The 52,814-nt window shown below is 43.0% G+C and overlaps 3 protein-coding genes across 3 annotated transcripts in view; all 3 read left to right on the top strand.

Annotated features, from left to right (window-relative positions):
• LOC308298440 (uncharacterized protein) overlaps nucleotides 1–5,387 on the top strand; it is a 46,619-nt gene extending 41,232 nt beyond the window's left edge. The window contains exon 20 of the mRNA XM_080742036.1: nucleotides 3,369–5,387. Within this exon, the coding sequence (XP_080598162.1) occupies nucleotides 3,369–3,443 (75 nt within the window). The 3' untranslated portion in view covers nucleotides 3,444–5,387. The remainder of the gene's footprint in view (nucleotides 1–3,368) is intronic.
• Nucleotides 5,388–20,126: 14,739 nt separating this feature from the next.
• On the top strand, nucleotides 20,127–31,845 carry LOC308297696 (lecithin retinol acyltransferase-like). Its single transcript, XM_080741242.1, has 2 exons — nucleotides 20,127–20,837; nucleotides 28,489–31,845. The coding sequence occupies exons 1-2, from the start codon at nucleotides 20,235–20,237 to the stop codon at nucleotides 28,639–28,641; spliced, it is 756 nt and encodes a 251-aa protein (XP_080597368.1). The 5' UTR covers nucleotides 20,127–20,234; the 3' UTR covers nucleotides 28,642–31,845.
• Nucleotides 31,846–40,460: 8,615 nt separating this feature from the next.
• Nucleotides 40,461–48,975, top strand: lratb.2 (lecithin retinol acyltransferase b, tandem duplicate 2; the record flags this gene model as incomplete). Its single annotated transcript, XM_080741583.1, has 5 exons — nucleotides 40,461–40,669; nucleotides 42,800–42,905; nucleotides 43,131–43,205; nucleotides 44,058–44,210; nucleotides 48,820–48,975. The coding sequence occupies 5 exons, from the start codon at nucleotides 40,461–40,463 to the stop codon at nucleotides 48,973–48,975; spliced, it is 699 nt and encodes a 232-aa protein (XP_080597709.1).
• Between the last annotated feature and the right edge of the window lie 3,839 nt (nucleotides 48,976–52,814).

Here is a 52,814-nt window from a genome sequence, read left to right as displayed (position 1 = left end):
AGCTGTCCCCAGACCGCAGCGCATCTAGCCTCTGTTCCCATGCATAGAAAGCAAGCAGGCATAGCAGTGACTGGAGTGGAGAGGCAACGCAGCCGTTGATAGAAAGTAGCGCCGGCACAAGCTGTTGTAAACCGCATGATTGGTAGATTCTCTGCTTTGAAAACTGCCTGACTGTAATTATTTTATTCCTCTCCAGTCTCCTCCAAGGCTAAAGGAACGGGGCTAAAGCGCAAGCATGCTAACGATTTAGCCACGTTCCTTGAGGAGGAAAAACAACAACAAACGTAGGCTAAAAGTAACAATTATGTAACGTCACAGCATCGATGCAGATTCAGAACGGCACGTGGCTGCATCGCAATGCAAGCAAATTGTCTTAATCTAAAACTTTTTAAGAAGTCCTCTACTCAATCGTTTACTAATATGCTGTGTGTGTGTTCGACACAGCACAGTACTCACTGCAGCCGGGCACAACCAGTGGCGTCAGTTCAGAAAAAGCTAAGGTATGGCAACATGACTGGTGTGACACCAGTCATGTTGCCATACCTTAGCAACAGGCACGATTACAGTACATTTTATTATTTCCCCCTGTAGCTAAGGTATGGCAGCCGCCATAGCTTGCCATACCCAATTGACGCCTCTGGGCACAACAGGACTCAGCGTTTGTCAATCTGTGGGTCGAGACCCCAGAGAGGTCCCAAAATGATTTTGGGGGGTCCCCAAATGATTAACTTTAATGTGCAACATTGTTTTCTCACTCAACTTAAACAAAACAACATAGAGTGTATTGAGGGTTTATGTACATGTCTAAAGTGACAACGTAAGGACTTTTTTAACCTCTGAAATGACAAATTAAATTGACAAAGGTCAAATTGTCAAATATTAGAGGCTGAAATTGTGAAAATAGCTGATCTACATGCTCACAATGCCTCGCAACGTGAGGGGTTGTGAGCATGTAGATCTGCTATTTTCACAATAGAACCGTGTTATACAAAATGTTGTGCCTCATCTCCTAGTGCTCGTCAGGGTGGGGGTCCCCAGTTAAAATATGATTATTTTGGGGGTCGCAGCCAGAAAAGGTTTAGAACCACTGCCTTATTGACTGTTTCATTTATTTATTTAAAGACCCATTTTTCATTTTGACTAAAACGATTGACTAAAACTGGACTAAAACCTTTGTGTGGGTTCGTCGACTAAAACTTGACTAAAACCTTTTGAGTTTTAGTCGACTAAAACTAGACTAAAACTATCAGGGATATAAATGACTAAAATCTGACTAAAACTAAGAAGCATTTCGTCAAAAAGACTATGACTAAGACTAAATCTAAAATGCCCGCCAAAAACAACACTGATACCAACGCTGTGCCAACCCCGAGTTTCCCGAGTTTGGGCCGTTTTTGAAAAACAATTTTTTTTTTTTTTTCAAATTTTTTTTTTGGACCTCCAGAAATGTATTAGGCATGATCGCGATCGCGAAATTGCATGTTTAACCCCCATACCAACCCATTCTTTCAAACATGGCAGCCATGTTTGTTTACATCTGAAGAAAACATAATGGCCCATAAATCATGAATGCCTGAACGGATTTCCAAGCGGATTTTTTTGTTTGAAAGCTGTGAACAGCATCTACACACGTGGTGCATCATCTAGGCATGGGCGTGCATTTTTTACACAATTGCACAATTACATGGAAGTCTATGGTAACCATGGCAACGCGAGACATTGAAGAGAAAAAATCATTGCAACATAAGTGTTAAATACAATTTCAAAAATAGCACATCTACCAGCTCACAACCATTTTTTAAGTAAAAAAGTATAAATGAAGACTAAGGTAACCAACAGTATATGGGTTTATCAGAATAATCAATTTAGTCCAAAATACATCATTTTTATGCTATGATTTGCTGATTGTTTCCTCCGTCCAGACACCTGGTGTTTTATCGCGTGGAAGTGCGTGCCTTTGAAAAGCTCTGGCAGTTTGTAAATGAACCAGAACATGTGGCGGCCAGTGTGTCATACATCTCTAGTGAAGATCAAAACATTGTCCTCCTGACGCAAAGCCTGTCTCATGCGGTCAAGCGCTTTCGTTCCAAGGGCGAAAACGATATGTATTTGGCCACAGACCTCCATCTGAAAATGTCTTGTTCTAGGTGACCGCCAGAAGAGAAGAAATTAGTGTTAAAAATTGTATACGGTAAAAAAAGAAATACTTTAATAATGTATATGGGTATACAAGCTTGCAGCGTGCCACAATGTGACACATCGTGAACTTCTGCTGTTTTTATAACAGCCAACGTACAAATACTGTGATGCTATATAAATTATTACTTTTGCTGGGAAGCCCTGTAGCCGGATTCAAAACGGCACGGATGCTTTCCCGGGTTGAAAGGTCTAACAACGTATACTGTATATGCTTTCCAAGTCTACAAGGCAGCTCCACTAATCATGTTCGACCTAGATTCAACACTATAAAAGGCTCTAATTCATTCTCCAGCTATACCACCGACAAGTGGAACGCCCTTCCGCAAGCCTTAAAGGAGTACAAATCCCTATTCCCTAGCCTCCTTCAAAATTGGTATGAAAAGTCACCTTCCGGCGGCTGCTACTCGAGACTTGTAAATAGACTAATGCCCAAGCCCCCAGAACCCTGGGGGCGCCCTGAAACCAAATGGACATGGTGGCCGTTTTGAGGTACTGCAGTTGGGTCTACTAACCACATGAACGCGCATAGGCTTCTTTGTATTGACGCGCGTTCATACCGGAAGAGCTCGTTCATGAATTTGAGCCCCAGCGCGTCCATGAACACAAACTATGACGAAAAATGCGTCACAGTGGCCCCACTACGTCACGGTTTTACTACACGGAAGGAGGGGTGAAAACGCCTCATGCGCTGGGTGAGCAACTCAATGCAAGTGGACGGGCGGGGATATCTGGTGTCCTCTCTATTCTTATTATAACTCTATGCTAATGCCCCATGTTTCCATGTTGCCTTTTTTTCTCCCCATTTTTCTGCTTTTGTAATTGATGTTATCCTATGTAAAGTACTATGTTCTATCCGTCTGTCTTTCAATGTTCTATGAGATACATAAAGTGGTTCCTGTGTAAATAAGCCATAAAGCTTACTAAGATCTCATTTTAGTTGACTTGTACCAGTGATTTGTGCTGTCATGAAACTGTACTTTTTTCTTTTGCAAATAGGTGAATATTGAAAAAAGGTCTCACATTTGTGTTCTTCTATGATACAACATCAGCTTACTGTTACGATGGTGAACATTATCAATGTTTTCACTGTGTCACGCACACACTATGCGTTGTTTCTCAAGCCAGGAACTCCTTAACCTTAATTTAACTGTCACCTTTATCATTTCCAGGGTAAAGCCTATGGACAGATGCTGTTGGATCTCGAGCTCAAAGGGCTGCCTGACCTCAAGTCACTGGTGGACTGAAAGACTGGCGCACAGAGCGTATGAGAGAGAGCGAGAGAGAGAGAGGTGGAGCCAAGTGAAAGTAGCATCACTCTCATGTTGTTGCTTAACACGATCGGACACATCTTAAGTTCATCCAACAAAAACATCCATTACATTTCATTAAAGTTAATGAATCCAGGAAGGATTTCGTTCAAGTTCCACTTCCACATGAGACGTCCTTGTACAAAGCGTGCGCGTGCATGCACACACACACACACACACACACACACACACACACACACACACACACACACACACACACACACACACACACACACACAAACGATACTGTTATCCAAGATTACATGATCCAATTTACATCGATATGTTTCCGTTCTCATACCGTCTCTCCTACAGATGAACGAACGGTGGCCTCGTCTAAACCATTTAAGCCCTACCTACATATTTATCGTGTGACAAAATATCAATCTACGAGCTTTTAGATCTGCCTGTTCTCCCTAATTTTGGCAAATTTCGAAAATTCTAAAACGAGTTTGAAAAAAACCCCCTCCAAAATGTTTTTTGAAAATGTTGGCCTTATAATGACGACGATGCCCAGAATAGGGGAGACTGTCTCCACGGGGGGAAAGTGGTTTAAAACGGTGCCTTTTTATATTCTCACCTTGGCCCGACCTCGGAGTCCAGCCAAGCCACCACAGCCCAGGAATGGGGCCACGCCACTGGCATGCAGGCTGGACTCCCCTTTAAACTTAATCACTAGCAGACTCCAAGCCTGGGAAATACCAAGAAACACGACATGCAAGAAACGAAAGGACTAAAAAAAAAAAAAGCACTTTGTTTCCGAGATGATTACGCACGCTTTATGACAATAAATAACGGGTTTTCTGTTTGTATAGGACTTTTCCAAACACCGTTAGAGGGGAAAGGTTTTATCCATTATGGAACGGTAACAACAAAACGACCGTAGGGTAAACAGTCCGGTTTGCCAGGCATGGGGTTTAGAACGCGAGGTTGCATGAGAACGAAAGCAGACGAGATGTAATAGAAGTTTAAAACTCGGGGGCCGGAGGGGGAGACAGACTAAATAAAAGCCAGAACGTGAAATGTGATGAAGAGATTTAAGAGAGATTTTTTAAATCACTGTTATAACTAAAGAATGAGGGAATTTATTTGTCACTTTTTCATTCAGGTACAAGCTTGTGACATGTTGGTTGAACGTGTTCCGTTGAGACCTCGGTAATGCGACAATACGCTATTAGAAAAAAAGATGATAATAGGAAAGTAATAATACTGGATAATGAAGTTAAAATTTAAATGATAAAATAATGATATGTAGAAATAACTAACTACTCTAACTCACTACTTTGAAAGAGTACATTATATTGATCATTAATACAAATAATTTATTCGTAAGCTGATCAAAAACCTTGTCTTCAAATACGTTTCTCCTATCAGTATAGACAGGAAACATACTAAAAGCTCTCCCAAAAGGCTTAAACAGATGTTCATTATTAAAAAAAAGAAATCATCGTTTAATAGAATCCCATTTCTGAAGCCGGGGGAAAATCCGAGGTGTGAAAACTCGTGGCCAACTCCACTTACTCATTTCCTGTTTGTGTCAAATCCCCAAATGGATCAAAGACGGCAGCTTTCCCACCCATCCTCTCCTGTTGGAGAACGCATGCGAGAGAGAGAGAGAGAGAGAGAGAGAGAGGTCACCAGAGGTGAGGAGGAGGCCATTCCACTCACCAGGAACCTCTACCTCAGTGTTTCTCAACCTTTTTTCTACATGGGAACACTTTTCATTTCCCAAGAATCCATGGGCACACCAACATAATACGGGTGTGTAAATATCGTCACTGTCGGGCAGAAACCTCGTATCTCCAAGTTTCAAATGTGTACGTTTCTCCGCAAAGTAAAGCCCTGCTTCAACATACAAGGCTGTCGCACAACAGTAGTGAAAACAGCAGATCTACAAGCACGCAACGCGTCGCACCGCGAGGCGTTGTGTGCTTGTAGATCGGCTGTTTTCACTAGTTTAAATCATTTTTAAAATGATAAATACAATACTGGCTTTCAAGCAGTTTCAAGGGGCACACTTGACCCTTCTCAGGGGCACACCAAAGGTCCCCAGGCACAGTGGTTAAGAAACACTGCTCTACCAAGTACGTTGCTTTTCACACATTTTGAACCATGAAATAATTTTTCTCTCTCTCTCTTATTTATTCCATTTGGTTCAGGGTGAGATTTACGGGTGTGTGAGACATGTTGAACGTTGTTCAGCTATTTTCATTCACATCTTATGACCACAAACGTGAAGTGCCAAGCTGAGATACAACTCCCATAGACAGATATTCTTTGGATAGATGCTTTATAGTGTTTTGGTTATAAACTCAATGCCAGGGGCAGGGGCGGACATCCTTTTCAGCAGTGGTGTAAAGTAGATATACTTAATTTTGAAGTATCTGTACTTTGCTTGAGTAATTCCAATTTTCAATACTTTTACTTCTACTCCACTACATCTCGGTTCCAAATATTGTACTTTTACTCTAGTAAAACTTTAGTTACTAGTTGCAGATATAAATCATTATTATAAAACATACATTAATCGACTTTAGCCTTATTTTTTTCCTAGGCTATTTGAAAATAGACGATCTACAAGGTCACAACGTGTCCCAATGCGACGCGTTGTGAGCTTGTAGATCTACTATTTTCAAATATGTTGCACTTTTACTTTTGGTACTTTAACATTTTGATGCCAATACTGTTGTACTTTTACTCAAGTACATTTTGAATTCCGGACTTTTACTTGTAACAGAGTATTTCTACATTGCAGTATTGACACTATTACTTAAGTGAAACATTTGAGTACTTTTTACACCACTGCTTTTCAGGCACACGGTCACTAATAGCCTGTTTGTTAGGTTCACACTCCGAGCCCCCTCCCTCCTTGTTCTCTCTCATCTCTCCATCCTTTATCCCCTTCCTCCCCTCCCCTTTCATCTCTCCTCTCCTCTTCTCACCTCTTCTTCTCGTCTGTAAGTCAAGAGAGTGTGAAGATGGTCGTTTAACATGGAAGCGCGAGCCCCGATCAACAGCAGGTCAGGAACGCGCTTTTTTTGTGTTCAGTTTGGCCCAGGTTGTCAAAAAAGCCACTTGTTAGTTTTGTTATGGCAGCATCTTACCACCTCGTCCTTATTAATGGAGCTATTTTCCATCAATTAAAACCCATTTAGACCTGGAACGAATCTGTGTCACGTTATATTTTAACCACTTTAACCATTATTTTATGCTTTAAAGTTATACTATGTAACTTTTTTTATAAAACATATCTTAAAATTGTCCTAACTATTAAATCGCTAAAGTTTTAGAACACCCACTCCGTTCATTTCAGCCCCAAAAGCCTGTTCTTTATATGTTTTCTACTTAGCCGTGACAGGGGCGGGATTTCGCGGCAAAATGACGTCATCTGCATCATCCGTATACGTTGTGTATACGTTGGCCAATCACATTGCAGATCATACACACATGATACACTACCGGCCAATCACGTCTCTTCAGGAAATAGCTTGCTTCAACAGCTTTGTTTACACTGGTCCTGCGCTGGTCTAGAAGTCTAGCCTGTAAACTCCCCAACGCCGGTCCGCAGAGGGACACGAGACACCTCCACGGATGCGTGGCGAGGCGGGCGAGGCGGACGCGGTGGTCTGAAGGCCCGGTCCGCGGCGAAAAACGGCCGAAAAAAGCAGACGCGACCGCGGTTTGCTATAACGCTACTGACCACCATCTCCAAATATGTTGTTCCAGGACCCCCACAAGAAGAGATTTGAGTTACAAAAGTTTGTTTTGAAAAATATATATATATTCGAAGATTTGCACACATTTTCCAAAATAGCAGATCTACAAGCTCGCTTGTATATCTGCTATTTTTCAATAGCTAAAGTATAAAATAATTCCGGGTGTCAATGTTTAAGCCAATAATTTGAATTATTGTTTTAGGAAACATATCCACGAACTCAAGGCTTCATGGGAGTTGATTGATTCTTTGGGTGAACTACTCCTTTTAAAGACAATTGCAGGAACTTTGCACTATCTTTACATTATTGACACGACGTTGAGAAATGGCACAAAACATAGACCGTCCGTCCACTCCCAAATGTCGTCCGCGAAAATAGCTGAGTTAGGAGCTCACAACATGTCACGACGCGAAGTGTTGTGAGCTTGCAGATAAGCTGTTTTTTTGCCAAAATGTTCAGTTGGAAGGGTTTTGCTGTGTAGTAGAATATCACACTAACAGTACTGTGGGTTCTTAGGACCAGTGTTTATACTAAGTTTTTCTTTTCTCTCTCTCTCTTAAAGGACAACTTTAGTTTTTTACAACAAGGGTTCATATTTTAGATTCTAATGAAAGAATATAAAAGATGAGTGTTAAATTGGTTTCGTTTACTTCTTTCTATTGTTTTAGAGATTCTTATTTCAGTGGTTGGGGGCATGCGTACAAGTGGCTAAATATGTCATTTTACACAGAATAAGCCCATTCCCAAGACACAACGCAACCTTTCATGGTTGGATGTGACTTATGGGGGCTAGAAGTGTTACTGTAAATAGCAGTAAAGAAACTGCTATCTTATTGTGTAAATACATATTTAGCCACTTGTACGCATGCCCCCATGTATACGCATGCCCCACATTTTAGCACAGTAAACGCAATAAAACAATAGAACGAAGCAAATGAAAACATTTTAACACACCTTTTCTTTTCTCTAATTACTATCTAAAATATGAATCCTTGTTGTAAAAAAACAAAGTTGTCCTTTAACTTGAATGATATAATATTTTTTTATGGAAAGGTTTTTAGGTGCTGGGTACAATGTATAAAACAAATAATGAAACGGTAGCAACTTATCTTTTGTGTAGATACTAAATTGATTAAAGATTAAAGACACTATTTTTCACGAGCCATGTTGCTTTCGTCACTTCATTTGTGTAGTTGTTGTTGCGCACAAACCGAGCTCAAATTAAAGAAGCTGTGTTTTTATATGTGTGTGTGTGTGTGTGTGTGTGTGTGTGTGTGTGTGTGTGTGTGTGTGTGTGTGTGTGTGTGTGTGTGTGTGTGTGTGTGTGTGTGTGTGTGTGTGTGTGTGTGTGTGTGTGTGTGTGTGAGTGAGAGAGAGTGAGAGAGGGAGAATGTGAGAGAACCTCCCCTTTTCTTGTTACCTAGCACCTCTTTGACACAGGAAACGCTGGGGCAAAAGGCGCCGACAGCGAGACCCCAAAGTGTGTGTGTGTGTGTGTGTGTGTGTGTGTGTGCGTGTGAGGGGGAGTGAGCCAGAGAGAGAGAATGTGTCTGTTTCCTGTTTGTTTGTGTGTGTGTTTGTGGGTGCCTGTAGGCTAGTGCTGAGGAACATTTGCTTGTCGTTCACACTGGGGTCTCAATCGCCCCAGTTAGTTCCACTTGCTTTAGCACAGAAATGTCAAAACGTGAACTCTCTGTCTGTCTTCACAAGTCAGCAGGATTAGTCACAAGCTGGCATCATGTTGCTAACATGGTAATACTTTAATATCCCATTGACAAAGCCACAGTTCTTCCCACACGGTGTCATGATGATGTGACATAGCGTTGCTGTCTGTCGGGCAGAAATCTCCAATCTCCAATTTGATCTTTTTTTTCCCTTCCCAACACCCTACTTGATCATACTACAGTATCACACAGAAGCAACAGCAAAAGTAGTGGATTGATCGTACAACAAATAGACAAAGAGGTGCTTAATCAGACTATGCTATTCTCGATTAGTTGATTCAACAAAGAAGTAACAGACGGAATAATCGCAAATGGCCAGTCCACACCAATGCAACTCCTTGCAACTATTATCCCCAATGGCAGTTTCAAGGAGTTGCATGTGTACTTTTAAAACTCTTTTGTAGAGTTGCGACTAGAAAACCGATAGTGGGCATAGGCCTAAATGAAATCACCATAATTCGTTCTGCGAAGGTCTTATCGCGTGAGACATCATTATGAGGACTTCAAGCCGGATTTATAGGCTACTTAAAATAGCAGATGCACAAGCTCACAACGCGTCACATTCGTGACCCGTTGTGAGCTTTTAGATCTGATATTTACTGAGCACGACACCAGCACGCGACAAAGGTATAAATCGGGGCTTGAGACGTTTCTCTGACCCACTTTTTTATGTCTTTGAAGGGGAAGTGTTTTAGGGTCACCACACACACACACACGCACGCACGCACGCGCGCGCGCACACACGCACGCACGCACGCACGCACGCACGCACGCACGCACGCACGCACGCACGCACGCGCGCGCGCGCGCGCGCGCGCGCGCGCACACAAACACACACACACACACACACACACACGCACACACACGCACACACACGCACACAAACACAAACACACACACACACACAGGACATGAATGCTAATGTTGCTCCACTCTGAAGGAACCAGTTGGCTGTCAGACAGCAGTGTGAGATGAAGAATCACCAGAGCATTCAGCGCATGACAACAAGCAATGGGGGGAGGTGATAGAAAGAGAGAGAGACGAAGGGATGGGGGAGTCTACCATGCTTTTGTCGTGTGTGTGTGTGTGTGTGTGTGTGTGTGTGTGTGTGTGTGTGTGTGTGTGTGTGTGTGTGTGTGTGTGTGTGTGTGTGTGTGTGTGTGTGTGTGTGTGTGTGTTAGAGGACCAAATATCGCTGCCACCACAAGTATAAGTAGAATCTGACGGTTAAAAAAAGTCAAGAATTATAGTAAAAGAATTTCAGGTTGAGGTTAGAGTTTCTAGAGGTTTCTGGTTTCAACCACTTTAAACCCCAGCATCCGTATTGTGGGTAAAGCTTTTTGTCACGTTTGTCACGGTTCTATTGTGAAAATAGCCAATCTACATGCTCACAACGCCTCGCAACGCGAGGCTTTGTGAGCATGTAGATCGGCTATTTTCACAATTGCTGCCTCTAATATTTGACAATTTGGCCAATGTTTAATTTGTCATTTTAGAGGTATTAAAAAGTCCTTAAATTGTCACTTTAGAAATATGTAGATACTAGATACCTTCTATACACTTAAACTTTATGTTGGTTTGTTTAATGTTGAGTGACAAAACAACATTGCACATCAAGTTAATAATTTGGCGACCCCCCTGGGGGTCCTCCTGACCCACAGGTTGAGAACCGCTGCCGTATAGGCAGTAGGCACCCCAAAATTAAGACCATGCAGCCAAGTAAAACATCTATTTTATTCCCATGGCAAAAAAAATCAATTAAGCACGATGCAGTTGCCGTGGAGAAGTTGGGGGTAGGGATTACTAGAAGATGTGAAACACATGGTGGGGATGTGCAGTATTGGATATTGGCCTATTCACTTTATGTTTCTATTGTTTACAATTGGTGGTAGGCAGTTGACGGGTACTTTAAATGTTTGCCTGATCTTGAAAGTTTTTGAGAAACATTGAATGATTTTGCCACAAAACATTTTTGGATGGGGATCCGCGCGAAAAGGTTTTGACTTTTGAGATATACTGGTTTAGAAGGCATTTTGTAGAAACGGCCTCGGGTCATAATGGGTTAATCACATTGTGGCAAAATCTAAAAAGAATAGCTACCAGCAGGAGAATGGTTTGTAATAGATAGATGTATGGCTGAAGATGTAGACAATGATATGTACTGATGGTGGAATTGTCCTTTAACCATTTATCATGTTGTTGTCTTTATGTTTGTTGTTTAGACCGACAGTGAGTTATGAAGTAAATCTCTCTCTCTCTCTCTCTCTCTCTCTCTCTCTCTCTCTCTCTCTCTCTCTCTGTCTTTGTGTGTCTCTGTGTCTCGGGGAGAATGTCAGGGAGCCCAAAAGGAAGATAAATAGTTCATTATTCATCATCTCTCTCTTCCCGTGTCACTCCATTTTCTCCGTCCCCCCATTCTCCTCTTTGTTTCGCGCACACACACACACACACATACACGCACACACACACACACACACACACACACACACACACACACGCACACTCCTACTGAAACTCTCCAGCCCCATCTCTCCTCCTGTTACTCTGTCACTCATCAGCTCTCTCTCCCTCCCTCCCTCTCTCTCTCACACACACACACACACACACACACACACACACACACACACACACAATCACATATTTTCTTTCCCACAGCGCAGCATCCTGCCATTCATTCCCCCATGATGCACGCTGGGTGGACGGTCAGGGGTGTCGCGGACCCATTTGTGGTCGGATCGCCGACCCGTTTATTTCTGTGGGTTGATCGTTTTCGTTTCTCTACAGGTAAAGTTTTAAATTCATACAATGTCTCTTTTGGGTGACGAGCTAAAAAGCGTCACACAAAAGTATAAGAATTTGTAGTTGCTATTTTTATTTTTTATCCTGAAAAGTAACAGTTTGAGGTACAGACGGTATGAGGTATCCACCTGGTAACCGGAAAACTCGCCCTAAAACAAACTCGACCCAAACTCGTTTCCCAACGGGTCTGTGGCCTTAAGCTAGATGCAGAATAGACTAAAATCAAATATATGCTTCTGGGGGTCCCTGGAACAAAATATTTTGTGATGGGGGTCCGTGGCCAAATACATATCATTCTAGGGGTCCTTCACATGACAAAGTTTGAGAAACACTAATGGCAACATAAGTTTTTTTCAGAAAATTGTTATGATTTAGAAGACATTTGTAGAATGTGCCTATCAGTGGTTAAGGACCCCCAAAATGTGTTTTTGGCCGTGGACCCCCATCTCAAAATATTTTGTTCAACGGATGGACCCCTATCGCAAACTTTTTTGTTCCAGGGACCCCCAGAAGCACAGATTTGATTTTAGTCAAATCTGCATCTAGCTTAAGGCCACAGACCCGTTGGGAAAATAGTTTGAGTCGAGTCAAACTTTTTTGTTCCAGGGACCCCCAGAAGCACAGATTTGATTTTAGTCTAATCTGCATCTAGCTTAAGGCCACAGACCCGTTGGGAAAAGAGTTTGGGTCGAGTTTGTTTTAGGGCGAGTTTTCTGGTATTCATCCACCTGACAGAAGCGACATTGTTTCATTGTGCACTGACATCAAGTCTATCCAATAAAGTAGTTAATGCCTATGGAAGTTAATGCCTATGGCGTCAACCGTCAAAGGAATGATGTGCTTAACTCAGATGAGAGTGATTCAACATGCATCTGCTGGGTCAAGCAGATAAATGTCAGTCACATAATCATATAATCATGACAAAGAGGACATGGCAAACCTAGGTCCACCTGTGTCTATTGATAATGCAATGCCATGTCATCTTTTTTCCCTCATTCTGCTAAGGATCTTGGGAAATGTGCCTCTTATGGGCTGGCCTTCCTGTCATCTGTAGCCACAACAGTCAGCATACAGCAGTGGTTCTCAACCTTTTCGGGCCGCGACCCCCCAAATAATCATATTTTAACTGGGGACCCCCCCCCCCCCCACCCTGACGAGCACTAGAGTTGAGGTATTACAATTTGTATAACACGGTTCTGTTGTGAAAATAGCCAATCTAATTGTGAGCATGTAGATTGGCTATTTTCACAATTTCTGCCTCTAATACTTGACAAGTTGGCCAATGTTTAATTTGTCATTTTAGAGGTATTAAAAAAAATCCTTAAATTGTCACTTTAGAAATGTGCAGATACCCTCTTTACACTTGAACTTTATGCTGGTTTGTTTACTGTTGAGTGAGAAAACAATGTTGCACATTAAGTTAATCATCTGGGGACCCCCCCAAAATAATTTGAGGACCCCCCTGGAGGTCCTGACCCACAGGTTGAGAACCACTGGGATACAGCATGCTATACTTTATGCAAGATTTTCAATTGAACACAAATTTAGCAGACACTCTTGCAAAGTATGAATGACATCAGAGTAAATGCCATGAATCCTAGACACCAACTACAGTGCCCATGCCAGCAAGTAAAGCAAATGTTATAGCTGGTAATAACACTGGCATTGTAGTGAAAACATGGCTATATCGTGTCATAGAGCCGGACGATGTCCTAGTCCGGTAGGAGGAGATCTCTGAAAGTCTGGCTAGTACGCCGGGAGACCACCAACGAGAACAATGTACTACCCCCAGTGGGGTCCCCACATGAGTTTTTTTAGGGGTCGCCAGATGACCGAGAAAGTGTCACCCCCTTTAGTTTTTTTCAGAAACTTATCATGCATTTTCTGAATCTGCATCAAAAGTAATCAGCAAACTATATACGATCGTCACTGTTGGGCAGAAACTCGTATCTCCAAGTTTCAAATTTGTATGTTTTTTTTTTTAAAGTAAAGCCCTGCCTCATCATACAAGGCCGTCGCACAAAGGTAGCTGTTTTCACTAGTTTAAATCCTTTTAAAATGATAAATGCAAAGCGAACGGTTTTGGACATACAAGGTTTTCACCCGACAACGACGCTATAAAAGCTGGCCAACTATTGGCCAAATTGTCAATTCGTACAAGAAAGAGGCAAGACTTTTCACAATTTTTATCTGTGGAATCGAGTCGAACGAAATGTAATGGCTCAACTTCAACATTCCAAGTGCTTATCAGGTTGGGGGAGGGGTCCCCGGTTCAAAAATGATTATTTACCCCTGCGCTTCAAACAAACTAGGATATCAAGTAAACATGGAACCGAGCATCTGTCCAAACAACGTTCAATCACACACGGCATGACTGACTTTGTACTGACTCTTTTTCAGACACCTACGGTATTTTCCCCCAATGTGCATGTCACACACACACACACACACACACACACACACACACACTGACCCAAAGCCTTCTCTGCTGGAGAGCATTAACCACATGCCAGGTTGTATTGTTTGCTACACACACACACACACACACACACACACACACACACACACACACACACACACACACACACACACACACACACACACACACAATCTGATCCCTTCCATGTCAATCAACACCATTATTAGCTGTGTCCGTGGGGGGTCAGGTCGGTCAGGGGGGCAGAGTGTGTGTGTGTGTGTGTGTGTGTGTGTGTGTGTGTGTGTGTGTGTGAGTGTGAGTGTGTGTGTTGCGTTGCCTATACTAGTTATCCTAATCTGCTCTAATCCTCTCCATTAAATGAGAAGGAAGGATATAGACAAAAGAAAGAAGGCTGAAAGAATCACTGACAATTAGGTTTATTTTGGTTCAGGCTGTTTCAGTTTACTTTCCTTTTGTTTACCCTAACCACTTAAACCCTACGGTATATATTAGTTGACTGGGGTCCCCCAAGGCTCCTCTACACCAGCGCCTCCAAAACCTTTTAGCTTGAGGCCCAAAAGAGAAATGTGATGTCTCCCCAGGAGCCAGACTACTAGATCCTGTTTGTCGATTTTGTAGATATGTTCTCCCTCTAAATAATGGATTTTATTGTTTAATGGAATTCTTTTGAAAAGTGTTTGAATTTGTTTGAAAATTTTTGTATTTTTTGAAAATATTTTGAATGGGTGAAGAGAGACAATGATTTAGGCTCTGTCCAATGTCATTGTGTGAAGACAACAGAGACACACTGGCTAAAGCCTCAGCTATACTAAGGCTGGATTTAGACTGCAGTCAAATCTAGCCTGAATCTGATTTAGTTCTCAAATCTGATCTTTTGGCCCGACTGTTCACACTGCATTTGCAAGTGACACAGATCTGATCTGTGCGTTCAGACCGATTTTAACACTTTGCTAGCCGAAATAGAATGGCTTGTTGTAGATTAGCCGTGAAATTTCTATTATTATATTATGATCTGAACCGCATTCATTTTACCAGACATCCAGCTCTATATCACGTGGTCTTCATCCCCCATTACCATACCACGATCCCCGTTGTATACTCACCACAGTTCCCAGTGAAATTCTTCAATCTGCATTGGCTTAGAGTGGGGGTTTCGGCCGACGCATCCTATCCCTGTGCGTTTCGCGTGCACGATCCGTTCACGTAAATGTCGGCTCAAATAATCCACAGATGACTCAAGAATATATATGAGCATTTTCGCTCGCATAGCCCCTAGCACTCCTGCTATACTAGCACAAACGTATAAACAGAAAATGGGTGGCTGCTGGGAAGCCTCTGGAAGGAATGGACCTGACGTCACTTCTGCTTCATGTCAGACGAGCCATGCACTATCGATGGACGAGTGGTGACTAGGGAAGGTTAGACGATCGCCGATTTTCGGATAAAAATCATTAATTTAGTTTTTAATGACCCAGTTCGGTAAAAGACGGCGTGGCTGAGACTCCTTGCTCAGATGTCCGGTATGTCCGGTTTTAATATTAAGGGGCTCCCCGTGGCTTGCAAAGTGTTAACAACTTCAACCCATAGACGGGTTTCTTGTTTACAAACATTGAGACTAAATGCACAGCTGACTGTATCATGTAATCAATTCCGTCCAATCCCCAAACCTGTTTTGGGGAGCGCTGGTTTCATTGGCTAATTTTGGTACGGACCCTGCGCACGCATCTAGTTTTATCAGTGTAACGTGGACCAGAAACCCGTCTATAGTGCCCTGCGTCGACATATCTGCTTTGGTTACTGTGGTAACAACGTAGGTGCCATGACTTTTCTATTTTATGTGTTTTTACATTTTTACATTTTCCTCTGACATTGCAGTTAGGACCTTGTGAACCCATTTTCTGCCATGCTGTGAGATAATGTCTTCATATATTGCCTTAATTGTTCCTGTACATTTCTCATGTACTGAGGCATCCACCCAAAGTGCTAGGAGACGATGAATTTCTTCCGCTGTCCACTGAATGCTGCTCACCATTTTTTCTGTAGTGTAAAACGTATGCAGAACTGTTTTATTTTCATAACACCCTTGCGCTCTTGTAAATCAAAATGCAATTCTCGCGCTCTGTAATGACACCAGTGGCGCTCGGGTCGCGCTGCAGGTGACGTTTTGGACAGTTTGATATGTGACTTGGCTCGTTAGATCAGGTTAGTGCATTCAAACTGAGACACATCTTTAGAAATCAGATTTGAATCAGATTTGAAACCACCTATGGATTTCATGTGACCTGCATGTGACCTGTCTGCATTTAGACTATTTTAAACAAATCGGATTCCACTTTTGATGTGACACAGATCTGATTCAGGCTAGATTTGGGTGGCAGTGTAAATCAGGCCTGTGTTATGTGCCAGTGTGCTGCTCAGTAAATAGCAGATCTAAAAGCTCACAAGTCACAACGTGCCATATTTGCTTTTAGATTTGAGATTTACAGCTTGCAACACCAGTGTGCAAATAAGCATAAACCAGGCTTCATGATGAAACTCACTGGGTCACTGTGACATTATGTATCCACTGTATCATCATCATCATCTGTGACAGAGAGATAACGTGTGCTTGCGTGCGTGCGTGGGTATGTGGGTGCGTGCATATATGCGTGTGTTGCTTTGACAAATAACAGTAAATGTCTCAAGTATATGAAAGTAACAAGTGGCTCATAACAAGTAAAAGTGAAGAGTATTGTAGTAACTAGCATAACAGTAAAAGAATAAATTAAAGCGTACCAAAGAAAAAAGTATAACAGTAAAATATAAACTATACTCAGGTTACTATATATATCACTGAAATGTAAAATATGCTGAAGTAACTAGTATATCAGTAAAATGTAAAGTATACTGTTCTGTAACTAACATAACAGTGAATATAAAGTATACTAAAGTAACTCGTATAACGGTAAAATTACCAAAGAAACAAGTAGCATACCAGTGAAATGTAAAGGCAGTGGTTCTCAAAGTGGATTCCAGGGACTCTGTGGGTTCATTTAGGGGGTCTAAATTGACCAGGCCCGGCGGCACGAGGGGGACGGCTGGGGCCGAGCCCGATCACGCAGACCCCCCGGCCCCATCAGTGAAACCGGCAAATACTCGAAAACAAAGGCGAAACACTAATTTGCATAGTGGTCGCAACCTTAAGCACACGGACAGCCCCATTAGCCACTGAGTCCTGCCACCGGCACTGAAATTGACCCAAACAAGGCAATACAACTCTGACAGTGTACAAATGGAACCATCACAGGTTCATTTGGTTCCATTTATTTTGTACACTGTCAGAGTTAAGGGAAGACCTTGAAATGTGAAAATTTGAGAAGCGCTGTACTAGGGCAACAGCACACAGCAGTATGAAGTTGTACTAAAGCACCAGTAGCACTGTGACAAGCTAACCAGCTATAGCTGACTAGACTCGGTGAGACCACAGGGTGATGTGAAGAGAATGTCCACCAACCAACACATTAACATGGACATGATGCTGGCATGCCAGAGTATACTGTATGTGTGTGTGGCGTGCATGCATGCATGCGTGTGCGACAGGACAGAGACATTCGTTGGTTGCCAAACCAGAGTGACCACAGCATTACTCAGACTGTCAAACCACTCCACTGGCTGATTCCCATACACACACACACACACACACACACACACACACACACACACACAAACATCTGTGTTAAGAGGGGTGCGTGTGTGCTTGCACATCTAGTGTGTGTGTGTGTGTGTGTGTGTGTGTGTGTGTGTGTGTGTGTGTGTGTGTGTGTGTGTGTGTGTGTAAGGTCATTGACATGTTCATGGTGGAAACTGCGAGCTCTCTACATTTGGTTGGTTTGGCGAGGAGAGTTGTGGAAATGTGTGTGTGTGTGTGTGTGTGTGTGTGTGTGTGTGTGTGTGTGTGTGTGTGTGTGTGTGTGTGTGTGTGTGTGTGTGTGTGTGTGTGTGTGTGTGTGTGTGTGTGTGTGTGTGTGTGTGTGTGTGTGTGTGTGTGTGTGTGTGTGTGTGTGTGTGTGTGTGTGTTGCGTGCGTGCGTGCGTGCGTGCGTGCGTGCGTGCGTGAGAGAGAGAGGGAGGGAGACTGCAGCCATATGGCACTCATTACCTCAGAGGGAGACACTTTGGGGAGACAGAGACAGACAGACAGACAAACGGTAAGAGAGACTGATAAAGTAGTGCAGGAATTGGGCCTCCTTCATTAACATACAAATGTGGCTAAATCCTGTGTACCAAATGTTGAGATTCATCATTATGCCCTTATACTCTTCGAACAACTGCCTCAGACAACAGGCCTATGTAAAATATGGTGTGTCAAACAGTGTTGGTGATAAATGATGAATCATTTACTTCATCATAATAGCACGTCTATACTAAAATGTTTTGCCTTTTGCAGTCCAGTATCCTAATACTGTAAGCAAAGTCAAACTTAAGCTACCAAGCCCAATACGCCTGATGTACAGTAGACTTATACCCATAGCTGCCTTATACCATGCTGGTGTTGCATGTCGTAAATAGCAGATGTCACAATTTGTGACATGTTGTGAACTTGATCGTTGATCCAGGCCTGGCGGCACGAGGGGGACGGATGGGGCCGAGCCCCATCACGCAGACCCCCCCCCCCCCCCCCCGGCCCAATCAGTGAAACCGGCAAATACTCGAAAACAAAGGCGAAACACTAATTTGCATAGTGGTCGCGGACGGCCCCATTAGCCATTGAGGCCTGCCGCCGGCTCTGACTTGATCTGCTATGTAGGCCTATTCCAGATCCTAATTCTGGGGTCCTTGACATGAAAAGGTTGAGAACCACCGATACAGCAACATATGTTTTTCAGAAAACTGTTGGGATTTAGAAGACTTTTTCCTTTTTCTTTTAATAGGCCTCAGGTTTAATGCATGATATCACCTTTACACTCCACTTCTGTTTCTCTCTTGACCATGCTAGGGACAATCCACCCTAGTTAACACAAGGGATAGATGCAGTTAGTTAACTGTATGATTGATTATATAGTCCAGGCTTAATCCCCCCCCCCCCAAACTGAGGATAATGTTTATTCCTGCTTCAGGTCAGACTGAATCTAATCTCTCAAGACACATAAAATGGGGAGGGGGCATGTTATCTATAACTCTGAGAAAGACACTGTGTGTGTGTGTGTGTGTGTGTGTGTGTGTGTGTGTGTGTGTGTGTGTGTGTGTGTGTGTGTGTGTGTGTGTGTGTGTGTGTGTGTGTGTGTGTGTGTGTGTGTGTGTGTGTGTGTGTGTGTGTACGCACGCGCGCGCGCGCGTGTTAATGAGCAAAACCGTATACACCTGTCCGGTATTGCTGACGATGTAAGTGTGTGGAAGATGGAAAACATTTATTTGGGGCATTTTTTGTGACCAAAGTCACCAAACCTCAAACGGTGGTAGGCCTACAACACAAACACTCAGGTAGGGGCTGTCATAGCTCTGGTCCATAGCGTTATAGTGGAGTTAGGGAGAACTCCACTAACGCTATGGACCAGAGCTAGGGCTGTCAGTGTCACACTAGAACCTCGCATCACCAGACTTTCTACAGTAGGCCAACTCATCTATGAAACATCTCTCGCTGAGTCTCTATCACCTCCATTCTCCCTCCCTCGCTCTCCCCCCAATTCGATTCAATGGCGCTTCATTGGCATTAGAAGAACAAATAGGCACAATACATAATTGAATATAAATAGGAATGTGCATTTTCTGTCAGACTTTCACACTTTTGAAAGTTGACAGCAGTAGACGTAGACCTATTTTCGATGTAGCAGCAATTTATTCAAATGGCCTCAAGAGAGCCTTCTCTCAGTAGCCAATTGCGCTCCTCGAAGTCCGCATGACGTCAGCCCCCCACTATTAGTGTCGCACACAGCAGAGCGTGGTAGTGGATCATGGAGCTAAACGCAGTCAGCCACAGCGCCGTGGAGGAGCACAAGAACAGGGAGAGAGTCAAACCGTTCCACAAGCCCCCGCTGTACTCCCTCTCCCTGTCGTTCTCCGTTCCTCCAGCCATGCTGGACTCGCTCGCCTTCATCCTGGAGAAGCTGTTCCTCCTCGTGCACATCAAGGTCTTCAGCCTCCTCTACGCGCCGGAGAGGAGGAGGCTGCAGGAGGACGACAACAACCCGAAAACCAAGCACTTCGAGCGGGATCAGCAGCCGCTCCAGCAGCAACCACCGCAGCTCCAGCAGCACTTCCAGCGGGGCGACCTGCTCGAGGTGCCCCGCACGCTCTTCACCCACTTCGGCATCTACCTGGGCGAGGGCCGCGTGGCGCACCTCATCCCCGACGTGCTGCCGGCGATCACCGGCGGCAAGGCGGCGATCCCGATCCCGGTGACCAACTCGCGCCTGATCCTCGGCGTGCTCTCCAAGCAGGCGAGCGTGCGCGTGGACACCGTGGAGGACTTCGCGTACGGCGCCGCCGTGCTGCAGAACGCCATGGACGCGCGGATGAGAGCCGCCGGGGGTCCGCCGCTGGCCGGCGAGGAGGTGGCGGTGCGCGCGGAGCGCCTCGTCGGCCCCGTGCCCTTCTACAGCCTGCTGTGGAACAACTGCGAGCACTACGTGACCGGCTGCCGCTACGGCGAGCCTGTCAGCCTGCAGACCGACAAGGTGAGGACTGGGTGGGAGCCTGGGAGGTGGATGGGTGGGTGCTGTAATGCAGTGGCGTCAGTTCAGAAAAAAAGCTAAGGTATGGCAACATGACAGTCATGTTGCCATACCTTAGCAACAGGCACGATGAAAAGTACATTTTATTATTTCCCTCTGTAGCCAAGGTATGGCAGCTGCCATAGCTTGCCATACACACCCATTGTAACTGTTACAATGGGTGTGTATGTGATTGGGGATAATGTTGTTGTTGGTGATGGTTTTACGCGCTGGGTGGCAGTGGGTACCATTCTTTTTACGCGCGGACATTACGCGAGAAATACGAAACGTTATTTTCCTTTGATTGAATCGGTTATTAGGCTACTATTCATATTTGACATTGACACCCATTCCCTTGATGACAACACAGTGATAATGGGTACTTTATAATAACAAGTAGAACTGTGCGTGTGAATGTGTGTGAGAAAGAGAGGGGTGTAGCCTACACCTTACACTATTATAGTCCTTAAATCTGAGTACTGAGTGTACAATGTTACCAAATGTAGCATTTGGATACATAAGAAACAGATATATAAATACTTGTACACTGTGTGTGTGTGTGTGTGTGTGTGTGTGTGTGTGTGTGTGTGTGTGTGTGTGTGTGTGTTCAGTAACTCCCTCTCTCTCCAGCTCTTTAGTCAACAGAAAATGCATGTTCAGGCTAGGATACACATTTAATTTCACCCAACTCATAAACGGCATTATAATATAAACAAATAAGTTATGGGGCGGAAAAAAAGAAAGAAAATGGAGTGTAAACTGAAGCTGATAAACTGGTTCTCTCCCTTGAATGGCTGAAATTGGCAATCCACCTGAAAATGAAAATGTATGTTCTGTTTACAAAGAGCAGGAGAGTCAGGGTGCTGTTCACCCCTGTTACTGAACAGCAATGATTACTATCAGAATCTAGAGATTTAACATTTTAATACAACTTTTTGTTTTAACCAAATCACATTTACTTAGGTCCTACAGCACTTTCCACACTCAAGAGTTTTAATATGTCCAGTATTGTAAAACATAAAGAACATAGGAGGTTGGGAGTTGGGACACACATTGTTTTAAAGTGAATTGACCATCAAGTCAAAATGTAAATGAAATGAACGTTTATTGACCTCAAGGACGGCTAGTCTTACTACATTAACGGTAGCCTACAGCTCTCTCCACTCGGTCGTTGTTGGGTCCGTCTCTGGAAATGGTTTTCCATCCGTCGTGACTGTTTCTCTATTCTTCGTCTCTCTACTCTGTGGTTTTGTGAGAAGAACCACAGTTTGCCCTCCAGTTAGAACCAGACACAGCACGTTTATTCACCTCGCATCATCATCATCATCTCCTGTTCCTCTCCTCCTCGCTTTACTCCTCCAATGGCTGGGTTTTCTTTTTTTACTCTTTTTCAACCCGGTGTCCATATTTTGAGCATGTCAGTATTGCAAAGTACTGAAAATCAGTGAGATGCTCAAGATCACAACACATTGTGAACTTGTGGCTCTGCTGTGTTTGCTTACTTGTGCATGACAACCCTTGTACATCAAACTATAAATCAAGGGGGGTCCCCAGCAAAATTGTTATTATAGTATCAAAATCAGTCTAATCAACACTAGTACTTCAATCCTATTTTTATTTTGACTCAAATCTACTCTTATGGGGATCCCTGGCACAAACCATCTTCAGATGTGGGGGGGTCCGTGCCGTGGGCCTAATGCGTATCAATTAGGGGGAACCTTGACATGGGAATGTTTGAGAACTGGTTTAAAGGATTAAAGAGAAAAAGAAAAAAAAAAGCCAAGGTGTGATGAAAACATCGTGTCACCGTTTCCTTTGCGTTCTCCTGGGTTTCTTCTTTTTTCTCTATTTTTTTTTTGGGGGGGGGGGGGGGGGGCGGAGGGGTAACGGAAAGTGGGGGTAAATCTAGGTCGTGCGTCTCAGGGAAAAGCCACGGAGAGGAGAGAACAAGGGGCTCATTGAGGCCGCGCACCGCCGTGGCCAAATCACTGCCATATTTCTGGGGTGGAGGGAGACAGACAGACAGGCAGACAGACAGACAGACAGACAGACAGACAGACAGACAGACAGACAGACCGGCCAGTAGGTAGGTGATCAGGCAAGCAGACAGACGGGCAGACGGGCTGCTGGGCGGAGCAGACAGAGGTGATTTTTTAGGGGAGAGAGACGGCCAGCAAGAGCCAGACAGTCTGACAGACCCTTAGCTCCAGGCCAGTAAGCAGCCCCATAAACCCTTAACCATGGTGCCTGCAGCGGGGAGACACACACACACACACACACACACACACACACATAGTAACAAAATCCTTCTGTGTGTGTGTGTGAGAGAATTGGGGGGTGGAAAGGAGACGTTGCTACTTGTTGTTTGAGACCTAGAGGAACTAGACGTAAGTGCTGCTCAATCAAATTCTTCTAAGCCTGTTGCCATGGACAGGGTTCCCACGGTCGTGAAATTCCTGGAGATATTTTGAAATTAGAAAAATATTTTTCCAGTACTGGAAAAGTTTTGGAATTGATCAAGGGTCCTGGAAGGTCCTGGAAAAAAATAGCTATCCATTGTCTTTGGTTATTGATTTTGTTAATACCTCTGAAATGACATATTAAACATTGGCCAAATTGTCTCATATTAGAGGCAGAAATTGTGAAAATGGCAGATCTACATGCTCATGTAGATTGTCCGTTTTCACAATAAAACCGTGTTGTACAAAATCCCTCTACTCTTAAGAGGAACACACACCGGACGCGGTGTGTGTCTTTGCGCATAGGAGTAAGCGACTCGTTATTAAGCTGAATTATTGTTATATAGTCCTGGAAATCGGGTTAAATATTCTGGAAAAGTCTTGGAAAAGTTTTGGAAATTAATTGGTAAAGATGTGTGGGAGCCCTGCATGGATGTAAAGAAAAGACGAGAATATAAATATATATATGTATATGTATGTGTGTGTGTGTATGTGATGTTAAGTCACAAAAGTGAGGCTGGCCCAATATTAACAAAGTCAAACGGGAACAATCAGTCTGACCGAATCCTTCATATATACATATAAGTAATGTGTCAAAGTTTCGGAGGACAGTCATTTGGTGCTAGATGTTTACGCACACCATTAGTAATTAGGGGTGCGGTCGGGGTCCAGGAGATGGTGGGTGACCCGCACAGAGAAGCTCAAAAGAAATCAGAGAACGTAGGGCCACGATGATTACAAAATCTAAGTTGGGTTTTTGGGATCAATCATTGAAAAAAAAAAATGAATGCAAATTGTTTCTGTTTGCCTTTTGGGCAACATAAACAAATATTGCAGAAATAGCTGATCTACAAGTTTACAACGGAACCCCCTCAATGACCCCACTTTGAGAACCACTGCCTTTGTACAGCGCCAGTATTTGGTTAGCCCGTTAAAAACTGGGAAAGCATCTGTGTCATTTTAGATTTTAGCTTTGGCCATTAAAAAAAATAGCAGATCTACTGTACAAGCACATACATCTTTTTAAAATTGTTGAAAAATCTGTAAAGTGTGAGAACCAACTTATTTATATGGCATTTTGGAGCGCACAGTCAGTGAGCTAAACTTGGTGTGATGGGAGCTAAAACTAGGTGAGTGGGTTAGTAGGTGAGGAATGTGGGGAATGCCCGCTCGCTCAGTTGGACATCTCCCGTTTCGATAAGAACTCCCGTTTTCAACTCCCAGCGTTTCAGCTAAGAAACTTTCAGCTCTTATCTGGGATGAGAGGGTATCAGGTCTCCCGCCCAGAGAGAGTGAGAGAGATGGCAGGAGAACATGCCTGAACGCAAGAGAAGCAGAGATGAGTTTGAGGAAGCACTTTTTCTAACTCCATTAAGACCTGGGGCCGATTCTACGAAATGCCTTCTAACTCAGTGGTTCTCAAACCTTTTTGTGTCAAGGACCCCCCCAAATTCACATGTATTTGGCCATGGACCCCCTAGAAGAGTAGATGTGTGTTTAAAAAAAACATTTTCAAGAATGTTCACAAATGTTCAAAATTAGCAGTAACTGTACAAGCTGTATATCTAACATTTTTGAATTGCAAATGCTAAAATTAATTACACGGATGCTGCATTGCTTTCCCGGTTTTAATGTTAAAAAGGAAAGTGACGATCTCAAGTAGAAATTGGTTGTCTTAGTAGCCAGTAAAATGAAGGAAACGGAATCTGTATGACGTGACAAAGACAGAATTACTTGATTCTGAGAGAGAGAGAGAGAGACACACCACTAGTAAAACTCCCTCACCTCAAACCAGTGTTGCCAGGTCTGCGTGCTTATTATAGGCGACTTGTTTTTCTGTAGTGGCTTGTAAATATTCATAGTTGCGGGTTGCATTCTTTTGGGGCTTCCTTCCTAATGTTGTTTAAACCAGTGGTTCTCAAACATTTTCCAATCAAGGACCCCCAAATTAACGTATTCATCCACGGACTCACCATCTGGAAATATTTAGTGCCAGGGACCCCCCGTACCGCAAACCAGTGGTTCAGACTTCAGAGACCACTATGCGTTACCCCTCCACATACATATATATTTATAGCCTGTATGACCCCCCAATGTAGCACAATAGACTACTTGCTCAAATGCGCTCTGTAATTGCATTACAATGCCAATATCTATTTATCTACTTTTTCACAGAGAAGTTCCTCTTTTTGCTCTTGTTTGTGAGCGTCGTGTTATTCTCATTCCATTTCCATTTAGCGTCACTTTTCATTCCTCCATTTTCTTCTCTCTTGATTTGTGGGGAAACAAAAACTGCCGATTTGAGATGCGGTTGTGTCTGGTACAGAGGAATGGGGGTAGGGTGTAAATTAAGTAGTGCGGATGTTTAATAATAATTGAACTCTTTGAGAGCGAGTTCTATGGGGCTTTTAAGCAGTGACATCATTTTGTAGGCAGAGGAGAACTCTGCCCCCAGAGCATTTTCTGTCCCTCGCTATTTCAACAGATCCGAGACAAAAATAACGACTAAAGTATAATTCTAACACTTTCCTTTCAACAACAAAGAGAAGAAAAATGTGTAAATAGTAAAAATAGTAAAAAGATTCACGGAAACTGGGGGCAGAAATTCTCCTCTGCCTACAAAATGATGTCATACTTAACAGCCCCATAAGGGTCCATTTGGTTAACAACTCTTCCATCACTTGGCTGGGGACCACCCGGAACCTCCTCACGGACCACTGGTGGTCCCCGGACCGCTGGTTGAGAACCACTGATGTGGTTAAATGCACAGCCACCTTGTTATCATTAAGTCTAACAACAGATGTCGGTTTCCATGGAAACGAGATGTCTCCCCGCGTGGAAACGGGACTGGAATGGAGATATTTGACCTCTCTCTACACTCCCTTTTTCTCTCTAGTCTAATTGACTGGTGGAAAGTATATAAGTAAGCAAAAGTATTATGCTAGGGCATTCACCAAATATTCGAATATTCAAATATCAAAGTCAATATTCGACATTGTTCACCGAAGTCGAATATTCACTTATTTTATTGTTTTCTCTTTAAAAAATATATAGTTTATAAAACTTGGCTAGATAGGAAGTCATAAGAATGAGTTGTCAATGCCCCTGCTGGATGAATTTGTTAATGCTCTATCCCAGGGGTTCTCAAACCTTTTTAGGCCGTGACCCCCAAAATAAACATATTTGAACTGGGGACCCCCACCCTGACAAGCACTTGGAACTGTAGGTATTACATTTAATGTGACTCGGTTCCGCAGAAAAATATTGTGAAAATAGCAGATCTACATGCTCACAACGCCTATCGTTGTGAGCATGTAGATCTGCTATTTTCACAATGTTCGCCTCTTGCTTACTTAGTATTTGACAGTTGGGCCAGTCCTGTCGAATATTCGACTATTCGAATACTTTGAGGTTGAATAATTCGAATACTAAAAATCACTATTCGTGAATGCCCTAGTATATGCACTCAAGTACTCTACATTTCTGAGGTACATATATATATATTTTGACAGTCATCTTTAGTTATTAGTCACTTAGAATATTTGAATTATTAATACATAAATAAATAAACATACATTGACAATTTGATTAGCCCTATTTTATAAACTCACGTCGTGTATACTGGCTGTTTACCCCCCCCCAAAAAAGAATACGTTTTATACTTTTACTTTGGTAATTTAAAACGGCACTATGTAACTTTTATTTAATGAATAAAATGTTTGTCTTAGAGTATGTTAATACAATATAACTTATACATTTGGGGTGGTTGCATTTTGTCTCCCCGCTCTTCTATTGAAACATTTAGGTCGTATCAAAGGTCATGTCTCACCTAGACACAGGATCTGACACCAATTTTCACCTGATGGTCAAGATCCAATTTATCCCCTGAGCAAGCAGGCCGGCTCTATTAGCGCAATGGTAAAAATGTCAGCACTTACACAGTGACAGGAAACCAGGTTCAAATCCGGGGTCGAAGAAGAAAGTGTAGCTTTAAGTATTTTGGTGCCAATACTTTAAGTAAAATGTATAATGCAAGACAAGTATTTTTTCTATATTGTGGAATTGCTACTTCCACCACTAGGGCTAATGCTCTCTCGCTCTCCCTCGATTGTCTCTCTCTCTCTTCCCAATCTCTAAAGGTCTCCACATTTCAAAACATTCTTCCCACTCCATTGAGTTTTGGCAAACGTCGCGCGGTGGAAACTTCCTTGCAGCGCTCACCGCAAATCGTCACTGCAAACTCAATCCCATTGGCAAATTAACGTGAACGAACGTGAAGTCATCACCGCGCACATCTCTGCCGTTCCTGGCAAACATCTGATGATGTTTTCGGGGGGTTATTTGTGCTGGCAACGGAACACTTCTTTTCCACTTGTTTAGAGCAGTAGCTCTCAAACATTTTCACGTTGAGGACCACCAAAATCATATGTATTTGCACCCCCATCTGAAAAGGTTGTATGCCAGCGGGCACCAAAGAAGATTTATGATGTACTCTGTATGTGTATCAATTTGATCTGCTGTTTTGAAACGCGTCGCTTTGTGCCACTTTTCAAGTGGATTTTTTTGTGGATCTGCATCTCTGCTACTTTTGTGTGACGCTGTAGTATGATAGGGCGTTAATCTACCAAAAAAAAACACAAAGTTAGACCAGTAAGACTCCCTTATCGGGAGATAAGCGACCGTCAGGTCGCATACACAAACTTTAGAAGGCAATGGTAGCCAATCAGGAGGGAATATGGGAGATGGGACAGATCCATGTTGATGACATGACTTGAGAGATACTGTGTACCACGTTGCGTGATTTTAGTGCAAAATCTGTAGGAACAGTGTCCAAAAATATGTTTCGCAAGACTCTGCCTCATGGTGGCGCTAGAAGAATGTGAGAAATGAGGGGTGGGGGTTGCGGTTTGGCAACCAAGGAGTGTGTGTGTGTGTGCAAGGTTTGGCATGGATAGGGGCAACAGTGGCGGAGATATGAGTAGGGCAAAAGTGTGACGTGACGGACATACTGACTGACAGACAGACAGCCGGTGGAGGTTTTGATAGTAACAGCGACCTACGAGGTTCCTGCTCAACAGTAACGATGTATGTTAATATTAACGGTTTTATTCCACTCTCTCGTCCTATCTTCTTCTTTCTCCTCTCTTCCCGTCCAGTTCTGCCAGTGGCTGAAGTCGCTGATCCGGAACCAGCGGAGCCTCTTCCTGACAGTGTTCGTGGGGGTCCTGTCCATGGCCTGTCTGGGGGTCTCCCCCGGCACCGTCCTGCCCACCCTCCTCGTTCCCTTCACCCTGTGGATGGTCAGTTAAAAGGCAGCGTTGGACGACGAGGAGCGACCAGCTACGCCTCCCCTCACTCCTGACGGAAACGGAAGAAAACAAACAGTCTTCAACAACACAATCCAAGTAGAACTAACACAGACATGTCTGCTATGAAGCGCATTCTCACTCCCCAGGACGGTCAAACGTTTTGGAACCCGTGACGGCACATGTTGACTAAGGGGGACTTGAGTTACGATTCTGTCACTATCGGGATACATCTCGAATGCCGGCGAGTCGGCTGAAGAGGACTTCGCAACTCTCGGCACGGTGTCTTGCTCGCCTTACAGCACGCTCAGCCTCTTGTGGCTCAGAAGTCCGCTTTAGATGCCGCGCCGCCGTCGTTTTAACTGAGTTTCTTTAACATTTGGCGGGATGCCCCCTTCCAGTCAAATGTTAGACGTTTGGTAAAGGCCTTTTGCACACAGGGTCTGATTTCCCGCGCAGGGAAAACAGACAATAAATGAACATATCGTGTCTCTATGAACTCATGCACACTGGGTCAGAATTTGACCACATTCGGACAGTATTGTGTGGAAATCGCACCGAAAATTGGACCCTGTGTGCAAAGGCCATAACATTTGTCACAAGAAGTTACGATAGGCCGTTTGAGGAGTGAGAGTGTGGTGTTTGTACTACCACCGTAAACAACATGTCTGCTAAAGCCATGTTCACGCTGCCACGGTCGACATCGCACTGCTTTACAAGGTCCCGTGTTTGCTCAATAGACACTGTCATAAGTTGCAGTTATCATGAAATTCCACGGATCTTGGCTGCCACCGCTGAAATAAGTTCTAGTCAATTATTCTCAGAAATCGTCGAAAACAAGCACTAGGTTTGGACATCCAAAAAGGAAGAGATGCCAAAAATGTTCCATTCTCGAAATTCTATTTTTCCCCCCTTTTCTTTTTTCCCCTCTTTATTTCAAGAACTTTATTTGGACACTTACATTTATTTTTTCATTCATTTGTTTGGGACATTCAATCTTTAAGAAAACAACAAAATTCAGTCGTCAAAGTAGAGAAATGTACCTCCTCTCCACTTTCCAGTGACGCAGATCTCCCCCCACACTAGGAGGAATTGAGCATTTTCCGCTTTAACCCTGCTTTCTGCTGTAGAATAATCTTATAGACTCAGAATGCTATATTCTAGAAGTTAGGTAGTTTAATTCTAAAGTGGTTGTTCTACAGCCTTCATCTATAGACCATGTTCCTGAGCGCTCCCCTGTAGAGGGCGCCGCCGCCATCGCTGCAGTGTAAACTGCAGTCAGTGGTGGAGTAGAAGTAAAATTATTAAAAATGGGAAATACTCAAGTAAAGTACAAATACTCAATTGTGCTTAAAGGGGGACTCCACCACTTTTCAACCTATGTTCATATAATTGGTCCTCACTCAAAAATACCTTTTTTCTTTTTTTTTTCCTCTCAGAGGAGGGCTGTGGGCAGGTCAGAAACCCATCGTCTTGTGACATCATCGATTGTCATTCCAGCTTATAGAAACTGCAGGCTTTCTATTCCTGAAAAGTTGTAATTTTAAAGTGGAAGCCATTGTTCTCACGATAATAAAAAAAAAATCTTTTTGGAATGATGATGTCACAAGACGATGGATTCTGAACTTCCCACAGCTCTCCTAGGAGACTTGGACTGAGTAGAAAAAAATTGTGATATTTTATCATGAACATTAGTGAGGACCTATTATATGAAGACAGGTTGAAAAGTGGTGAACTACTCCTTTAAGTATAGTACTTAAATAAATGTAGGCCACAGATACTTTACAATACTGTTTACACAGCAGAAATGGCGGACGGCGCCCTTTACAGGATGTCGCACAGGAAATCAGTCTATAGGGGTCTTTGAGGGCACAGATATAAAGAGCTAGATGCCTCGTTCGCCTCTGCAGTTAATTGGAGCGATGTGCAAAAGTTCTAGTCCGGACTTCCTGGAAAAACTAAGGGAACGCTGTCAGTCAAAGTGACCACTGGCCAATCACAGCGTCTTTTCCGGGACTTATCCAAGGACTACAATTCAATTTAACAGAGCCAGTTCCGATGTTGCGCTGCTCCGCTGTTCTTACAGCAGGCTGCATACGTTAAGACCAGCCCCCACCTGGCTTACCGACTTCCGTATGTGTGACGCACGCGGAAGCAATGAACACGGAAGTGATGAAGATTCCCTTTGTTGCTCAGTGCATACGCCCCCTAGCCGAAGGAGGAATCCAACACAACACAACACTACACACTATGAAATGGTTTAATAGACAACATGTGTTTATACAATAATGTAGTCGGAGTCCCTGCTTCATCTCTCTCTCAGCTATAGCCGGGGGCCCTTGGCCTGAAAAATTGAATACCCCATATACTGTATATACGTTTATGAAATAACTTACAAGATGGGGCTCCCTGAGGCTACATTGTATCAAGTAATGGTCTGATATGAAACGATGTGATTGTGCACACATTGGCACTGTGTGCTTGTAGATCAGCTGTTTTCACTACTTCTGTGCGACGGCCTTGTATGATGAAGCAGGGCTTTACTTTGTGAAAAAAACGTACCGATCTGAAACTTGGAGATACAAGGTTTCTGCCCGACAGTGACTATCATACAGGTGGTCTTCTGTTGGCCACTGATTCGCTCCTCTGCACTTTGGGGTTAACTGCTTTGCTCGACGGCACTTCTTGGCAATACGTGTAGTTGTTGAGGAGGGAGGGACTGCTTTGTAGATTTCTTCTCAATTTCTTCTCAAAGTTCCATGGCAGCAAGTATTGGTTTGAACAATGCCAGATTTGTGTGCACAGAACCAAGTGCCTATAACATTTCTTTTAAGTGTATCATTGATGATTCTCAACTGAGTTTGTAGAGGGGACACACCCTCGCGTTACGAGCTTGTCGATCTGCTACTTTTGATGCTTTTGTGTGGCGCTTGTACGATCAAGTAATGTGTCACGGCTCGACACGTTGAGAGCTTGTTTGTGAGCTTTTCGGTCCCTTTTAGGAGACACCACTCTTCTAATGTGTTTGATCACTGCCGAGAATGTCCCCCAGCAACTGGTTGAGAAACAAGGCTCTGCGAGCCGACTCCTGCGCTACTTTGTACATAACTGTAGTTATGTGTATATCTGTAGATATCTTTCACAACAACGATTGTTGCCTAACAGTCCAAAATCTTTGTACATATTTATATATTATTTTTTTGACATCGTAACACTTTGTACTGTACTTCTTTTTGTAAATAAAAAAGAACTACAAATAGATGCATTTAGTTGTTTGTCGTGTTTCATACTTTTGTTTTCCTTTTTTTTGTTGCTTAATTTAACGGCTTAAAATATGTGAATGCAACATATATGAATGGATGTGTGTACGGACATTGACGGAGTTGGAGAATAATGTTACATGTGAGAATAGCAGATGTATCTGTACAACTCTAATGGGTTCATATATTTTAGGAGATGGAGATACTTCAGAACTAAAAGAGATGCAGTTTAGTGGCTGTAAAAGTTTGTTTGTTTTCACCGCCATCTGGAGGACAAATGTGCAGACAGTGAAATATACTAATACTGTAGTATTATGTGGTGTTGATACACTATGGGGCTTTTAAGCCGTGACATCATTTTGATCCGAGACAAAAATAACGACTAAAGTATAATTCTACCACTTTCCTTTCAACAACAAAGGGAAGAAAAAATAGTAAATAGTAAAAAGATTCACGGGCGCTGGGCCCTTTTGGCCCCAAAAGTTCTCCTCTGCCTACAAAATGATGTCAGACTTAACAGCCCCATACAGACAGACAGAGACAGGCAGTCTCATTAAATAGACATAGGATTGTATTCACAAGGTCAGCTGTTGGAGACAGATGGTCAATCTCTTGAATATGATATTGTCAACCCAGTCTTAGACCTATAAAATTGTGATATAACAATGAATTTGAAACTGAATCCGAAATTCCAAAGAAGAAAACATTTTCTTTCGTCGTTCCATTTAAACCACATACTTAGTCAATGATTTAGGGCTCTATACTTGTTCCGCTCATTTTCCCCCTTATACACTGTACAGTACAACAAATGTATTTCCGGAAAGTAGCGATCTTCAAGCTCTCAGCGATGGAAGAAGTACTTTTTACTAAAGTAAAAGTATCAATACCCTATTGTAGAAAATGGTACATGTTTGGTATTCAAAATTTACTTGAGTAAAAGTACAAAAGTATTGGCATCAAAATTTACTTTAAGTACCAAATGTAAAAGTATTCTACTTATTATGCAGAAGGTCCCATTTCACAAGTTTTGTGACTAGTGTAGTGTAGATTGGCAATTGACATAATATAGTAAACGTGCCACAATTAACAATAATGAATTGCACCTGTGCAGCTGACCTGCGGAACCTGGGAATATACCATTCTGTCAAGATGGGGAGAATAAAAGTGTGGAGAATATAATTATAATACCTTGTTAAATTTTGCATTTGTAGTTATTTTAATGTAATTTAACAACATAACCAGCACAGATAGATTCATGGATTTATATTTTAAAGTAACTTGTATTCTCCCCCCTGGACCCAGGGTATGGCAGCTGCATACCCCTGCCATACCCAATTGACGCCCCTGAATTCCACCACTGTAGCTCACAACATGTCGCAACAGCGCAACATGTTGTAACAACTTGTAGATCATCTATTTCCGCCGGATGTTCTAGGGTTCATGTGGTCAAGCGTGTCTAGTGTAACGCAAATTAACGCAAATTAAAAACAGCAGTGTTTGAGTCTGAGTCAGACAATTCAACTGGCAATTATTATGTTTTTCCCCCCACCACTGTACAAACGAGAGGTAATTGGAAGGGTGACTCAGCTGAAACTTATGAAATAGATAATTTATTACAATGAGCTGTAGTTGTTCATGCAGTGGTTCTCAAAGTGGGGTCCGGGGACCCCCCAGGGGTCCATGAGGGGGTTCCAGGGGGTCCCCATGCAAAATGAATTTATACAGCATCAAGATCTGTTTAATCACATTAACCCTAATAGTTCGGGTATTCAAAAATAGACGATCTACAGGCCCACAACAAGACAGGTTGAGAAGCGTTGTGAGCTTGTAAATTGGTACATCGTCGTCCAACTTTTATTCTAACTAACTCTGTGAGTCATCTCTCAACCCTGCTTGGGCTAGTTCCATCTGTCTAGTGCCAGGAAGCTAACTAAGGACAGACATCTTCTTTGGAAATGAATAAAGCTGATCTGCCGTGACGCCGTCACCAGAGATGACATGAGCAGACGTCACAGGGAGAAAGAAAGACCAAGCTTTCTCAAGAAGTGTGATCCTGGGAATGTCCACAGGATTCTGAATGAGTCTGAACAACTTCCGTGACTACGACAGGCTCCAGAGGTGACTTCACCTGGGACCAGAGGTGGAAAGTAACCAAGTAGACTACACACAACTCAAGTACTGTACTTAATTAATGGGATAGTTCATCCCCAAAATCACTTTTTCCCCCTATCGATTACTCACTCAATGGAGACTTACACTCGACCTTTGGTTCTTTAAGTATATGTTGATACCAATACGTTTGTACTTTGACTCAAGTAAAGTTTGAATACCGGACTTGAACTTGTAACAGACTAATATTAGGGCATACTAGCATCATGTCCAGGAGGTGTACTTTTACATCAAGCTACCTCACGCTAGGGAAACAGGAGGAAGGCTTACATGGCTCGGCAAGGCTTACAGTTCCTTCTTAGCATTGCTCTGCGATTAGAATGTTTGGATATACTGCACTGTGACTGCTTGTCATGTGGTGTGGAAAAACATCACAGATTAATAGTCTTGTCTTATTCCACAGGGTAATACTGTGCGCACTGAAAGAAGTAACTGTACAGGTATGTTTTTTCTATTGGGCCTTCCATGCCTTTTATTCACATGCAGCTTTTCTTTACAAACGTAACTGTGGTAACCTCACCCTTTAGGGTCCCTAGGTCGCTTGTCTCCCTGAGGTGTCTAGCGACCTCACCCTAAAGGGCGAGGTCCCGCCACAGTGTGTGGACATCGGGGATCTCCATATCTCCATATATGGGCATAAAAGGGATTTGTTCCCCCTGGCATCACAGAGATCTCTCTAACAGGGCATCATTAATATTGATGACATCAGGGAACTCCATATATGGGCATAAAAGGGATTCTGTTAGTGTGACATTACAGTGAAACTGCGACCTTCGGTCGCAATCATATGAATTGTTTGGAATTGAGACGAAGTCAATGTATGATGATGATTTGTTAAGTTCAAATTTATATTGGTATTGTTTTTGAAACCAAAAATGAATTCACAAATACATTAATATAAATTAAACTATATATATATATATATACTGTATCTCTTAACAAAATGCAAGCACACGATTCCCGATGAAGCCGGTCGATTTGACAAGCATGGCCTGCTGCTACATTAACAACTCTTGATTGGTTGACAGCCTCTGTCAAACAGCTGTGCTGACTCATGGAACGTGCTGGTTCAAATGATATGATACTGATGATTGGGTCATGATGAGGTCAAACAGGGCTTGGGCTGTTTTCATGTGGGCTTCTAGTCTAGAGCCCTCTTCTTGTGCTTTGCTTCTAGGATATTCGTTGTTGTGTTGGGGCCAGGGCAGGAATTTCATGGAGGCCATGAAGGCCATGATGACCGCTGTTGCCCCTCAAACCAATGGCATGACCTGAGGCCACAGTGACCTTAATGCTGAAGCTGACTGTACCACTTTCTCCTCTGTCTCTTTCTTGTCGATATGTAGACAGTAGACACCGTTGTCTCGTAATTGTCAATCTTAACTCCCCTGAGTCCCCATCTTTAAACCAATCCAGTGACTTTGATTGGTGCAGTGCTGAGCATGGATCAGATTGTAAATTCCATCATTTATCTATTTCACTGCAGATTAGGTTATCATCCCTAACCCTTAAATTCAACAAATTATTTTAATGGACCAATATCTTGATGGCCTTCCTGCCCTGGCATTTGGCCTTTGTGCCCTCAAAAAGTGGACAACACCAAAGGCCAAGTGGCTTTGCCCCTAAAATGACGAAATCCCAGGCCTGGTTGGGGCCTGAGTGCCTCATTCCAGGCTTCTTCAAGCCTACCTATCTTTTATCTATGGTGTTGCCAGCACTAGCAGCCCTCTGTGCTGTCATGTCTTTCACCCAGTCTCACACCCACTTACCTTGTAGTCATCCCTGGTCATCTCTACAGTTGCTTTGTACGTTCCTACAGGACCATGTCCACGCTTATCACAGTCTGACAGTCAGGGGCGTCACAAGGGGTAGGAAAGTGGAACTGAGTTACCAGGGCCCAAGGTGGAGGGGCCCTAGTAACTTTAGCTATTGAAAAATAGCAGATATACAAGCTCACAGCGCAGCACCGAGTGCCGCGCTGCGAGCTTGTAGATCTGCTATTTTTTTGAAAAGTCGTGAAAATTGTGTGCAAATCTTTGAATATGTCTTTTTTAAGCGAACATTTGTAACTCAAATTTTGCTTCTGGGGGGTCCCTGGAACGAAATATTTTGAGATGGGGGTCCGTGGCCAAATACACATCATCTTGGGGGTCCTTGACATGAAAAAGTTTGAGCACCACTGACATGGAAACATGGGTTTCTTGCACACATTTTCAAAAATAGCAGATCTACAAGCTCGCAGCGCGGCACTCGGTGCCGCGCTGTGAGCTTGTATATCTGCTATTTTTCAATAGTTAACATTCATGGGGGGCCCGCAGTGAATCCTTGTACCCAGGGCCCAGAATTTGGTGTGACGCCCCTACTGACAGTCAGCGCCCATAATCATGCTGTTGGTCTGTTGTGTCTGCTTCAAGACTGTTATCAGTGTTTGGCATTCATGGGACAGAGCTGCAATCAAAGGCAAGATGAAACTTGAAAGTAGCCAGACCATTAGGACAAAAGATCTAGTTCCATTCCGTTGCAGAGGTATCAAACAAGTGTGATGATGAGGTGGGGAACTTAGAAAGGATCCAAGGCAGCTCTGTTCAGTTCAAAGTAGAAAAAAGTTTTATTCAATAATGCATGGCAAGGATTAAGGATCGTATGGCCTTCATCAGGGTCCGTTGGTATAGCCAGACCATGTCTTGTGCTAGTTGGTTTTTCATTCCTTCAACACCGGAATGTATGGGTGGGATAACAATACAAATTGTACAGTATTATGATTGTTGGCAGGATAAAATGTAATGCATTGGATGGATTACCCATGCTATTTGTGTATAGTGTGGATGCAAGTGAACGACTGGTGTGGTAGAGGAAGGCACACGGATAAACGGCCCAGCATACTCCTTCTCTATTAAGGTGGCTGGATGGATGGAGGCATGGATGGATGTATTGTTTGTGTTTGTTGGATGGATGGATGGATGTATTGTGTCTGTCTGTGTGTGTGTGTGTGTGTGTGTGTGTGTGTGTGTGTGTGTGTGTGTGTGTGTGTGTGTGTGCGTGTGCGTGTGCGTGTGTGTGTGTGTGTGTGTGTGTGAGAGCACATGCGTGTGTGCGTAAGTCAGTTCCTGTTACTGAGTCAGGACTGAACAGGACTGTTGATGTTAACAACCTCTCTCTCTCACACACACACACACACACACACACACACACACACACACACACACACACACACACACACACACACACACACACACACACACACACACACACACACAAATCTTCGCCTCCTTCTCTCTCTCTCTCTCTCTCTCTCTCTCTCTCTCTCTCTCTCATTTCCAGTTTTCCACAGGCCACATCCTGTCTTTGTGTTATTTATGCTGTCATCTTGTTTCTCAATGTGATATCATCTGACGTCTCTGATGTGATACATAATGTACATCCGACCACGACTCTCTCTCTCTCTCTCTCTCTCTCTCTCTCTCTCTCTCTCCAGATGGAGTATGAACATGTGTCTCATAGTAAATCAGTCTACTCTGTTTGTATTGGTAGAGTTCAGGCCCACACATGGCATTATTTTAATGAGCTAATTCTCTCTCTGCTATTTCATTATTGCCCTTGTTGCATAACATTCTCCACTGTTTGTTTGTGTGTGTGTGTGTGTGTGTGTGTGTGTGTGTGTGTGTGTGTGTGTGTGTGTGTGTGTGTGTGTGTGTGTGTGTGTGTGTGTGTGTGTGTGTGTGCGCGTGCACGTGTGCGTGTAGGTGTGCGTGTGCGTGTTGAGAAACGGTGTGATTAAACTTGTCTTTGTTAAATATGTGTACAGCTGTACGCACGCTTACATTCAGCATGTGAACATCCAACTAGAAAGTAAATACTATGTAGGCTATTAAGAAGCAGTCTGTATGATGAGAAGGAGACAACGTAGGAGAGACAGGCAGACGCTACGAAAGCTGAGAGGAAAACAGTTTAGGAAGGCTGAGAGGGAAAGGTTGGCCTCAAAGTCATCTCAGTCAGAGCATGTTGGCAGATTTAACTAAGAGGCCTTTGAAAGAAAAATATTCAAAAGCCGCTAGAACTGGTGCCATGTCATTGTACTGAGTATTGTCGTTCAGGTACCTGGAATAATGTAGACTTGACTAGGAATTGACTCAATCTCTCAAATGACTTGAGACTTGACTGGCAAGAGGGATTCTTTGTATTTACATGTCGATCCTAGTTTTCCCCCGTAGAGTACAATATATCTAGATGGCAGACACCTATTCATTTCAATGAATGCTGCTCACCAGTGCATTAAGTACCCCGAAGAAGATCACTCTTCACTACTTTTTTCTTGGAATCTATAAAAAAATAAAAATAAAAAGTTTTATCTAGAACACAATTCACTCTTTGTCAAGTACCACCCCATGTCGTTCTGTTACTAGGTGGGACAACAAAGCCAGGGAAGAATATTTTTATAATGGAAGTGAATGGGAAAAAAGTCCCACCCCATGTTGTTTTCATAACCTCATTATTGCTATTTAAAGTACCAAAAGAAAAACATCTACGTGATATTAATAAAAAGAAAACAAAAAAGTACAGTAGTTACATTGCAAAACAGGGGTTTTCCCCAGAAAATACATGTTTTAATTAGTTTAATCCTCTGAAACAGGCATAGGACAGAGAAAGAGAGAGAGCGCAGTGCATCTTGGGTGACTCGCAATGACCAGGAAGTTGTGGAACTATAATCTCGCCCTCAACATAACATTTATTTTAATTGTAATTCTGCCCATTTAACATATATGTACCCAATCGAATCTCTTAGTTACATCGATATCGTTCATGTGAACTAGTTTGTTGAAGCTTATTCATTATACTCATCGAAATCGCTATGACCGCGCCGCGCCGTACCGCATCGTGGCCGCACCGCGCATCACCACACAATGCAGTGTCTAGCAGGAGACGTCTATACAAGACTAGTAATCCACATAGCGATTTTTTTTATAATTTCAACAAATATTCACTGTGTATTCACATTCCTATTTCCTATTTATCATGACAAAGCAAAAAAAATAATAAAATATATAAATTTAAAACTACACTCTTGCTATTAATATTAATGGAAGAATGTGGACTTTGTCCCACTGCATAACTCTGGTTGACCAGTCAGGGACCAATCAGAAGGCTGACAAAGGGTCAATTCACCCTTTGTCAAGTCCCGCCCGTTGTCCCGCCCCTCTTCACACCCATTGGTTGCTGTGTCTTGGTGGGACATTCGGTGGGACACTCCATCCACTACCATTGTAATTCAGCTGCTTCGTATTGTTATTCTGTGTGTCCAATTCTAATTTCAAACGTGGTTTCAGTAAAATGGAGCTGCTCAGCGGCAGTATAGTGACTCAGCATGTTTTTAAAAGTTTTTATTTCCCTAACATTTATGTTTTAACAAATTCAACATAAAAAGGTGGAACCAGGGCGGGATAAGGCAGATAGAGCCTGCTGGTTGGTCAGTCAGGGACAAACCAGAAGGCTAACAAAGGGTCAATTGTATACTGTAGTGGGGATCCCTGATTCAACCCTCTCTCAGCTTTGAGGTCCTTGGGCTGAAAACCTTTAAGACTCCCACCCCTGATATGGGGTTAATATATCACCATTTGCAAAGATTAATCTCTAGAACATTTTGCCTTGCATAACCAAGGAACTCATGGTCTAGTACTAATAATCCTCTTTCACCCAGCTCCAGGGACATGCTGGCCATTGGGAAAAGCGGGACAACTCCCAAACGGCCGTTTCATTCCCGGCTGGTCCAGGCTGGCCATTAGGAAATAAATAAAAAAATTAAAAATAAATGTCGGCCTTCGTTCCATCACTGTCGGTCAGAAACCTATATCTCCAAGTTTCAAATTTGTACGTTTTTTTGCAAAGCAAAGCCCTGCTTCATCATACAAGGCCGTCGCACAAAAGTAGTGAAAACAGCAGATCTACAAGCACACAACGCCTCGCACCGTGAGGCGTTGTGTGCTTGTAGATCGGCTGTTTTCACTAGTTTAAATCGTTTTTAAAATGATAAATAAATACAAAACAAACGGTTTTGGACATACAAGGTTTCCACCCGACTACAACGGAATATAACTCATGTAATTGGCCCACTGACTTGTCACTTTGTCACAAATCTTTGAGTAGCAGCAGCAGCAGCGCTATAGAGAGAGATCTCTCTCTATAGCGCGCAATGAGGGCCTCTCCAACTCTTTTTCCCGGGCTGAATCAGGGGCCCAGCACGTCCCTGCCCAGCTCTCTCTCCATCTCTCTCTCGCTCACTCTACCCCTTCTATCAGCCACTCCCGCAAAGGTGAAAAACAAAACGCTTCATTCTTCCCCTTTCTGTTTCTTCTTGTAACCATCCATCCATCCATCCCTTCTTCCTTCCACACCATCATGTTCTCTCTCAGCTTCCTGGCTCTCTTCTTCCTCTCGGCTCAGAGTGCTGACCAGGAGGACGCCCAGCAGAGCGAGGGGGAGTCGGAGGCCGAGCGCGAGGAGAGAGCAAAGAAGAACAAGTATGACCTGATGTTTCAACGGGGAGATCTGCTGGAGGTCCCCAGGACTCTCTTTGCACACTTTGGAATCTATCTGGGAGGAGGAAGGTGAGACTTCACTTTTTGGACTGCAAACTGCACTGGATTATACTATACCCTGTATATCCCACGGTCATGAAATTCCTGGAAATATTTTGAAATTAGAAAAATATTTGTCCAGTACTGGAAAAGTTTTGGAATTTATCAAGGGTCCTGCAAGGTCCTGGAAAAAATAGCTATGCATTGTCTTTGGTTATTGATTTTGTTAATACCTCTGAAATGACAAATTAAACATGGGCCAAATTATCAAATATTAGAGGCAGAAATTGTGAAAATAGCCGAGATCTGCTATTTTCACAATACAACCGTTTTATACAAAATTCCTCAACTCTTAAGCCCCCTTTCCACTGGCCCAACACCACACCACTCCACACCACACCGCCCACTTGTGCCAGGTTTTCCACAACAAGGACCTGGGTAGAGTGGTGTGAAAGTGGTTCTAAACATGGTACTAAAAAGTATCCAATCTAGAGTAGGTCTGAGCTAGGCCAAACAGGCCCAAACACTTCATAATGACTAATCTATTATAGCGTATTATAATTATCATAGTACCGTATTTTCCGGACTATAAGGCGCACTTAAAAGCCTTTAATTTTCTCAAAAAACTACAGTGCGGCTTATAGTCCAGTGCGCCTTATATATGGATCATTCATTGACATTGACATTCCCTTTAGCACAGCTCCATCTGTTGGATGCATAACGCAACGGTAGTGTCTATTATGTGCGCCTTATAGTCAGGTGCGCCTTATATATGAAAACAGTTTGAAAATAGACCATTCATTGACAGTGCGCCTTATAGTCAGGTGCGCCTTATAGTCCAGAAAATACTGTAATACATTAATACTTTATAGTGTAATATAATCACAGTTATAATCCATTATAGTGTATTATACTTTAGGATAGTTGTAATGCAAATGTATATTGTATTATAATCACAGTTAAAAGGGTCAATTTATTTCTTATCGATAGGGGTACTTTTGTGTAATGGAAAATGTAGATATTCTTATGTGGTGCGGTGTGGTGTGGTGTAGTGTGGTGTGGTGTGGTGCTAAAGCTGCAGTCGAAAAGGGGCTTTAGTGCTCGTCAGGGTGGGGGGTCCCCAGTTAAAACATGATTATTTCAGGGGTCACGGCCTGAAAAGGTTGAGAACCACTGCCATACACTACCTGTCTTTGGGCATTGCACATAGGAGTAGGCGACCTGTTATTGAGCTGAAGTATTGTTATATAGTCCTGGAAATTGGGTTAAATATTCTGGAAAAGTTTTGGAAATTAATACTATACTATACTATACTATACTATACTATACTATACTATACTATACTATACTATACTATACTATACTAGTAAGACGCCTCATGGCGACATGCTACCTCGCCATAAAGGGCGAGGTCGTGCCAATTCTTTGCCATCTGGCCAGTGATGTATATATCGGACCAGTTACCCATATATGGAGACACCAAGTACCCATATATGGAGATCCATGTACTGCATATGGAGATATGCTGTGTGACCCCAAACATGCTTACTACGTCTATGACATCTGACATCATACATACGATCCCTTTTATGCCCATAGATAGAGATCCCTGTCTGTAGAACCAGCCACACAGATATGGGATGTATATGTGGCCGATGTGGTATCCATATAAGCGCATTCCCATATGAAGTCCTGTTAGTGTGGTTCCCCTGACATCACAGCATCACTGTGAGGGTGTTGTCAGAGCGTCAAACTGAGCGTACACGGACGGAGACAAGATGTGCCGTTTCTCATACTAAACTGCGACCTACGGTCGCTACTATACTATAACAGGGGTTTTCAAAGTGGGTGACGGGGAGCCGTGATTGTTAATATTTGGAATTCATTTGGACACTTAAAACAATATTTTATAAAGTTATTTTATTCAAAATGGCTATTATTTCAATGTTTTCCTGGCAACATAATCGCTAAAATATGGCATAAATATAAGATGTTGGGAGTGAAAATTATGAAAATATTGTAGGGGTGCCTCGGATGAAAATAATATTTATAGGGGTGCCCTGAGCCAAAAAGGTTTGGGAACCCCTATACTATACTATACTATACTATACTATACTATACTATACTATACTATACTATAGTGTGAGCCACTCTCTCCAGAGTGGCTCATCTCATTCCAGACATACTGCCTGTCATCTCTAATGACCAGTGGAGTATCAACCAGATGGTCTCCAACAACAGGCTCATACTGGGAGTACTGGCCAAGGTACTGTGTGTGTGTGCGTGTGTGTGTGCGTGCACAGTTCTGTGGAATGTAAAGATAGACTATGGATGGACTCAGTTATGCATATCATTAGTCGCATGCATTTCTTAGTTAAATATGTTGTTTACATATACTGTATAACAGTCATATTGAAGTGTTGTGGTGTGTGTGTGTGTGTGTGTGTGTGTGTGTGTGTGTGTGTGTGTGTGTGTGTGTGTGTGTATTCAGTGTGCCAGTGTGAGGGTCGACTCTGTAGAAGACTTTGCTTATGGTTCAGATATCATCATCAACAAAATGGACGAGGTAAGAAGATCACAATATGGTTGTGTGTGTGTGTGTGTGTGTGTGTGTGTGTGTGTGTGTGTGTGTGGGGGGGGGGGGGTGTGTGTGTGTGTGTGTGTGTGTGTGTGTGTGTGTGTGTGTGTGTGGGTGTGTGTGTGTGTGTGTGTGTGTGTGTGTGTGTGTGTGTGTGTGTGTGTGTGTGTGTGTGTGTGTGTGTGTGTGTGTGTGTGTGTGTGTGTGTGTGTGTGTGTGTGGGCTTGCTCTTTTTTCCCTGTACGCCAAACCTCTTAGAATATGGATCATGCTAGGGTTAAAGTGGTTGATCTAAAAAAAGAAAATGCCCTTGGCTCATAGATCGGCTATTGTCAGCTATAACATTCCCCCAAGAATATGGATGGTTAAAGTGTCTAAAAATAAATAAATATAAAGGAGGACCTGCTTGGGTGTCCCAGACCCCCTGTTGAAGACACCTGCTTCAACGCCACAGTTTAAAAAATGTCAGCGTTCCGAAGACCACACAGTTATCTTCCCGAGCACTTCTGCACTCCAGGAATGCGGAAGTGCAGTTCTCAAACCCAAGATGTCCGCCACGACATCCGCCAAAAAAACTGTTAAAACAACGCAGACTTGAGCCACGAGAGGCGCGGCGAGTGAATTGCCGTGTCGAGTGCTGCTAAGTCCGATTGAGCCGGCTCAGCGTGTTCGAGTTATGTCCCTATAGGCACAGAATCGTTACTCATATTACCCAAAAGTAAACATCTGGCTTCTTTGCCTCCCCCTTCAAGTCACCGTTTTGACGATTGGTCACGTTTGTGGGATCCAAAATGTGGGACAGTTTCCTGACCTCCCCTTTGCTTTCCCATGGGGGGCCAGGTGTGCAAGCGGCCCGCGCTGCACGGAGATGAGGTGGCCCGTCGGGCAGAGAAGCTGCAGGGCGCCGTCCCCTACAGCCTGCTGTGGTACAACTGTGAGCACTACGTCATGTACTGTCGCTACGGCACCGTCATGAGCTTCCAGACCTTTCAGGTGACATTTCGCACGGCACGCACGCACGCACACTCACGTCAGACACGCACACTCACGTCAGACACGCACACTCAGTGGTGTAAAGCATTGGTTCCCAAACACTGGGTCGGGACCCCTTTGTGGGTCGCAGACCCATTTTTATGGGTCCCTTAATTTATGGGTTTCCTGCATTTTGTTTTTAATTACTAGGCCTATTATTTCAAAACATAAAAAAAAAATAATAATAATACAATGATTTTTCAAAGTAATTTCATAAAAAAATACATAAATTACAAAACAAATGTTTAAGAAGTGGTGAAAATGGCTGATCTAAAGCTCACAGTGTGTCACTTCGCGCCGCATTGTGAGCTTGTAGATTGTAGTTAGGGTCCTGGGCAAACGTCCAATTTATCTTTTAGGTCACGAGCTAAAAGCTTTGGGAACCACTGGTGTAAAGTAACTAAGTACATACATATACTCAAGTACTGTACTACAGTAATTTTGAGGTACTTTAACTTTACTGGAGTATTTCCAATTTTCAATACTTTTACTTTTACCAATTATTTGAAAGCTTTAGTTAGTAGTTCATTTGTTCATTTTGATTATTATTACAAAACCACTTTAGACCTATAGGCCTATACTTTGGCAATTAGAAAAATATCTGATCTACAAGCTCACAGTAAACACAATCAGAGACACACAAAGAAACAAACATTCGAAACGTCAGGCATGGGATTATTGAGGAATGTAGACAAATCCACCGGATCTTCCAAGGGTCAAGAAGAAGGGTCACACACACGCGCACCTGCACGCGCACACACGCACGCACGCACGCACGCACGCACGCACGCACGCACGCACGCACGCACGCACGCACGCACGCACGCACGCACACACACACACACACACACACACACACACACACACAGACACAGCACACCCATCTCTTTCCCATGCACTGGTAGCTTTCTTTCTTCAGTAATGACCAAATACCATTGGGTCTTTCAACATAACACCAATATTGAATCCTGTGACCACACACGCACCACCGCACTCCTCGCTTTAATTAATCTAATCCTGCCTTGTTGCTGCAACACAGACCGAATGAAAGCCTCCATTGTTGTGTGTGTGTGAGAGGCATTTGTTTGTGACGGAGAAATTATTGTCGTGGTTGTTCTTTTTGCGCCGCTCGAGGTGACGCAATCGAAACGATGAAGGCGTATACGACTGTGAGGGAATGTTGATGTTGTTCTGGTGATGAATTCATGCATTCGTTCATGTATTTATTTATTTAATGTTGCGTTCAATACTCATATTTTCAGCTAAGATATTTGGTGTCGAGTAACAAAAAAAAAGTAGGCTTTTAAACCCAAAGGGATAGTTCACCGCGGACCCAAATGCATTTGGGTCCCCATCCGGAATCAATGAGGGTACATTTAGTACCAGTAAGACGCCCTAAGGGCGAGGGCGCGTACAATCATGGGTGCTCGTATCCGCCTGGGTGACAGCGGACTGCTGGGCGAGCACTGGCGCTTTGGCATGGGATCAGCTTTCCCTCTGGGTCCTAAAATAAGAGTGACAGACAGGATCGGGAGGCTTTCATACTAAATAGCGACCTACGGTCGCAATAATCACATTTTTGTCTTAGGAATGCGACAAATACAAAAGAACATGATTGAACTCAAGTCTCCATGGCGTGAGTAATCGATAGAAAAAAAGTAATTTGGGGGGTGAACTACTCCTTTAAGACCAGGCCGATCCTACAAATGCCTTCTGAATCAATGGTTCTCACACCTTTTTGTGCCAAGGACCCCTTTTTGTGATTTTTTTTAAACACTTTCAAGATCTTTCAAAAATGTTCAAACAGCTTGCAGCGCGGCACAACGTGACGCACAGTGATTTGATTTGATTGATTTGATTTGGATCTCTTTTAGCCATCGGCTAATCTTCCAGAAGTCCAGCCAACACAATACATTGCATTACAGCATACGATAATGATAAAAAGTAGAATTATAGCATCAACATACTACACACATACACGCACACGCGCGCGCACACACACACACACACACACACACACACACACACACACACACACACACACACACACACACACACGCACACGCACACTGCACACACACACACACACACACACACACACACACACACACACACACACACACACATTCACACACTGTGGAAACTGTTACAGCTGCTACGGCCATAGCCACCTTATCAGGTCACAAACCATTGTTTTGTGTTTGGGCCGTTTTTTTAGCCCAAGAAGTGTTTTTTTTCCCGTGCAAATTAAATGTTTGCTTTTGAATCAGAATCATGAAAAAACCCTAATGTGACCCCTAACATGCTACCTAAACTAAAGCAGATTAGTTTTTCTCCCTTTTGGGGAACTGAAGTTCAATCTTTGTGAGATGTGTTACTACTTGACACCTTTACCAAAACATTGGTGAAGAAACATTTTGGTAAGGACTATAGGCCAGGGTTCCCCAATTAGTTTTCCCCAAGGGCCGAATTATGTCTAGGGTACCAAGCCGAGGGCCACAACATTGCAGGGGGCGACAGTGGCGTTCCCGCTACTCCAGCAACAGTTCAGATATCGTCGTTGTCGGGTGAAAATCTTGTATGTCCAAAACCGTTAGTTTTGCATTTGTCATTTTAAAAATGATTTAAACTAGTGAAAACAGCCGATCTACAAGCACACAACGCCTCGCACCGCGAGGTGTTGTGTGCTTGTAGATCTGCTGTTTTCACTACTTTTGTGCGATGGCCTTGTCTGATTAGCAAAAGAACGTACAAATTTGGAGATACAAGCTTTCCACCCGACAAAGACGATATACTAGTGTTGTTGCTGCTCTTATACCACCATTATTACTGGGGTTGGTGTGGGCCAGACAGTAGCCCCCCGCGGGCCGCAAATGGCCCGCGGGCCGCCTATTGGGGAACCCTGCTATAGGCCATAAGCCTGTCGCACCTCCAATCATGCCCATGTGCTATTTTTGAATATTGTCAATGCTAAAATCTAAAACACAGATTTCCCGGTTCTAATGGGTTATGGCAGTGGTTCTCTTCTCAAATCGTTTCATGTCAAGGACCCCCACATTGACACATATTAGCCTACAGACCCCCATATGAAAAGATATGCTAGGGAGTATCATCAGTGTTAATGGGTAACTTTGATTTCATTTGTGAGTTACAGCCACATAAGTGTCCATTCGGTTCCTATCAATTTTACTGGGGACCCCCTGATACCCTCCCCAAGGACCCCTGGGGTTCCCGGGCCCCACTTTGAGAACCAATGATTTAAGGTTTAAGGTTTAATTTAATTTAGCCTTGGATCAGGACGGTCTATGGCAGACTAACCCTGGTTAAAACTAAGGTTCCGCTGACCATTGCTATAGATGACAGTACAACTACCCCACCTAGTGGTCAGAGTTAGGTACTGACTTATACCTCCACATCAGCACCAGTATCCAAAAGGAGATGGATGGCTAGATTAAGTTTAAAATTAAAGCTGATATTACAGTGCAGCTTCAGTTTCATATACTCCCATATCTCGTTCCTTCGCTCTCTCATCCCTTCCTCTCTATTCCTCCTTCCTTTCTCTGCATCACTCACTCTATTCTGCCCTTATACAGCGTATAGACGGATGGAGAACGAGAAATAAACGTCTCCAAAACAAGCCGTAACTTTTCTTGTACTTTACTTAATGAAGAATGTCAGATGTACATCTGTAAAGAGACAAACGTTTCCATTTCCAAGGCCCAACTTTGAACAGAAAAACACTTTGTATGGAAGGAGATGAAACTACTGTATGCACTGTCACTGTCAAAAACATTTACAACTAGAACTAGAAAAGATACATTAAAACTATGCAAATTTGTATCACACACTCGTTCCCTCCTGCTTAAAGGACAACTCCGCCCTAAATCACTTCTAGGCTCATTTTCCTACTTATATTGATCCAACATTACTGTCCATGGGGTCTATTAGGCACAAATGCTCCTGTTGTCCAGTTTCCCCAGCAAAACCCAGCAGCTCTCATAGCATATAGTGGAGCCTAATAAGCCTATCGCTTTTACACTATTTGTTGTGGTCAAAAGTGTTTTTATTTTTCATGAATGTGTTACTATTTGTCATTACAAACACACCCATGCCTTGGCTGTCCCACAAAAGCCACCACAATCTCATAAATCATGTTTTGGGGTGAGCATTCGGCACAACTGCCAATCAAAGTGACTGTACTGGCCAATCAGGACATCTTTTACGGGACTTGGCAGAACACATAAAAGCATAACATCTGTTTAGCAGAGTGTGATTGCTTTTGTGGTACAACGATGGCATGGATGTGTTTGTAATGACAACTAGTAACACATTCATGAAAAGTAAAAACACTTTTGACCACAACAAATAGTGTAAAAGCGATAGGCTTATAGGCTCCACTCTATGCTATGAGAGCTGCTGGGTTCTGCTGGGGAATATAAGTAGGAAAATAAGCCTAGAAGTGATTTAGGGCGGAGTTGTCCTTTAACTTTCTCTCGCCCTCTCTCTTTTCATCTTTCCTCTCTCACCTCTCTCTCTCTCTCTCTCTCTCTCTCTCTCTCTCTCTCTCTAGTTCTGCAAGACAGTCAGGAAGTTGCTGTTGAGTCGTCGTCTTGCCAAGACGGCGGCCATGTTGGCGGCGTTTCTGGTGGTCTATTATGGAGCGTGGTCTGCTGGCCCCGCCCTCCTGGCCATCATTGTGCCTTTCCTCATATGGATGGCTTCCTAAAGACTTTCATGTTTAAGGCACACACACACGAACACATACATGCAAACGCACACACAAATGTGCACGCACAGGGAGGCTCTCTCCATTCCGACATGTCGCCACTCCGAAATTGACTTCTTATTGTCGGAGTGGCGACACTCCCATGGGCCTAAGGTTTAGGGTTAGGGTTAGAGATAGGGTTAGTGTCGGAATGGAGACATGTCGGAAAGGAGACATGTCGGAGTGGAGAGATTGACCCGCACGCACACACGCACAAATGTGGTGTCAAGGAGGCATGAGGACGGTGAACAGATCAACAGGCATATAACTTGTGTTTTGTGCTATTTCTGTGACTTTATTTGGTCTGCAACCACCCAAATAGACACCTAAACCTCACAAACACCTTTTGTGCATACCTACAAAATGTACTGCTTGTCACTTAAAACTACTGGCTTTATCCTAGCTTACCATTCGTATGTGTTTTACGGCAGAATAGAATCCCATGAACCCATGAAAGGAGAACTTTCTAAGCTTGGAGAAATTAATGAAATGAAACAACTGCAATATATTTTGTGTTGTGTTGCCCTGTACATCTCATCTGCCCCACTGTATGCTATGTTAATAAAACTTCTATAAACTGACACATGACTATCATTTCATCATATCATCAAACTGTTTTTTAAATGTCTACATAATCATGTCTCACCTCTGTTCTCTGGACTGATACAGAGACGTCCAAGTAGAGCAACACAAGCTTCAACAAATTGTGACTGTATTGTTCCCACCTGCAGTAACTCATTTGGACAGTCTGCCTTCTCAGTTAAGGGGGTAGACCTTTGGAACTCCTTGCCTACCGTTTTAAAACTAGAGACGGATGCTAATGTCTTTTACAGAGGACTCAAGTTATGGTTGAAATCAAATCAACTATGTTCACATGAATAGTTTCTGTTATCTACCTGCTGTGTGAATTGATTGCTATGGCTATTTATGATGTTGTATGTACCACAAGCTGATGGGTCAGATTGTGGTTTGTTGTTATTAGCTCTTATTGTACATATTGAAATTGTTTGTACCTGACTGGGTTTTAGATTAGTATTATTGTTTTTGTACTTGATTGGGTTTTAGAATAGTATTAATGTTTATTGTACTTGATTTGGTGTTAGATTTGATTTTTGTAAAATAGAAAAGCCTCCTGTGGACAGGTGATGAGAATTAGCATGTGTGCTATAATCACTTATATCAATGCATCTGGTTCGTCCAATGTAATTGTGATGTCCATGACAAATAAATAAAACATAACATAACATAACATAACATAACATAACATTTCTCGACGATAAAATGGTGCTTAAGAAGACAGGGAAGCACCATAGAACCGTGGTTCCCAAACTGTATACGTCGAGACCCGAAAGAGAGATTAGACGTTTGTCTGGTACCCAAACTAGTGAAAACAGCAGATCTACATGCACACAACGCACACAAAGCACAAATGGGTCCCGAAGCATTGTTTGGGAAACAGTACCATAGAAGACGAGGACCAGGAGGCAGCCCAGCTCCTCATCCAGACATCTGTCATATCAAAACTTGACTATCTCTCTCCTCACTGGTCTCCCGGCATGTGCACTTAAACCTCTCCAACTGATCCAAAATGCCGCGGCACGACTGGTCTTCAACCAGCCTAAGTTCTCACATGTCTCTCCCCTTCATCGCAGCCTCCACTGGCTCCCGGTTGCGGCCCGCACGGAATACAAAACACTAATGCTGACCTTCAAAGCAGCCAAAGGTATGGCTCCTCCATACCTCCAAAACCTGATCAACCCCTACACCCGCACCCGTGCACTTAGATCAACCAACACAGGGATGCTGACAGAACCCTCGCTAAAAACCCCAGGGCAAAAATCCACTCGTCCGAGACAGTTTGCCCTCCTTGCCCCCAAGCTGTGGAATAAACTCCCTGTCGCACTTAGAACAACGGACTCACTCGCTAGCTTTCGCCGTGGACTGAAGACTCACCTTTTCAGACTCCACCTAAACCCTTAGCACTACTGGAAAAATCAATGACCATACATGAAGCTAGTTGTGGGCTCGCCTGGAAGGCGAGCACACGTATGTTATCTTCATTATTTATTTCTTTATTTATTTGTTTGTTTCTATACTAGTCAGTATCCTCAAAACTTTGGCGCGATTCATCTCTTAAACGCTTACACCTTTCAACACCATTCAAATTTTTATGTGTTCAGCTTACTGAGGACACGTGTGCTTGTATTTTTGGTTTTGAAATGTTTTGTAGTATAAATATAAAAAAATAAAAATGTTTAACTTTAAGCACCCAATGCATTTCCAATGGGTTTAGTGAGTGGGGAGAGAGTGTAGAAGGAGGAAAGGGACCCATGTTTATGTTAAGGCGCTGTGGCTGTAATATTCACACTTCAGATATGCTATTTATATCAATGAGTTCACACAGGTCTGCTCTCTGATTTGATCCAAATATCTAAGCTGTGTGATGTATATATTCTGAGTTAAAACTACAAATATCTATAAATGTCCCTCTCCACTCTACTGATTGAGACAGCTGTGATTAAAGGCCTGTCTGTCATTGGCTGTTCGGTGGTGCTGCAAAGTAACCAAGTACATTTACTCAAGTATATACAAGTACTTGTACCTACAGTACATTTTTGAGGTACTTTTACTCTACTTTCCATTTTTGTTACATATACTCTACTATAAATACAGCATTTGACAGCTTCAGTTACTTGTTACTTTGCAGATTTTTTTATTAATAAAAAAACATAGATGGACCACTTAATACTGCTATGAAGTTGATCTACAATGTGCACGCACACGCACGCACGCACGCACGCACGCACGCACGCACGCACGCACACACACACACACACACACACACAACTGTTACTGTGTTACCTTGGAGACGTTTGCTTGTATTTGTCTTTGAGACATGTTTTGTAGTGTTTTAGAAATTTTACTTAAAAAGAATAAGGTTTTAGGATCCCGGGCAATGGGATTTACAGTATATATCCTAGAACCCGCAGGGACACTCAGCCGTATTAGTGGTTGTTGTTGGTTGTCAGGGAGATATCACAACCAATGCATTTTCAAATCAGATCCACAAACACAATAAAAGTCATGCTCCACTCCTCAGTCTGGAGTGGCCACATAGAAGAACGCCTTGGTTATAGACATAGTGGAGGACAGATGTGATCTGGGATTGTTAACCTACAGTATATGCACTCAATATACACCTCTAGAACACATAGAATATGTACAGTAAGGTTCAGTACAGTACAGTAAAAGTAAAGTAAGGTTCAGTAGAGTACAGTAAAGTACAGAAAGGTACAGTACAGTAAGGTATAGTAGAGTACAGTACAGTAAGGTACAGTAAAGTACAAAACAATACAGTAAGGTACAGTAAAGTACAGTAGAGTACAGTAAAGTACAATAAAGTACAGTAAGGTACAGTAGAGTACAGTAAAGTACAGTAGAGTACAGTAAAGTACAGTATAGTAAGGTACAGTAGAGTACAGTACAGTAAGGTACAGTACGGTACAGTAGAGTACAGTATAGTATAGTACAGTAAGGTACAGTACAGTAAGGTACAGTAAAGTACAGTACAGTAAGGTACAGTAAAGTACAGTAAGGTACAGTACAGTAGAGTACAGTAAAGTACAGTAAGTTACAGTAGAGTACAGTAATTTACAGTGAGGTACAGTAGAGTACAGTAAAGTACAGTAAGTTACAGTACAGTACAGTACAGTACAGTACAGTAAGGTGCAGTACAGTATAGTAAGGTACAGTACAATACTGTAAGGTACTGTACCTTACAGTACCTTAAAGTATCCTAT

Source organism: Nannobrachium achirus (assembly GCF_963921795.1).
Source record: "Nannobrachium achirus genome assembly, chromosome: 14".
Lineage (NCBI taxonomy): Eukaryota > Metazoa > Chordata > Actinopteri > Myctophiformes > Myctophidae > Nannobrachium > Nannobrachium achirus.
Note: the sequence above shows the minus strand (reverse complement) of the source record. Positions and strands in the feature narration are given on the sequence as shown.

Bases quoted from the DNA above. Each gene is read 5' to 3' on its own strand.
- LOC308297696 (XM_080741242.1), top strand. From the start codon at position 20,235: ATGCTGGACTCGCTCGCCTTCATCCTGGAGAAGCTGTTCCTCCTCGTG. The intron at 20,838-28,488 runs GTGAGGACTGGG...CTTCCCGTCCAG, and splicing joins TCAGCCTGCAGACCGACAAG to TTCTGCCAGTGGCTGAAGTC.